This window comes from Cannabis sativa, chromosome 4 (genome assembly GCF_029168945.1).
Source record: "Cannabis sativa cultivar Pink pepper isolate KNU-18-1 chromosome 4, ASM2916894v1, whole genome shotgun sequence".
In the NCBI taxonomy this organism is placed as follows: Eukaryota; Viridiplantae; Streptophyta; class Magnoliopsida; order Rosales; family Cannabaceae; genus Cannabis; species Cannabis sativa.
The window spans coordinates 17552800-17613747 of record NC_083604.1 but is presented as its reverse complement, the minus strand read 5'-3'; the positions used below and the strand labels follow the sequence as shown (position 1 = coordinate 17613747).

The following is a 60948-nucleotide window of genomic DNA, read 5'->3' as shown; positions in this document are numbered from 1 at the left end:
TAGGCCCCGTACCAAACCCTAAGTCAAGAAAAAGGGAATGGGGGTCCCCTAACCGCTGGAAAGAGGCCCCCTCCGGACACATGTCACACGGGAAACCCTAGAAAGATTCCCTGAACAAGTGTCGGGTGCAGTAAAATCGCAGAAGGTGGTTTTACACAATAAGGGGATCAGAAAGAAAAGACCCTATTCTATGCCCTAAACAACCATTGAACGAAGAGCGTATGGTCTTCTACAATGAAAATGCACAATAAAAACAGAGGCATGATAATGGCGATCCTACAACTAAAGCAGTAAATGCAAAACAGAATACATGAAGGACTTAAACACTTGCATGCCCAGAAATCTCGAATGCGAACCCAGAAAAGAACAAACAGAACGAGTAAAAGCATGCCACTACCAAAGGATGCAAGAAACTTACAATGAAGTGTTGAACTGGGGGTCCTGATGTGAGTCGAGTAAAGATGAGAAAGACTGATAGCAGCAAGCAAGGAAGAACTGGGAAAATGGCAAAGTGTTCAAAGGTTTCGTGCTGGGTTTGAGAATTTTCTCTCTAGGAAATTCGAGCAAAGTTGGCAAGAAATGGGAAGTAACCGAAATGAAGGAAAGATGGTGGCTTTTATAGGCAAAAGTGCATGAGGAACAGGCGTCACCACCTACCAATCGAACGGTGGGGGAAACGCACGATTCAAATACCCAAAGATTAACGGGCCGGATTGATTTGCAATAAAGGCGGTGGAAACGTTTGAGTATCCGTCTGACACCATTAATGCGCCGCATCAATCAATGGGCATGAAACGAATCGACCTCTGCAAAAAGCGAATCGCTGCATTTAATGCCATCATTAAATGCACCCTCACGGGCTCTAAGCTCGTGCCGGGAAACCAAGGAGTCGACCGGAGACACCTCTGCAAAAAGCGAATCGCTGCATTAAATGCCATCATTAAAATACACCCTCACACGCTCTAAGCATGAGCCAGGAAACCGAGGAGTCAACCGGAGGCACCTGAGCAAGCCTTGGTTTATTTTTCAAGTAAACAAGGCTTGGGGGTTAAATGTTGCCCCTGATTTCGCCCAATATACGTGGACCAACCGAACAGGGACACGTGGATCAGATAATTCATAAGTATTTACTAAGTCTTTGTATGCCACCAGGAAACATCCTGGACATAGGTCCCGGAGGAGGCACTCGGAGTGCAAGGTGCTCCCGAAAGCTCGCATAGCATAAAGCCTCTCCGTGAGGTGTCAGGCTTCTCCTGAGCAATCAAATCGCATTAAATGCTGTATGGGAGGAAGCGTGTTGGGACTACAACACGCAATAAAGTCTGACTGCACAACCTCCAACCAGCAGCGCCACAGTAATGATCATTTAAGTCTAGCGACTGCTACACTGTGAAGAGTCACATCAATCACAAGGCAAAAAGGACATTCCTCATAAAAACCCTACATCGCCTAGGGATTTGACCATGCATTACTCATGGTATATTCATTGGGAATACCCAACTTTATGGATACTTACAGATACACTTGTAAGAGCAATTCTAGGGATTACCCCACCAAAACACTATAAATACCCCCTCAAAGCTCATTAAATAGGATCGAGAATCTTGGACTGCATATGAGCAAGAAGAGTAAATACTCACCAAGAACATTCTCTGTATTTATAAGGGTGACATTCTCCCAAGTATAAAATCTGTATTAAATACATCCATTAATAATAAAGACTCGTGGACTAAGGCTCATTAACGCCCCAACCACGTAAAAATCCTTCTCTCACTTTCTTACAGCTCAATAGTATAATCATATTTTATTAGTTGCCGAAAACCTCGGTCAACAGACTTAAACTTGAAATACTTGTCTTTCAAAAGAGAAAAAGTCGTTTAAATAGAAATCATGAGTAGGATCACTTCTCTTGCCAATTGACCAAACTACAAAGTAGATATCAAAAGAGTCTAGTGCAATAAATAAAGACCTGAACCAATAGATTATAGAATAGAGCATTGGAGCTACAACTAGTATCTAGTTGATTTTTTTTTTTTTGAATAACTAGTAGTTGATGTATTGTTATTTCTGTTCGATTGTTTTATTGGAAGAATGTCTACGTCATACAATTCGATTGATTATGTTCGGGATCACTTTTCGATCATTCCGTTGGATGAGGAGGAGGAGGCGGCAGTCCAGTATGGACGACTGTTGGTGGAGGATACTGAGGTTGATACGAGATGGAGCCTTGTCGGCCGGTTCTTAACAGAAACTCCTATCGATTTCATGGCGATGCAGAACTTAATGGCGGTTCTTTGGAAACCGAGAATGGGTATGTATGTGAAGGATTTGGGGGAAAATAAATTTATATTTCAGTTCTATCACGAGATAGATGTTCAGAGGGTTGTTGATCGGAGTCCATGGACATTCAAAAATGCCCCTCTAATTTTTGAGAGATTGAAGCCAGGTGACGTTCCTAGGGTCGTGCGGTTACACCATCTTAAAATCTGGGTGCAGCTACATGATGTTCAGTCGGGCTTTAAAACGGAAAAAATGGTGACGGATGCGGGAAATTACATAGGCAGCTTTGTAAAGTCAGATGAAAATAATTTTAACGGAGTGTGGAGAGACTATTTGCGGGTGCGGGTTCGGATAGACATTGAGAAGCCATTGAAGCGGAGAATGAAGCTCCAACAAATCGGAGGGAACTGGTTTTGGATCAATTTTAGGTATGAATTTGTTCCTACCTTTTGCTTTATATGTGGTATAATTGGTCATACAGAACAATATTGTTCTAGGCTTTTTATTCAACCTATATCCACCATTGTTAAGCCGTATGGCACTTTCATGAAAGTTGTTCCTAGACGTACTCAGTATGCTATGAGGGCGAAGTGGTTGCGATCGGGCTCATCGAGTTCTGGAGTTCATGGAGGTCAGGCGCCGGTGGGAACAAGGAGTTATGGGGGGGATTCTAGTCAGGATATTCAGGGATTACATGGAAAAAATTTGCCTGGCTTCTCGGGTACAGGGGTGCGATTGAATGTAATTGATATTAATGGGAGAAGTATGGGGGATAACATAGGCGTGATGGCTGGGAGTAATGAGGGAGCTTTATTGGGTAATTTGGAGAGTAGACAGGTGGCTTTATTGGGTAATTTGGAGAGCAGACAGGTGGCGGTCAATGATGATGAGGAGGGATTACTTTTCTTAGATAATAAAAGAAAGAGGTTGGGTAAGGAAGTGGCTAATGGGCCGATTGGGCCTATGGAGGGTTTGGTCAAAGATATTAGGCCAAGTGGGCCTATGGAGGGGTTGATCATGGATATGGGAATTGATACTAATGCTCAATCAAAAAACGATTTATTGGCGGGTCCGACGGATCGGGCTCGCCAATCATTATGAGTACTTTAAGTTGGAATTGCCATGGGCTTAGGAACCCAGGAACAGTTCAATTCCTTAAAGATATTGTTTATCAAAAGAAACCCACTTTTATTTTTCTGTGTGAAACTTTGTGTGCTAAACCAAGATTGGAGCTTCTCTCATCTCAACTTGGGTATGAAGGTATGTTTTCTGTTGATGCGCAAGGACGGGGAGGAGGTCTAGCTATGTTGTGGAAGGATAAAAATGATGCATAAGTTAGAGGATTTTCCCAAAACTATATTGATTTAGTGGTTCATCAGAATGAGGTTTAAGATTGGCGTCTAACGGGCATGTATGGTGAGCCAAATCGGGCTCTTCGGAGAAACACTTGGGCTCTTTTGAGAGTTTTGAAGGAAGAAACGCCTCTACCGTGGTGTATTATTGGAGATTTGAACAATGTTATGAGTCAGGTTGATAAAAGAGGAGGTAATCCTTATCCTACCTGGTTGATAGAAGGCTTTCAACAGGTGGTGTCTGAGTGTGACTTAATTGATCTGGATCTCATTGGGCATCAATTTACTTGGGAAAAAGGAAGAGATTCTAGTAATTTGATTGAAGTACAGTTGGATAGGGCCTAATTCTGGGTGGGTGGATTTATTTCCTAATTCCAGATTGAGCAATCTTATGTTTACCACCTCGGACCATTGTCCTTTGCTTTTAGATCCTAGTTTTCGGGTTCAGTCTAATTCTGTGAAAACTTTTCGTTTTGAGAACGCTTGGCTCCGTGAAGAGGCTTGTTTTTCTATTATCCAAGATCAGTGGGAAGGGTACGGCTCTAGCGATATTTTTGCAAAATTGAGAGCTTTACAGGAGCCTCTTCAGTTGTGGGGAAATGAGCTAACGGGGAATTTCAAGGAGAGAATTCAACGGTGTAAAAGACGTATTGGGATGCTCAAAGGTAACACTGATGCTGGCTCGGTTACCCAATATCATGAAGCAAAAAAATTACTGGCTGAGATCTACCACCAAAAAGAAATATTTTAGAGGCAACGGTCTAAGCAACTTTGGCTAAGAGAGGGGGATCGAAACACAAAATATTTCCAAGCTGCTGCTAGTTCTCATCGGAAAAACAATTTCATTCATCAATTGAAGAATGAAGAGGATGATTGGGTCAATTGGGATTTTGGCTTACCTCAGGTAATGGTTAATTACTTTACTGATATTTTCCACTCCTTGGGGTCTCATGGTGATGATATTCTTGATAAAATTCAGCCATCTATTTCTTATGAGGACAATATTGGGTTACTTAAACCGGTGGGTGAAGAAGAAATTCGAGCGGCTGTTTTCCAGATGCATCCAGATAAGTCTCCTGGCCCTGATGGTATGACTCCTGCGTTCTTCCAGAAGTGCTGGCATATAGTTGGTTGTGATGTGATCAATCTTATCCAAGGTTTTTTTCGAAATATGAAGATGCCAAATGATCTTAATGCTACCAATCTGGTGCTTATTCCGAAAAAGAAATCTCCTTCTGTTATGGGGGATTTGAGACCCATAGCTCTGTGCAATGTGCTCTATAAGGTCATTTCAAAAGTTCTGGCTAACCTTCTGAAAGGTTTATTGTCTAAGGTTATTTCTGAGTTTCAAAGTGCATTCATTTCGGGGCGGCTTATCACTGATAATGTGCTTGTTTCTTTTGAAATTCTTCATTACCTAAAGCGTAAACAACAAGGAAGAAATGGTTGCATGGCTCTCAAATTGGATATGAGTAAGGTGTATGATATAATGGAGTGGCCTTTTCTACAATCAATTATGCTTCGCATGGGCTTTTCTCTTGATTGGGTTATGATGATAATGGAATGTCTGTGGACTATTTCTTACAATATTATTCATGGAGGGAAGGTTCTTGGGCCGATTATTCCTACGAGAGGAATCCGACCGGGGGATCCAATTTCCCCTTATCTCTTCATCATTTGTGCTGAAGGATTTTCGGCTCTTATCCGGCTTTATGAAGAAAGAAAGTGGATCCATGGGTGTCGGGTGGCTCGGCAGGCTCCTTATGTGACTCATATGTTATTTGCGGATGATAGTTTTCTCTATTGTTCTGCTACTTTGGAGGAGGCTCAACGTGTCCTGGAGCTTCTTAACAAGTTTGAACAGGCTTCGGGTCAGAAGGTTAATCTAAGTAAGTCTTCTGTTTTCTTTAGCTCCAACACGGGTGATGGGATCCGTCTTAGACTTTTTTTCAATCTTCACATGCGCTCTGCTGATGAGAAGAGCTTTTATCTTGGTTTGCCAAGTGTGATTGGTAGGAACAAGAATGTGGCTTTCGGTTTCTTGAAGGAGAAAGTTAGAAAGCGGATTCAGAGTTGGGATAGCAAGTTACTTTTAAGAGCGGGTAAGGAGGTGCTTCTAAAGTCGGTTATTCAATCTTTACCATCCTACACTATGAGTGTTTTTTTGATCCCTGTTGATATTTGTAAGGATATTGATCGTCTTATGGGGCGATTCTGGTGGCATTTTAAATCTTCCCAAGGTGGTGGTATTCATTGGAAAAGTTAGGATAAGTTATGCCTCCATAAGCACAAAGGTGGCATGGGCTTCCGGAACTTGCGGGATTTCATTTTGGCAATGCTTGGGAAGCAAGGTTTGAGGTTATTAACAAATCCATTGTCTCTTGCCGCTCGTGTGTTTCAAGCAAGATATTATCCTCAAGGGTCGTTTTTTGATGCTGAGTTGGGTTCAAATCCGAACTACGCCTGGAGAAGTGTTTTTGAGGGTCAGGAAGTTGTAAAAATGGGAGCTAGATGGAGGATAGGTTCGGGTACTTCCATTTCAGTTCTTAATCAACCGTGGCTTCCTTCAAAGGACAATTCGTATGTGACTTCTTCTCATGAGGCTCTTCGTCATTGTTCTATTTTCAACCTTCTACAAGACAGAAATATGTGTTGGGATGAAGAAGTATTGGAGGATCTGTTTGAATTGAGAGATATTGATCTCATTCGCAACATTCCTTTGCCTTTAACTCCGACTATGGACTCATGGTATTGGGCGTTTGAAGATTATGGAAGCTATTCAGTTAAAAGTGCTTACTGTGCGTTGCAAGTGCTTAACGGGAGATGGAATTCACAAGATAATTTTGGTTTTTGGAAAAAGTTTTGGTATATAAAACTTCCTCCAAATGTTAAGAATTTTCTTTGAAGGGCCCTCTCTAATTATGAGAAAACAAGAACCAGATGCAGAGTAATTTGCTCTGTTTTGAGAGGAAAAATTGTATTGAACAAAATAAAATGTTTGTTACATTTGAGGCCTTATATAGGCAATACAATACAGTAGTCTCAGCTCAAGAGTACAACCAATACAACAAACTTCTAACAGTATTCCTAACTGAATAACCGACTAAACAACTAACTCTCTAAGGTCTAGTAGCCCCCCTCAAGATGGAGTGTAAATGTTAAGTACACCCATCTTGGAGACCAATGTAGAAAACTGATTTGGGAGTAGAGGTTTTGTGAGAATGTCGACTAGATTCTGTTGAGAAGGAACATGGAGAAGCTTGAGAGAACCTTGCTGAACCTTTTCTCTAATGAAATGACAATCTATTTCCACATGTTTCGTCCGTTCATGATAGACCGGATTTTCACTAATGTGGATTGCAGCGGTGTTGTCGCAGTACATGTTGGCTGGTGTGGTGTGGGAGACACCAAATTCTTTAAGTAAAGCAAGGAGCCATGTGAGTTCTGAGGTTGCATTTGCCATAGCGCGATATTCGGCTTCAGTGGAGGAGCGGGAGACTACCTGTTGTTTTTTTAATTTCCATGAAACAAGAGAATTGCCAAGGAAAATGCAATATCCGGAGATGGATCGTCGGGTATCTTGGCAGCTTCCCCAGTCGGCATCAGCAAAGAAGGAAACTTGAACATTTGATGGGGATAAGCTTGTTTCAGCATAAGCAGTGAGTTGGGGAGCTGCATTGGAAGGGAAAAATAAGCCCTGCCCAAGGGTCTTTTTGAGATATTGCAAGATGCGATTAGTGGCATGTAAATGTGGAAGCCGAGGACAAGCCAAAAATTGGCTGAGGTGATTTACGGCATAAGAAATGTCGGGTCGAGTAATGGTAAGGTAAATGAGCTTACCAATTAGACTTCGATAGACAGTGGGATCGGGTAAAGGAGTCCCTTTGTCTTTGCTAAGTTTTAAATTGACCTCCATGGGGGTAGAGGCGGGTTTGGTGCCAGTGTACCCTGTGTCATGTAATAATTGCAAGGTGAAATGTCTTTGAGAAACAAAGATTCCCTCTTTGGTGCGACCAACTTTAAGACCAAGGAAAAAACGAAGTTTTCCAAGATCTTTTAACTTGAATTGGATGTCAAGGTTATGTTTGAAGTTGGTGATTGCCGTGGCATTGTTGCTGGCAATAATCATGTCATTGACATAGACAAGAACAACCATAAAAAAAGGAAGAGGTGCGTTTGATAAAGAGGGAATTGTCAGATTGAGATTGGTGAAAGCCATCCTTGATTAGAGTAGTACTAAGTTTGGCGTACCATTGTCGGGAGGCTTATTTGAGGCCATAAATGCTCTTATTGAGCTTGCAAACAGTGTTGGGAGGAGCATTGTAACCAGGAGGTATCTTCATGTATACTTCTTCATGAAGATCTCCATGGAGAAAAGCATTGTTGATATCTAATTGGTGAATGGTCCAATTGTTGATGGCAGCCAAGGCTAAAAAAAGCTTTTAGAGTGTTGAACTTGGCAACAGGTGCATATGTTTGTGAGAAATCAATTCCTTCTCTTTGGTTGAAGCCTTTGGCAACTAACCGGGTTTTGAATCTCACCACTTCACCCGCTTCATTGTATTTCACTTTGTAAACCCATTTGCATCCAATGGCTTTGTGGCCAGGAGGTAGCTTAGTTATGATCCAAGTTTTATTTCTTTCAAGGGCTTGTGTCTCACAATCCATGGCTTGAAGCCAATGTTTGAATTGAGAGGCCTCTGCATAATTTTTGGGTTCACTGTGTGTGTAGGCAGCTAGAACAGCAGGACGAAATTGAGGGTTTAATTTTATGTAAGATAAAAAAGGTTCAAGTGGATGTTGTTGGGTTTTATGCCCTAAATAAAACTCATTTCAATATAATCAGATTTACTTATTAATATAGATCAGAAATAACATTTAATGTTGCATGGTTCACATGATTTATTTCATGATTATATGTACATAATGTATAAATTCATCTGAAACCCTTTTCACATACTTGATCCTGTTTATTGTGCCGTCAACACATTGGAAAATAAACATGACTATGTGAATAAAGTTTCCTAGATTTATCAGACACAGGGTTTTACTGATATGATAATCTACAACAGAGTTTATTGCATTTGGAGAAGTGCTATGTTCTTTCCAGAGCATTGGTTAAAGTAAAGCTCAGGTTGGATGCATGGAGTATGCATCGGAAGGGACCGATATTGAACTTTGACTTAGATTTAATTAAACTTACCATAAAATCTATTTAAGTCAATATCGCCTAGTTGATCCTAGATCAAATGATCTTAATCCTGTTATGATTAGGCTCAATCTTCAAAGGCTATTCGTGTTCCTTGAATTGTTAGTTAAGCCTACTTTTAGGTCAGGGTCATACGTACTTTTTGGGAACACGGTAGTGCAATTGAGTGGGAGCGCTATCATAAACATGGAATCTATAGCTTTTATCTGGCGAATAGTAAGCAAAGGATGATCTCCTTCGAGCTTGACCAAACGAACATAAATGGTGGAGTACTCATTTCACATAAGCTGAAATATCATTTATACGGGGTCAAGTGTTTTAAGGAATAAATACATTGTAGGGTGTAACAGTAATTTAATCCCTTTACAGTGTAGATCATTCATATAGAGGATCATTGATCACATTAGGATTATAACAATGGATAACTAATGATGTGTCTATATGGTGGAACATATAGAGCATTCTATATGCGAGAAAGTGCAATTCTAAGTTCTATGCGTGGATTCAACGAAGAATTAATAAGTTAGTGAATTTTAGTGCTAAATTCTTGATCTACTTATTGGAAGCTCGGTTATATAGACCCATGGTCCCCCCACTAGTTGAGATAATATTGCTTGTAAGACTCATGTAATTGGTTTTGATTAATCAATTATAATTCACAAATTAGACTATGTCTATTTGTGAAATTTTCACTAAGTAAGGGCGAAATTGTAAAGAAAGAGTTTATAGCGGCATATTTGTTAATTATGATACTTTGTATGGTTCAATTAATAAATATGATAAATGACAATATTATTTAATAATTATTTATAGTTATTAAATAGTTAGAATTGGCATTTAAATGGTTGAATTAGGAAATTGGCATTTTTGAGAAAATCAGATACAAAAGGTGTTAAAATTGCAAAATTGCAAAAAGCAAGGCCCAATCCACTAAGTGTATGGCCGGCCACCTTTGTAGCTATTTTAAGTTGATTTTTTCATTATTTTAATGCCATATAATTCAAATCTAACCCTAGTGGAATGCTATAAATAGATAGTGAAGGCTTCAGGAAAATTACACTTTTCTTCAGACTTTCTGAATAAAAAAAAACTGAGTCTTCTCTCTCCCTATCTTTAGATGACCACTCTCTCTCTTCTTCCTTAGAATTTCGATATCCTTAGTGTATGAGTAGTGCCCACACACATCAAGTGATACCTCAATCATAGTGAGGAAGATCGTGAAGAAAGATCATCAGCAAAGGAGTTTCAGCATCAAAGATTCAGAGAAAGAGATCCAGGTTCAGATATTGATAATGCTCTGCTACAGAAAGGAATCAAGGGCTAGATATCTGAACGGAAGGAGTCATTATATTCCGCTGCACCCAATGTAAGGTTTCCTAAACTTTATATGTGTTTATTTCATCGTTTTAGAAAGTTCATATTTAGGATGTTAATAAACATACTTGTGAGTAGATCTAAGATCCTGGTAAAATAATATCCAACAACTGGCCTCAGAGCCATGGTAATTGATTTACTTGGAAGAAATTTGGACTTTAAAACGATTGTTTGTATGTTCTTTGGATGGTATCATGTTGTATTGAGTGTTATTTGATGATTGATTGATGTTTGTAAAATTTTCGTGAAAAATAATTGCGATTTTATCTCTGGAATTATTTTTATTGGATAGTATGGAAAAAATTAAGCAAGTTAGCCTTTTACAGAACTTAATTTGGATTTTATTTGAATTAGTTATGATTTTTTGAAAATTTGAAAAAATGGGGGCTGTGCTGATATTTTCCTGCGATCGCAAATCTGTCCGTACAATTTCGAATTTTTACGTTTTTCTTCGATTTTTCATGCTTTTTCATGGAATTAACTTCCAATTTTTTGTATAGTTTTGTATTTATACTATTACTATTCCTAATTCAATTCTAATTATCATTTAGAATTAATTTAATATTTTTTAAATTTAATTCAAGATATTAGTGTAATTTGAATTTGAATAGAATTAGTATCTATCTTCTTGCTTAAAAATCTATCTTATTTTTAAATTTGATTACATCTTTTTTTTTTAAATTTAAGGTGAGATTTTATAAGATATTTATAAAATCTTTTAAGATATTTTTAATTATATCTTATCTTTTAAGATATTTTTTTTAAATTAAATCTTTTTAGATATTTTGACCTTATTTAAATTTAAAGTAAGATATTTATAATCATGTAATTTTAAATAGATATAAGATATTTTGCTAACTTTTAAATTTTGTTATTTTATTTATTTAAATTAAATTTAAAATCTGAAAAGATATTTCATTTATCTTTTCTAATTTTTATTTAATTTTTATTTTTAAAATAACATTTAATTTTTAAAAGTAGTTAGCAAACTTTGAAATGATATTTAGGTTGGTTGAAACCTAATTTTTTCAAAGTAGAAGGTTTAATTTTAAATATTTTTTTTAAAATTTCGAAATTTAAATTTTTTTTTATTTCCGAAATTAAATATTTTTTTTTAAAACTTTATTTTCGAAATTAATTAAATATTTTTTTTAAATTATTTATTTTTCGAAATTATTTATTTAAAATTAAATAAATCCTACTTCCAACTATCTAGCTAACCTTGTTGCAGGAGTATGTGGTTTTAGCTTGTTTGTAAGTTTTCAAAACCTATTATTACTTGATTGCAAATAGCCATGGTTACTTTTTGCCAGATCTAATGATCTGATGGCTCCCTTGGTCAAGTTAATAATTTGTAACAGGTATATTTACAATCTTCTTTCATCTGTGTATGACCTAGCAACATGATAGGACCCATCCAAAGTGTGCCTGTGTGAGCCTATGTGTTTAATTTGATTATAGATACATATAGGTTGTTGTTGCTAAAATAAATTATCATAGTTCTTGATAGAATTTATTTAGGTCCATTTAGTTATTGAGCTTATTCAATTAATAACAGTTGTTCTTATTAAGGTTAAATTCCTCTCTTTTGGGCCTTGTGTGAGAGTTGGGAGCCATAGAAGTGGGTACGACATACTGAACCCAGCACCCCCTCACATGAACCACCCCAATTGTGAAGGCCCATTTGCCTGATTTGAACAACTGTACTAGGTTAATTACACTAGTTTAACCTAATAAAATTGATTAGCAACATAATTAATTTCATTTATTTTGAAATTAATTTAAGAAAATTATAGTTTAAAGAATTCTTTATTCTAAGCTAAACTATATGTATTTTCTTGTATTTAATTAAATATAGAATTATAACCATCTAGATTCTTTTTGGAGCTTAATTTAAATTTTTCATTAAATATTCCTATTTAAGTTGATATTTAGTTATCTACAACTAACCAACTTAAATCTGAATATCTTTTGGATTTCAAATTTCAAAATTAAGTTGAGGAATTTTAGGCATTGGTTATTAAGATTCTTTAGATATTTTTTAAGTTAATATCTTTTCGAATATTAACTTAAAATGGAATATTTTCAAATTAAGTGGTTACAACTTAATTTTTGATATTTAATTAAATTTAAATTTGAAAAATATTTAAGTTCTAGATTTTTTCTAATACAACTTAAATTAGATATTTTTTTAAATTTTGTGGAAAAGATACTTAGTTAAATAAGATATTTTCTAGATAGTTATTTCTAGACTACTTATTATTTCTAATATTAAATAGGAAAATATTATACATTGTGAAATTAATTATTTATATAATTAATTTTGGTACAATTTATTTTAAATATATTTTTCCTAGTATTAAACTAGAGATTAATAATTAAGCCTTCTCTACACTTAATTATTTATTTCTTGAATTTAATACATTTAATTAATTTGAAAATTAAATATCTAAGTTAATTTCTTATCATCATACTTAAATATTTCTTTTTCATGACATTTAATTAAATAGAAAATTACTTTTTGTTGAAATTTATTTTTTCAACTAAATTTAAATAATTTTCAAAATATATTTTTTCTTTATTTTATTAATCAATTTTCGAAATTGCATTTCTTAAATGCTAGAATTTCGAATTTTATCTTGAAAAATAGATTAAGTTGTAAATTAATTATTTATTTTAATTAATTCTTGGATCAACTTAAATCAATGATTTTTTCATTTATTGATTAATTTAAAATAAATTGAATTAAAGTATATTATTAGAAATTGAATTAATTAGTCAAAGGAAAATCTAGATATGTGATATTTTTGCTTGAAGTATTTTTCTAGTGTATTTAATTAAATAGAAAATTAATATTTAAGTTGATTTTCATCATCATACTTAAATATTTGAAATTTTTCTTATAAATTTAATTAAATAGGAAAATTATATTTTTTGTTGTAAATTAATTTTATTAATTAATTTTGGGCCAACATTAATTAGAATAATTTTTTCAGGATTTATTTTTTATTTTAACATGCATTTTCGAAAATTGTATCCTTGAATACTTTAATTTTTCGAAATGCAATATATATTTATAGAAAATTAAATTTGAGTTGTAAATTAATTTAAATTAATTTTGTAACAACTTAAATATTTTTTCTAAATATTTATTGGAAATTATTACTAAGATGGAAATAATTCATGTTATTTTCATATCCATCTAAGTAAAAATTTATAAATATTAAATTAAAATTTATATTTAGAATTTTTCATTCTAAATTGGAAATTTTAATTAAATAAATATATATTTAAAATAAATAGAATAAATATAGAGAATCAAAGAAAATACAACTCTTTTTAAATAATGAGCTTTATTATTAAGATATTCGATCTCCATTGTGGGTTTTACACCGCGTTTGTTTTAGTGAGTAATCCTCCCTAATGGAGGAACGTTCATTAGCAATTTCGCACCGTTTATCCTCGCATGATAAGTAGTTTGTAAGTGTTTTGTATGGTATAGATCACCCTAATGGTGGCGACCATACTTGACTTGCAAATTATGAAACAATGGTGGAAGCTCATAAGATAGAATTGCCTTGACTCTCGCCTAAACGGGACAACGCTGAATTCCAATCTTGATCGAATAAAAGGTTGCTAGAATGGTTATCATTTTAGATGAGCTGACAACTCTATTCAATGGATGATGCTTTGACTCTCGCCTAAACGGGACACTGTATCAGTTTGTTGAAAAACCTTGGAAATTATTTAGGATTGTAAGTTTTAGTATTTTCACTTGTCATTCCTACTTGCTATATGCTTATAATTTCTGAATTGTGTATGAATTTATATTGAACCATGTTATTTTCTGTTATTAAGTTGTAGTTTAATTTCGAATCTTCATTGTTGGTCTAACATGTTTGTTTTTCTAATGAGATAAATCCCTAATGGATTTTCACCATTAGACATACATAATAGTGTAAGATCTCGAAAGATAAATATTGTATATGCGACATCTAGCTGTTCATCAATTGATGACACCTTAGACTAGTATTTTTACGATATGAAACAAGAAGATTATATAAATAAGATTACTTTGACTTTCGCTAATCAAAGCATGTTGGATTCTTATTTTAAACGAAATTATCCTAATTCCTCTTAGCTTATTCATTTCGAATTAGCTCAATAACATATCATTGGATGAATGGTCTATAAATCATTTCATGTCATTCTATATTTTCTCTTAAGAAATTAAATGACGCATATGATTATAATCTCGAAATTCTATTCCCAATTGATATAAATCCTCAATCTTAGAAATCTCCTACTTGTATGGGCAAATCTGACTTAGAGTTTGTATTAGTAGTGGTGGTCCAAGAAAGAATTACTCATTATATTTGGTTGAATTTAAGTCTTTGACTTTAATTTTAGAATCCAAACAGAAATTTTCTTATATTTCTAATTCCAGAATACAATACAGTTACACTTTCTCAAGTGTTCAATATCTATCTTCTATTAATGGATTAAAACTGTATGGAATATGAGTTAGGTATTCTGTGACCAGGATCCACTTGCAGTATTCTAAGAACCCTTTGATGTAACTAAACCTATGTCATCATAGACACTACCACATTTTTTTTAATCTATGGCATTTGTATCTTGTTCATAGTGGATTTGACAAGATCAATCTCTGCAAAGAGTTAATATGCCTATATCCACTGAAAGTAGTTCATCTCATTCGCAGATGGATGTACATTCAGGGGTGGATATGAGTTTGTATTCTTAAAACGATCACTCTAGATTATACCTTTTACCAAGAAATTTGAAATGTTTGAAAAATTTCATTAATTTCTAGCAATGGTTAAAACCATTAAGGTAAGTGGTTAAAGATCTTGCGAACTGATAGGGGTGGAGAAATAGTTAGTAGATATGCAGTTCAAAGATCATTAAATTGATTTTTGAATTATATCCAAACTTACCTCCCCAGAAATTTCGAGTTGCATGTTGATGATTAGTTACTAGTCGTTGCCTAAATCCTTCTATGATAATACAATTTCAGAATGATGTAATGGTTGTATACTTAATGTAAATCATTACTAGATTCATGGATGACCTAATCAAAATCTTAAGAAAAGCTAGAACTGTTAACCATGGTTTCTTAGCTATTCTAAGTGATTAGGGGTGGACCATCCCATTGTCAATAGATAAGAAAGTGTTTATTCAAACAAATACTACTTTTCTAAGAAAATGACTAAGTCTGAAAAACAAGTAGCAAATAAAGGAGATATTTAATTCTTGATTCCAAAAGTGTTCTATCATCTCATATAATATATGATGATCCCACTGCCTCTGTTGTCTTGTCACAACCAAAGAGGTTAATACCATTTAGTTTTCTTCGACATAATTCACGGTACCTCGTCGTAGTGGGAGAGTTTCTAGGAACTCACCTTCTTATGACTTCGGAGACACTAGTGATTAAAATCCATTGTGAGTTTAAACAAGTAATGGATTGTCAAGATAAGAAACTAAGAAGAAAGCCAATAGAACTATGGTTTAATCCATTCACATGGAGTAACCTAAAGTTTTCTATTACAAGGACATAAAAGGGAATTTTTGTTTATAAGTCCATTCAATGGACTTAACAAAACTTCCTGTTCCTAGTATTATAGGTTTGAGTTTATCTAAACCTATGGCTTGTGGTATACCTGGTAATTACTTACTCTAATGCAAGCAACTTACTTTAGTAAGATCTTTGAAGCATTTTCTTTCTAATGGCAATCTATAGAAGCTTCACAACTTCTTAGGCATAGATTTTATCTAAGGAAAAGTCTCAACTATTCCAGAAAAGATAAAGCCATGAAAGAATTTCTTATATCAACAGTGAGAGGTCTTAGATATGCTTTTGTATGCCTTAGACCAGACACCTGCTGTTGAGTGGGAGTAATGAGTAGGTATCAGATTAATCCAGGAGAAGAACATTGGAAGACAATCAAGTAAATTTTAAGATTAAGAAGAGGAACTATATGTTAGTCTATAAGGGTGTGTTTAAAACTCTTAGACTACACCATATCAGATTTCGAAATTTGCCTATGTGCTAGTAAATATTTCTGATAAGATGGTGGTTACTCTGGGGGTGGAATAGTGATTTTGGAGAAGTGTAAAAACCTATACGAAGTCTCTAGGTCTACCGGAGAGGGACCGAATGTTAAGGTTGCGGGAAAGGTACTTATTCGAGTCTAAGGAAAGTTCTATACATTTTTGGCACCATTCCAAATTGCCTTAAACTACTAGTGTTAATTTCACGATTAACCAAAAGTAGTTGCCAAAGATATAGAATCCAGTATCCCAAGAGAGTAGACATATAGAGAGGAATTTCACATTATCAATGATTTTGTGATTAAAGGAAGAGTAATGGTGGAGAAAAGGTTGTGGTTAATTCAACCTTTCAGTTTCTATTACGAGGAGTTTACTACTACTACACTTGATTTGTATATCAAGGTGTTGAGATTATTTGAAACACACTTTTTGTTTTATATTAGTGCAAGTGGGAGTTTGTTGGGTTTTATGCCCTAAATAAAACTCATTTCAATATAATCGAGATTTACTTATTAATATAGATCGAAATAACATTTAATGTTGCATGGTTCACATGATTTATTTCATGATTATATGTACATAATGTATAAATTCATACGAAACCCTTTTCACATACTTGATCTTGTTTATTGTCTTTGTCAACACATTGGAAAATAAACATGACTATCTGAATAAAGTTTCCTAGATTTATCGGACACGGGGTTTTTCGATATGATAATCTACAACAGAGTTTACTTGCATTTGGAGAAGTGCTATGTTCTTTCCAGAGCATTGGTTAAAGTAAAGCTCAGGTTGGATGCATGGAGTATGCATCGGAAGGGACCGATATTGAACTTTGACTTAGATTTAATTAAACTTACCGTAAAATCTATTCAAGTCAATATCGCCTAGTTGATCCTAGATCAAATGATCTTAATCCTGTTATGATTAGGCTCAATCTTGAAAGGCTATTCGTGTTCCTTGAATTGTTAGTTAAGCCTACTTTTAGGTCAGGGTCATACGTACTTTTTGGGAACACGGTAGTGCAATTGAGTGGGAGCGCTATCATAAACATGGAATCTATAGCTTCTATCTGGCGAATAGTAAGCAAAGGATGATCTCCTTCGAGCTTGACCAAACGAACATAAATGGTGGAGTACTCATTTCACATAAGCTGAAATATCATTTATACGGGGTCAAGTGTTTTAAGGAATAAATACATTGTAGGGTGTAACGGTAATTTAATCCCTTTACAGTGTAGATCATTCATATAGAGGATCATTGATCACATTAGGATTATAACAATGGATAACTAATGATGTGTCTATATGGTGGAACATATAGAGCATTCTATATACTGAGAGTGCAATTCTAAGTTCTATGCGTGGATTCAACGAAGAATTAATAAGTTAGTGAATTTTAGTGCTAAATTCTTGATCTACTTATTGGAAGCTCGGTTATATAGACCCATGGTCCCCCCACTAGTTGAGATAATATTGCTTGTAAGACTCATGTAATTGGTTTTGATTAATCAATTATAATTCACAAATTAGATTATGTCTATTTGTGAAATTTTCACTAAGTAAGGGCGAAATTGTAAAGAAAGAGTTTATAGCGGCATATTTGTTAATTATGATACTTTGTATGGTTCAATTAATAAATATGATAAATGACAATATTATTTAATAATTATTTATAGTTATTAAATAGTTAGAATTGGCATTTAAATGGTTGAATTAGGAAATTGGCATTTTTGAGAAAATCAGATACAAAAGGTGTTAAAATTGCAAAATTGCAAAAAGCAAGGCCCAATCCACTAAGTGTATGGCCGGCCACCTTTGTAGCTATTTTAAGTTGATTTTTTCATTATTTTAATGCCATATAATTCAAATCTAACCCTAGTGGAATGCTATAAATAGATAGTGAAGGCTTCAGGAAAATTACACTTTTCTTCAGACTTTCTGAATCAAAAAAAACTGAGCCTTCTCTCTCCCTATCTTTAGCTGACCACTCTCTCTCTTCTTCCTTAGAATTTCGAAATCCTTAGTGTATGAGTAGTGCCCACACACATCAAGTGATACCTCAATCATAGTGAGGAAGATCGTGAAGAAAGATCATCAGCAAAGGAGTTTCAGCATCAAAGATTCAGAGAAAGAGATCCAGGTTCAGATATTGATAATGCTCTGCTACAGAAAGGAATCAAGGGCTAGATATCTGAACGGAATGAGTCATTATATTCTGCTGCACCCAATGTAAGGTTTCCTAAACTTTATATGTGTTTATTTCATCGTTTTAGAAAGTTCATATTTAGGATGTTAATAAACATACTTGTGAGTAGATCTAAGATCCTAGTAAAATAATATCCAACAGATGTGCCGTAGAAGACACATGACACACATAGTCCTTTAAATGAGGTGGCTGAGTGATGATTCAGCCTTTGGAAGAGGTTTTATTATTGGTAATTGTAGTGGTGCTAACTGTTGGGTTTTATGCCCTAAATAAAACTCATTTCATATAATCAGATTTACTTATTAATAAAGATCAGAAATAACATTTTATGTTGCATGGTTCACATGATTTATTTCATGATTATAGGTATATAATGTATGAATTCTTTTAAGTCCAGAACATATGAGTTGGTTAAAGATTATAGTGTTGTCAGCACAGTGGAATATAATCTTTATTATATGTTCAAAAGTTTATTCCCTGATTTGTCAGAACACTGGATTTAGACTGACATGGTATAATCAGTGATAGGTATTCTTACACCTTGGAAAAGTGTTATGTCCTTTTCAGGACATTGGCAAAATTTACCAGTATCGGATGTATGGAGTATACATCGGAAGGGACCGATATTGAACTTTGATTAGATATATTAAAATTTACCATAAATATCTATTCAATTCAATATCACTAAGTTGATCCTAGATCAAATGATCTCAATCCTGATATGGTTAGGCTCAATCACAAGAGTGTTATTCGTGTTCTTTAATTTGTTAAGTTAAGCCTACTTTTGGGTCAGGGTGATACTTACATTTTGGGAACACGGTAGTGCAATTGAGTGGGAGCGCTAACATAAATATGGAATCAATAGCTTCTATCTGGCAAATAGAAGTAAAGGATGATTTCCTTCGAGCTTAACCAAACGAAGATAAATGGTGGAGATCTCATTTCACTTAGGTGAAATATCATTTATACAGGGTTAAGTGTTTTAAGGATAAAATACATTGTAGGGTGTTACGGTAATTTAATCCCTGTACAGTGTAAATCATCTATATAGAGGATCATTGATCACATTAGGGTTATAACAATGGATAACTAATGACGTGTCTATATCGTGGAACATATAGAGCGTTTCTATATGACTGAGAGTGCAATTCCAAGTTCTAAGTGTGGATTCAATGAGGAATTAATAAGTTAGGGAATTTACTTGGTAAATTCGGTTCGACTTATTGGAAGCTCAGTTATATAGACCCATGGTCCCCATACTAGTTGAGACCATACTGCTTGTAAGACTCAGTTAATTGATTTTAATTAATCAATTATAATTCTAAAAGTTAGACTATGTCTACTTTATGAATTCTCACAGTTTAAGGATGAAATCATAAAGAAAAGGGTTTCTAGGTTTAATTATTAATTAAGAGACTTTGTATGTCTAATTAATAATTATTTTAAATGACAATATTATTTAATAATCTATTTTAGTTATTAAATAATTAGTTTTGGCATTTAAATGATTAGAATTTGAAAAATGGCATTTTTGGAGAAATAGAAATAAAATTGAGGAAACTGCAAAATCCAAGTGAGGCCCATTTCACCCTATGGCCGGCACCTCTTTGCTTGTTTCCCAATTATTATTTTCAATTTTAATTGCCATGTAATTGCTAATCAAAGCCTAGCAAAAATAGAAAAGTGGTGGATCACACTAAATAAGGCAGTTAATTGATTACACAGTAATTAAGGAAACTGTTTTATTTGGAAAGTTGTGCTCTCCCTTTTCCTATATAAAGCAACCTTGTTCTCTTCTCTTGCATGGATGATAAAGCCACGAAATTAAGAGAGAAAAATAGAGAGAAATTTCGAAATCCTTGTGAGATGACTAGTGCCCACACACATCAAGTGGTACCTCAATCATAGTATGGAAGACTATGGAATTTCTGCATCAAAGAAGGAGAAAAGAAGATCCAAGTTCAGATCTTGGTGATGCTCTGCTACAGAAAGGAATCAAGGGCTAGAGATCTGAACGGAAGGAGTCATATTATTCCGCTGCACCCACTGTAAGGTTTTCTAACTTTATATGTGTTTATTTTCATTGTTTTAGAATTCATATTAGGTTGTTAATCCAACATACTTGTTAGTAAATCTAGATCCTGGTAAAATAATTTCCAACACTAACAGGGTTGTTATTATCAACCTGATATGGGGTATTAATGTTGGTTATAGCCATATCAGTGGCCTTTGGTGGGGCTGTAGCAGGAACCGTGGGGTTGTCTGCATCTGGTTTATGAGCCAAACCAGTAGCCGTGGTGTTGGTGATTGTATCATCCTTTGGAGTGTCATTTTCAGTAGCCATGTTGTTGATTACAACATGTTGTGAATGCTGGATGGTGGGGATATCAACAGGTTTGATAGGTGCAGCAGTATGCTGATTTTTAGTGATGGAAATCTTGTTTGGTAACACAGATTGTGAGAAAAAAAATATCAATTTCCTGAGATGATGTAGAGTTTAAGAAATGAAATTTTTTTTCATAAAATACAACATCACGGGAAATGTATATTTGCTTAGATTCAATGTCCAAGAGAGTGTATGCTTTCATTCCCATAGGGTAGCCAATAAAAATAGATGCCCGACTCCTAGGTGAAAATTTATGGCGTTTTGAATCTAAAGTGGATCCATATGCCAAGCAACCAAATGATCGAAGATGATCATATTGAGGGTACTTGTTATAAAGCATTTCAAAGGATGTAAGGCCTTTGAAAAGCTTAGATGGAGTACGGTTAAGAAGGTAAGTGGCCGTGGAGACTAAATAAGGCCAATAGGCCAAAGGTAAATGGGATTGGAAACTCAATGCCCGAGCAATGTTTAAGATGTGTTGATGTTTTCTTTCAACCACAGAGTTTTGTTGTGGTTTTTCCACACAAGAATGATATTGAATAATGCCTTTGGAGGCATAAAAAGAGGTGAGATTTAACTCCTTGGCATTGTCGGATCTGACAGCCTTTATAGATTTGGAAAATTGAGTGCAAACCATGTTAAAAAAATCTGGTATAACAGTTTTAACATCTAATTTTTCCTTTAACATATAAGTCCAAGTGAAACGAGAATGATCATCGACAATGGTTAAAAATATCGATAACCTTCTATGCTTATTATTTGAAATGGTCCCCATATATCCATATGGATTAAATCAAAGGTTGCCATTGCAAAATTATTGTTGGAAATAAAGGGAAGTCTCTTTTGTTTAGCTAAATGACATACATGACAATGATTATTAGAATTGGGAATGAAAGAATTGTCAATCTTTTTATTGAACAAATTCGAAATATACATTGAAGGATGACCAAGGCGATTGTGCCATTGGTTTACATTTGATGTGTACAAATCGAAATGGGATTGACTAGTAGCTGCAGCAATGGGCTGATCTTGAGATAGGAGATATAGTTTGTCCTGTTTCTTAGCTATCCCAATCACCACCTTCTGAGAAGGATCCTGTATAATACAAGAATTAGTCTTAAAAAGAACGTTGTAAGGTGTGTTGGAGACTAAGTCATTGATGGATAAAAGGTTGATTCTAAAATGAGGCACGTATAAAACATTATGCAGAAATAAAGAACCATTTATACAAACTGTGCCAATGTTTTTAACTTGAACTAAACCACCAATAGGCAAGATGACATGTTTAGGGAATGATGTATTAGTGAAAGATTTAAAACATGAAATGTTTGAGCACATATGGTGGGTGGCACCACTATCAAGAATCCAATCAAAAGAGGGTTGAGAAATGATGTTACCAGCCATGTTCGAGGCGGCAGGGGTGTTTTCAGCAGTAGGAGTGGCTTGAGTTAGCTGCTGGCTGAGGAGAAAAATCAAGTGTTGACACTGTGATGAAAGATCTGCAGAAATAGGGGCTGTAGTGTGTTCGGCAGAGGTGTTAGAAACAGTGTGATTTGCTTGAGCCTTGCCTTTATCCACCTTCTTTTTGTCTCCATAACCAGGAGGGAAACCGTGTAGAAAAGAACACTTATCCACGAGATGGCCTGGTTTGCCGTAGTGAGAACAAGAAGGACGTGGTTTCTTTGTTCTTGGAGGATTGGTGGGAGGGGGATGAACCGAGGAGGCAAGAGGTGGATTGCCCGATGATCCAAGGGTGCGTTGACGTTCTTCTTGAACGATCATAGCAACAACCCGAGCTAGATTCGGTATAGGTTCGTTTAACAAAATTTGAGCTCGAACCGAGGCATATGACTCGTTCAAACCAGTGAGGAATTGCAAAACTTGATTCTGATTGTAGTAATCAAGAAAGATCTTCATGGCACCACAAGAACATGTGGTGTTAGGTTGAAATTCTTTCAACTCATCCCAAAGGGATTTGAGTTTTGTGAAATAAGAGGTGATGGAATTGTCACCTTGTTGGAGGCGATTTAGCTGAGTTTGAAGCTGGAAAATACGAGGTCCATTGCCCTCATTAAACCTCTCAGCTAAATCTTGCCACATATCAGTGGCTTGATCAAAGTACATGATACTATGAGCTATGTCAGGGGAAACCGAATTGACCAACCAGGACATCACCATACTATTGCAACGTAACCAAGATGGGAGAAGAGAATTACCATAATCGGGCCGGGGAATTGAACCATCAATGAAGGAGACTTTGTTCTTTGCAGCAAGAGCCATAGTAATCCCACGCTTCCAAGATTGATAGTTAGGTCTGGTGAGAACGGTGGACACAAGAACTAATCAAGGGTGGTCGCCGGAGCTGAGGTAGAATGGGCTTGAAACATCATCGTTGATGGTGCGATCATGAGGCCTGCGATTGGAGACTGGTATCGACTCATTTCTTGGAGATTGATCATCAAGATTGTTGTCGGTGGTGTGGTGAGATCTGGATTTAGGGTTGGTCCTTCGAGTATCTGCAACAGGATCAGGTGCAGGTGCGGAAGTAATATCAGGATTTTCTGATATAGGAGGGTCTGTTGTGGGTGGTGGAACACCATTCTGTGATCTGGTTGAAGGTCTAGCCATGGAGAATGGCAAATTCACGTCTGATACCATATGAGAAAACTGTTGGGTTTTATGCCCTATATAAAACTCTGTTTCAATGTAATCCAGATTATTCTATATCAATAAAGTAACAGAAGTAATTTTTCATTCACTTGTGTATGTTTTGGTTCACTTAATCAATTGCTTGTCTATTTGATTTATAAATTCATCCAAACCCCTTTCACATACTTGAACATGTTTATTGTGTTGTCAACACAGTGGAAAATAAACATGACTATGTGAATAAAGTATTCCTAGATTTATCAGAACACTGGGTTTCACTGATATGACAATCTACAATAGAGTTTACTTACATTTGGAGAAATGTTATGTTCTTTCCAGAACATAGGTTAAAGTAAAGCTCAGGTTGGATGCATGGAGTATGCATTGGAATGGACCGATATTGAACTTTGAATTAGATTTTGAAACTTACCGTAAACATCTATTCAATTCAATATCAGAAGTTGATCCTAGATCACATGATCCAAATCCTGATATGGTTAGGCTTAATTTCAAGAGTGTTATTCGTGTTCTTTGATTTGTTAGTTAAGCCTAAAACTTTAGTCTAGGGAATACATACATTTTGGGAACACGGTAGTACGATTGAGTGGGAGCGCTAACATAAATATGGAGTCTATAGCTTCTATCTAGCGAATAGTAAGAAAAGGGTGATTTCCTTCGAGCTTAACCAAACGAGATAAATGATTGAGTACTCATTTCACTTAGTTGAAATATCATTTATACAGGGTTAAGTGTTTTAAGGATAAAATACATTGTAGGGTGTTACGGTAATCTAAGTCCCTTTACAGTGTAGATCATCCATATAGAGGATCATTGATCACATTAGGGTTATAACAATGGATAACTAATAATGTGTCTATATGGTGGAACATATAGAGCATTCTATATACTGAGAGTGCAATTCTGAGTTCTATGTGTGGATTCAACGAAGAATTAATAAGTCAGTGAATTTAAGTGGTAAATTCAAGATCTGCTTATTGGAAGCTCGGATATATAGACCCATGGTCCCCTCACTAGTTGAGATGATATTACTTGTAGGACTCATTTAATTGATTTTAATTAATCAATTAAAAATTCTCAAGATAGACTTGTCAGTTTGAGAATTTAGCACTCATTAAGGGCAAAACAGTAAATAGAGATTTTGAAGGGCATATTTATTAATTAGGAAACTTTAATTAGTTTCATTATTAATAAAATAAATGATAATATATTATTTGATAATTATTTTAATTATTAAGTAATTAGATTTATCATTAATATGGTTGAACAATGGAATTGGCAACATTTCACAAAAAGGGAAACTATCAAGTGTAGGAAAAGGAAAGTTGGAAAAGAGACAAGCCTTGTTTCCACATTTCCTAGGTTGGCCCCTTTACCTTCCTTTTCCCCTTGATTTTCTCAGTTCAAAATGTCAATCATAGCCCTTGGTGGTCTTCTATAAATAGAAGGCAAAGGCTTCAGAATTTAACACAACTGTACAAGCTTTTCACAGCATTATTCTGAAAGAATTTTCTCTCAAAAAATTCTCTCTGAGCCGCCACCCTCTCTCTCTCTATACCTTCACTGTTTCGAAATGTATGAGTGCTAGAGTAGTGCCCACACACATCAAGTAATACCTCAATCATAGTGAGGAAGGCTGTGTAGATTTCAGAGACAACAAAGAAGGACTTTCGGGCTCAGATCTTGATTATACTCTGCTACAGAAAGGAATCAAGGGTTAGAGATCTGAGTGGGAGGAGACATATATATTCCGCTGCAATCACTGTAAGATTTCTGATACTCTTATGTGTTTAATTTCATATCGTTTTAGAAGTTCATATTTAGGTTGTTAAATCAACATACTTGTGAGTAGATCTAAGTTCCTGGTAAAATAACTTCCAACAACTGGCACCAGAGCCATGGTAATTGATTTGCTTGCAAGAAATTTGGACTTAAAACGATTTGCTTGTTTTTTGGATGGTATCATGTTGCTTTGAGTGTCATATTGATGTTTGAATGTTGTTTGTGAATTCTGGAAAAAATGGTTACTGTTTTTATTCTGTAATTATTTTTTTTGGATAGTTTGGAAAATTCTAAGCAATTTACCTTTTTACAGAACTTGATTTCGATTTAATTTGAATTAGTTATGAATTTTTGAAAATTAAAAAAATCGGGGTGACGAGCAACATGATCACGCGCGCGGAAGGGCTGCTTGCAGCCTCCCTGCGCCGTGATCTCTCGGTCATGCACCCAGATCCGCGCGCGGATGGCCATGCACAGCATGCCATCCGTACAGTTCATCCAATTTTCCAATTTTTTCTATTTTTCATGCTATTTCATGGAATTAAATTCCGATTTTTTGTGTAGTTTTGTATATTGATTTTTGTTTTTCAAATTTCAAATCTAATTATCAAAAATAAATTAATTTTAATTTTTAAAATTAATTTTAGATATTAGTGTAATTTGATTTTGAAAATAGGAAAAAATCAAGTTTTGCTTACCTTTTTTCTTATTTCCTTTAAAATTTGATTATTTTATTTTTTTAAGGTCAGATATTAATTTTTTTTGGTAACTTGACCTTAATTAAAATAAGATCACAATAATCATGATAATTTTAAAAGAGGAAATAAGGTATTTTTGTTAACTTTTAAATTTTGTTATTTTTTTAATTAAATTAAATTGTAAAACAAGAAAATGGTATGTATTTACCATTTTCTATTTTATTTTTTAATTTATTAAATAACATGAAATTTAAAAGGAAAGTTAGCAATTTATTTTGAAATGACATTTAGGTTACCCAAAACCTAATTTTTCAAAATGGTAGGTTTAATTTTAATTTTATTTTTCGAAATAAATGATTAAAATTAAATAAATCCTACATCCAACTATCCAAATCTAATCTTGTTGCAGGAGTATGTATTTTAGATTGTTTGTAAGTTTTCTAAAACCTATTATTGCTCGATCTAAATTGCCTTGGTTAAGTTGATAATAGATCAGATGATCTAGTTTTAACCAAAGGTTCAATTGACGATAGATCAAGTAAATAATTTGTAACAGTTATTCATTGTAAGGTTAAATTCCTCTCTTTTGGGCCTTGTGTGAGAGTTGGGAGCCTTAGAAGTGGGTGCGACATACTGGACCCAGCTCCCCCTCACATGAACAACCCCAATTGTGAAGGCCCATTTGCCTGATTTGGATAACTGTGCAACATAATTATATTAGTTTGACCTAATAAAAGATTGATTAGCAACATAATTAATTTCATTGTTCCTTGAAATTAATTTAAGAAAAACATAATTTGAATAGTCATATTCTAGAAAGCTATATGTATTTTTCTTGTTTTAATTAAATATGGAATTATAACCATATAAATTCTTTCTGAATCTTAATTTTATAATTTCATTAAATATTCCTATTTAAGTTGAGATTTAGTTAAATCTATCAAATCAACTTAGATTTGAATATTTTTGAATTTCCTATTATAAATTAAGTTGAGGAATTTTGGAAATTGGTTATTAAGATTCTTTAGATATTTTTTAAGTTGATATTTTCTAAATATGGGAACTTAAAATGGAATATCTTCTAAATTAAGTGGTTACTACTTAATTGGTAATATTTAATTAAGTCATTGTTTGAGGAATATTTTTAAGTTGGGTATTTAGATTTTCTAAACAACTTAAATAAGATATTTTTCAAAATTATTCCATTTTTGAAATTTAATTAAAGTTTTTACTTTAATTTGTAATATTTCATTATTGAGATATGGAATATAAATGATTAGATAAAATACATGTTTAAATAATGAGCTTTAATCAAAGAGAAATTCGATCTCCATTGTTGGTTTTACATAGCTATTGTTTTAGTGAGTAATCCTCCCTAATGGAGGAACGTTCATTAGCAAGTTAGCGCCGTTTAATCTCGAAAGATAAGTATTCTTATAGGTTTATTTATATGGTTAATGACCACCCTAATGGTGGCGACTATGTAAGACTTATAAGAATGCGAAACAATGGTAGAAGCTCATAAGATAGAATTGCCTTGACTCTCGCCTAAACGGGACAACGCTGAATTCCAATCTTGATCGAATAAAAGGTTGCTAGAATGTTTGACATTTTAGATGAATTGACAACTCTATTCAATGGATGATGCTTTGACTCTCGCCTAAACGGGACACTGTATCAGTTCGTTGGGAACCTTGGAAAATAAACTATGTTAGATTTAGTATTTTTATAACATAAGTGATTGTTTGTTTTCTGAACCTGTGTATGAATTTATAGAACCGAAACCTTACTTCTGTTTATTGTTATGTTGTAGTGCCAAAATGAATAACCCTCATCCCGATCCACTCCTAGTTAGTATCTTTGCAAAAGAACTCAATAGTGTGAAAATGCATCCTGGTAGTTGCATTAACTCGCACCTATTGTTGATGAATCTGAAATTCCAAAAGGCAAATCTACTAGGAATTGATTTATCAAAGGAACAATGGGTGAAACTCATACTTTATAGTCTTCCTCAGGAGTATAATAGTTTTGTTCTATATTACTTATTGAACAATCCTAACTCCTCCGACATGGACAAACTCGAGTCTGAGTTGAGGGCGCATGAGCGTGATCTAATTGCAATGAGACCTGCTAGCATTGCAAGTTTTAATCAGAGGAAGAAGATTAAGCATGAGGGCTCCAACAAAGCTGCTTCTTCAAGTACAAATGTCAGACATCATGTTCTATGTTCGAATTGTAATGGAAAGGGACATAAAGAAGAACAATGTCCCAGGCTTCTAGACAATTCAAACGAAGGTGATGCTTTTGTATTTGAATCATGTGTTTTAGAGAACGACAAATCCTCGTGGATTGTTGATTCTGGATCTACTAACCATGTATGTTCTTCATTACAGCTGCTTGAAACTTGGGAGAATCTTCACCCAGTTGAGTTAAAGCTTAAAGTTGGAAATGGCGAGTTGGTATCAGTTAAAGCAAGAGGAACAGCCCGAATCAAGTTTAATTCTAAGAAGTTTTTACTTTTAGAGAATGTTTTATATATTCCTAATTTTAGTAGAAACTTGATTAGTGTTTCATGTTTACAGACACAATTTTATATATTGAATTTTTCGAGTTCAAATTGTTCAATTTCTCGTAATGGATTTCATATATGTGTTGCAAACATGGAACGAGGGCTTTATGTTTTAAGACCTGATACTCAAATCTCACTAAATACTGAACTTTTCAATGTAGCTAGACCTAGAAGCCTTAAGAGAAAAGAGATTGATAATGATGATCAAACTTATCTATGGCATTTACGTTTAGGTCATATAGGCTTTGATAGACTCAATAGGCTAACCAAAGACGGTCCACTAAAAAATGTCATCTTAGGAGAGCTGCCAGTCTGCGAGTCTTGCCTAGAAGGTAAAATGACCAAACGTTCTTTCTCTGCAAAGGGAGAGCGTGCCAAAGAACCCCTAGGGTTAGTACATTCAGATGTTTGCGGACCGCTGAATGTAAAAGCCAGAGGAGGTTATGAGTATTTCGTCACTTTCATTGACGATTTCTCTAGATATAGTTTTCTTTACCTAATGCAAAAGAAATCTGAAACGTTTGAAAAGTTTCAGGAATTTCATGCTTTGGCTCAAAACCAATTAGGTAAAACATTAAAGATCTTGCGAACTGATAGGGGTGGAGAATATATGGATATGCAATTCAAAGATCATTTAATTGAACTTGGAATTGAATCCCAATATATTGCCCCTAGCACTCCACAGCAGAATGGAGTTGCAGAAAGAAGAAATCGCACTCTCTTAGAAATGGTTAGGTCTATGCTGAGTTACTCAACTCTGTCTACGTCCTTCTGGGGATATGCTATTCAAATGGCAAACGACATTTTAAATGTTATTCCATCTAAAGCAGTCCCTAAGACACCCGTCGAACTATGGAATGGTCGCACACCTAGTTTGCGCCATTATAGGATTTGGGGGTGCCCTGCTCACGTCTTAAGAAAGAAAGAAAGCAAACTGGAATCGCGAACTGAAGTTTGCATGTTTGTCGGAAATTCTAAAGAGACTAGGGGTGGACTATTCTATAGTCACAAGGATAACAAAGTGTTTGTCTCTACAAATGCTACTTTCCTTGAAGAGAACTATATGAAAGACAACAAACCGAAAAGTGAAATTGTATTAGAGGAAATGCTCACGAATCTTGTTCCTTCAAATGTACCATCTTCTTCTACTCAAGAAGAGGAACATCCCACTCCCTCAGTTGTAGCAACTGAGAAAATTACTACTAAAGCTCCTGTTCAGAAAGTCACCGCTCCTCGTCGTAGTGGGAGGGTTTCAACGAAACCATCTCGTTATGGCTTGGATGGTGAAATCAATATGGTCGTTGGTGACAGTATTGATGACAACCCATTGACCTATAAACAGGCAATGGCAAGTCCGCAACGGAAGCGATGGTCAGCCGGTATGGATTCAGAAATGGATTCCATGAAAAAGAACAAAGTCTGGGAATATGTAGAACCACCTGAAGATTTTCGTCCAATTGGATGTAAATGGGTCTACAAGAAGAAAAGAGGTGCTGGAGGCGAAGTCGAAACTTTCAAAGCTAGACTGGTCGCCAAGGGTTATACCCAAAGAGAAGGTGTGGACTATGAGGAAACTTTTAGTCCTGTTGCCATGCTCAAATCCATCCGAATTCTTCTCTCCATAGCTGCCGCTTTAGATTATGAAATCTGGCAAATGGATGTCAAGACAACCTTTCTTAATGGGCTTCTTAAAGAAACCATCTATATGGAGCAACCAGAAGGTTATGTTCTTCCTGGGCAGGAGAATAAAGTTTGCAAATTAAATAGGTCCATATATGGGCTTAAGCAAGCTTCTCGCTCATGGAACAAAAGGTTTGATGAGATCATCAAGACCTACGGCTTTCATCAGAATCAAGATGAACCTTGTGTTTACCAACTCAAGGAAAACCAAGTAGTAGTATTCCTGGTCCTTTATGTTGATGACATTTTGATCATTGGAAACAATGTCAAGAAAATGACTCACATCAAGGAATGGCTTGACACTCAATTCGACATGAAAGACTTGGGTGAGGCAGCCTATGTTCTTGGTATTCAGATTGTCAGAAACCGGAAGAACAGATCCCTTGCTCTCTCTCAAACAGCCTACATTGACAAAGTTCTTGAGAGATTTTCCATGACCAATACCAAAGGGGCAAACATGCCCTCTAGACATGGTATCCGTCTATCTAAGGAACAGTGTCCTACTGATCCTCAAGAGATAGAAGACATGGCAAAAATTCCTTATGCTTCTGCAGTTGGGAGTCTGATGTATGCTATGCTATGCACTAGACCTGACATCTGCTATGCAATTGGAATCGTGAGCAGGTATCAGTCAAATCCAGGAAGGGTACATTGGAACGCGGTTAAGCATATTTTGAAATACTTAAAGAGTACAAGAGATTATGTATTAGTCTACAAGGGTGGTGCTTTGAATCCCTTAGGCTATACAGACTTAGATTTCCAGGGATGTCTTGAAGACAGGAAATCTACATTTGGGATGGTGTTTACTCTTGGGGGTGGAGCAGTGGTTTGGAGAAGTGCTAAACAAACTGCGATTTCGGATTCTACCATGGAGGCAGAATACATAGGTGCGGCTGAAGCAGCTAAAGAGGTTGTCTGGCTTAGGAAGTTCTTCACCAGTCTTGGTGTAGTTCCTGGAATGGAAAGGCCTCTAGTCCTGCTTTGTGATAACACTGGAGCTATAGCCAACAGTAAGGAACCTCGGAGCCACAAGAGAAGTAAGCACATAGAAAGAAAGTATCATATTATCAGAGAATATGTGGCAAGAGGGGATGTACTGGTGGAGAGGATACGCAGGATAACTTGGCTGATCCATTCACCAAAGTCTTGGCAGTAACTTCATTCGAAAAGCACCGTCAGAATTTAGGATTAATTGAAATGTACTGATTTTTTTTATATTACTGCAAGTGGGAGTTTGTTGGGTTTTATGCCCTATATAAAACTCTGTTTCAATGTAATCCAGATTATTCTATATCAATAAAGTAACAGAAGTAATTTTTCATTCACTTGTGTATGTTTTGGTTCACTTAATCAATTGCTTGTCTATTTGATTTATAAATTCATCCAAACCCCTTTCACATACTTGAACATGTTTATTGTGTTGTCAACACAATGGAAAATAAACATGACTATGTGAATAAAGTATTCCTAGATTTATCAGAACACTGGGTTTCACTGATATGACAATCTACAACAGAGTTTACTTACATTTGGAGAAATGTTATGTTCTTTCCAGAACATAGGTTAAAGTAAAGCTCAGGTTGGATGCATGGAGTATGCATTGGAATGGACCGATATTGAACTTTGAATTAGATTTTGAAACTTACCATAAACATCTATTCAATTCAATATCAGAAGTTGATCCTAGATCACATGATCCAAATCCTGATATGGTTAGGCTTAATTTCAAGAGTGTTATTCGTGTTCTTTGATTTGTTAGTTAAGCCTAAAGCTTTAGTCTGGGGAATACATACATTTTGGGAACACGGTAGTACGATTGAGTGGGAGCGCTAACATAAATATGGAGTCTATAGCTTCTATCTGGCGAATAGTAAGCAAAGGGTGATTTCCTTCGAGCTTAACCAAACGAGATAAATAATTGAGTACTCATTTCACTTAGTTGAAATATCATTTATACAGGGTTAAGTGTTTTAAGGATAAAATACATTGTAGGGTGTTACGGTAATCTAAGTCCCTTTACAGTGTAGATCATCCATATAGAGGATCATTGATCACATTAGGATTATAACAATGGATAACTAATAATGTGTCTATATGGTGGAACATATAGAGCATTCTATATACTGAGAGTGCAATTCTGAGTTCTATGTGTGGATTCAACGAAGAATTAATAAGTCAGTGAATTTAAGTGGTAAATTCAAGATCTGCTTATTGGAAGCTCGGATATATAGACCCATGGTCCCCTCACTAGTTGAGATGATATTACTTGTAGGACTCATTTAATTGATTTTAATTAATCAATTAAAAATTCTCAAGATAGACTTGTCAGTTTGAGAATTTAGCACTCATTAAGGGCAAAACAGTAAATAGAGATTTTGAAGGGCATATTTATTAATTAGGAAACTTTAATTAGTTTCATTATTAATAAAATAAATGATAATATATTATTTGATAATTATTTTAATTATTAAGTAATTAGATTTATCATTAATATGGTTGAACAATGGAATTGGCAACATTTCACAAAAAGGGAAACTATCAAGTGTAGGAAAAGGAAAGTTGGAAAAGAGGCAAGCCTTGTTTCCACATTGCCTAGGCCGGCCCCTTTACCTTCCTTTTCTCCTTGATTTTCTCAGTTCAAAATGTCAATCATAGCCCTTGGTTGTCTTCTATAAATAGAAGGCAAAGGCTTCAGAGTTTAACACAACTGTACAAGCTTTTCACAGCATTATTCTGAAAGAATTTTCTCTCAGAAAATTCTCTCTGAGCCGCCACCCTCTCTCTCTCTATACCTTCACTGTTTCGAAATGTATGAGTGCTAGAGTAGTGCCCACACACATCAAGTAATACCTCAATCATAGTGAGGAAGGCTGTGTAGATTTCAGAGACAACAAAGAAGGACTTTCGGGCTCAGATCTTGATTATACTCTGCTACAGAAAGGAATCAAGGGTTAGAGATTTGAGTGGGAGGAGACATATATATTCCGCTGCAATCACTGTAAGATTTCTGATACTCTTATGTGTTTAATTTCATATCGTTTTAGAAGTTCATATTTAGGTTGTTAAATCAACATACTTGTGAGTAGATCTAAGTTCCTGGTAAAATAACTTCCAACAAAAACAAGAACCAGATGCAGAGTAATTTGCTCTATTTTGAGAGGAAAAATTGTATTGAACAGAATAAATTGTTTGTTACATTTGAGGCCTTATATAGGCAATACAATACAGTAGTCTCAGCTCAAGAGTACAACCAATACAACAAACTTCTAACAGTATTCCTAACTGAATAACCGACTAAACAACTAACTCTCTAAGGTCTAATACTAATTGCCATCCCACTCTTGTTTCACTTCAAATCAAGCGAGTTAATGTGACTAGTATTTGTCCTCTTTGCAGTGGTGATGCCGAGACTACTTTTCATCTTATGGTTACTTGTCCTTTTACTATGGATTGTTTGGAGAGGGGGTTGGGTTTTACTGTCATGATTGGAGATGCTGAATTTGGTTACTTGTTTGAGAGCTTCTGTAATGCTCACCCAGGAGATGGTATTGAGAAACTATCTATGATCTTATGGGGTGTTTGGGGAGCTAGAAATGACTTGCTTTGGACAAAAAGCTTGCTTCTGTTGAAAGAGTAGTATCTGCTGCAGTTACGTACCTTGAACTTTGGAAAATCGCTCAGTTGAAAAATGGAGATGCTTCGACATCTACTAGCCATGCCTCGGCTGGTTCTGAGCTCTGGAGTAAACCATCTTTGGGTAAGTTGAAGGTTAATTGCGATGCAGCTATTTTTTCAAGAGAAAGAAGTCATGGTTTGGGGTGGATTGCTCGTGACTCGGCTGGTGTGCTTCTTACTGCTGCTGCCGAGAAGAGGATTGGTGATGTTGACCCTGTGGTGGCTGAAGCAATGTTAATGAATGAAGCTTTAAGTTGGCTTAAGCAAACTTGGAGAGATGGTGTTCGTTTGAAGGATGGATTCCTGCTGGAGTCTGTTTGGAGACTGATTGTCTAGTGTTGGTGAATGCTATTAATAATAATAGGCAAATTCTTTCTCCTCTTGGTTTAATTGTTTCAGATTGTATTAGTCTTATACGGTCTCTTTCGATGTTTGATATTTCAGTTCAGTTTGTTAAACGGTCTGGGAACCAAGCGGCTAATTGGTTAGCTCGTTCATCTGGTTCATGTCCTGACCGTCTTTTCTGTAGGGGGTCTGTCCCTATGGGCTTGGAAGCTATTTTATTAGCTGATTTGCATTAATAAAGTTGGAATCTTTGTTTCAAAAAAAAAAGTGTAATAAAAATTATTCCTTTCTAATTCATTATCTCCAATTAAATACCACCTAAATTTAAGATCCTACCACCGAAAGAGAAAAAAAATAGTATAGTAATTTAGTAGGCAATGAAAAAAAAGTAAAAACTTTATATGATATACAAAATGAAGTGCAAATTGTTTCAAATATAGTATAGCAATTCAAAAGAATGACATTCTTATTACATAAACCGAAAGGATCCAAATTTAGTCTCAACTCAACTCAACTCACAACATTGCTTGTCATATTCCTCACATAGTCTTAGTACAAATTTACACTCATGTTATAGATTCACAGTGAAAAAGAATCTGAAATTGTTAGCTAACAATATAATATAAGGAAGACTTAAATATACTAATGTGTAGAGCTTGGAGAAAGAAAACAAACAACTTTTCCTCAAATAATGCACTAAATAAAAATATCATCATGTATAGACATTTTCCAAGATGGTTAACTTATAAGGTTATTTTTTAGTAATTGTCTTGGTGTAAATTATTCATAAACCCGAAAAAAAACAAAGGCATTGGCAATGTTCAAACAAAACTTTGCAAATTTAACTTTCATAAGAAAAAAGTTTCTCATTCGTATAATCAATAAAAAATACTTTTATGATGAGATGATCTTGGTATAGAAAAAAATATGTTATTGTGTATTTTTTCACTTAAAAACTCAAGGTCAGGCTCCCATAAGAATGACACGTGGACTCACTTTCTTTAGGGATTACTGAGCTGTCAGAAGGAGACCACTCGAATAAAAACCTCGCCTGAACCAGACTCAGCGAGATGATGTGACCCTGACAGAGTCTAATCACATTATTACGCCTCACATGATGCAGGACCAAAAAGGTCGTGTTTAAGGCTCGCATATACCAAGATATATGCGATGTCCATAAAAGTTTGCAAATTGGTAAAGATCGATTCCTTACTTAGCGAGCTGGTCCGGATGACCTAACGCGCTCGATGACCCAAAAAGGACTCGCACATCCTAAGTTATCGACTTTTACAAGATATCCGTATGCGCAACCCGGATGAAACGCAGATATTTTAACACAAAGACTATGCAAGTAAATGAACAGACAACTCGCATCATTAAAGTCGCGTACGTTGTTGTATTTAGTATATTGAGTCAAAACTGTTCTTCATTTATTCCATTTACGTTTTTCTTGATTTAATGTTGATATTCAATGTAATATGGTTTAATAATTAATTAAGTTTTTGTGTAATGAAAGGACACTTGCTTATATATTTTAATTTTTTTTTATTAATTTTAAAATTATTCTCTCTACTACTTCAACTTTATAATTTTATGTATCTCTTATTCTTTCTTTTCTTACTAACTTAAATAATGATAATAATTGGAAAATAAAGATAAATTTTTTGTGAGATATGATTTTTGTTTCCTCCATTTAATTTTGTGTCAATTGTTCTACATTTAGTGTGCGTTCTGAAAAATAAAAATGTGTTTGATAACTCTTTTATTTTTTTTATTTAAACATAAAAATGTATTTTGTAAATTTTATTTTTATTTTTAAAATTTGTTTTTTTTTTTGTATTTACATAAGAACTAAGAAAGTGAGGTGAGAGAAAGTTGGTCGGGGTTCGACATCGAATCCCTAGTCCAGGCCAGGGACCAGGGTCTGGGATATATGTCTGAGCCAGAGGTTGGGGTCCTGAGCCCTAAGGGTTGGGGTCCGAGGTTGGGGTCAGGTTCAGGGTAGCTAGTACCAAGTTCAGGTTGGGGTCTTGGGGCCTGGGTCGAAGTCTAAATCCTGGTTAAAGTTCATGTCGGGGTTAAGGTTCGGGCTGGGGCTAGCATCTGAGATCCGGAGATGTAGTCGAGGTCAAAAATATTTATGAAAGAGAATATATTAAATGGATAAATACTATTTTGGACTCTGTTATTTACAAAATAAGTTGTTGACTAGACCTCTTCTTTTTTTTATTAAATGACAATTTAGATCCTGTATTTTTCTAAGTGGTACAAAATACTAAAATAGTAACTTGAACTCCATTTTTATCAGAATGAAACTTAATAATAACCTGGCCTGAAGGTGTTACGATCAAACTTGTTGCAGTTTTTGCATTTGTTTGTGCTAGAAATAATTTTAAGTTGGTAATGTTAATAAAAATAATTAATGAAAATTGAGCTCAGACTGTTTTGTATCATTTTGAAAATATAAGGCCTAATTTATTATTTAACATAGTAGAGAGTTTGATCAATAGCTTTTGCAAAATACAAGACTTAAAAATGGTATTTACCTTATCTTAAAAAAATTTGAAAGTGACTTTTTTTTTTCTTTCAAAATTTCATTATCATTTTAAAAATTAAAGTATCAAACATTTTTATTTTTAAAATATTTTCACTTTCTTAATTAACAAACAAAATATATATATATTTTTTTTTTGAGAAAAAATACTGTTATATTAATCATTCAAACATAATGTAATACAAGAAAAACATTTAAAGTATGAATTTATCTCCTGAAAAATATAAATAAAAATTATATAATCATAACTTAAACTGCTTTATTTTTTTTAATAAGTTATAATAACAACTATGCAAGACATGGTTACATTATCTAATTAAGAAAAAAAAAAAAAAAAAACTCAATACACATTAATTTTTAATTTTGTGTAAATTTCGAAAGTTATAACCCATTTTACAATCACACCCCTAAATAAAGTGGGTTAAGTTGAAAATTGTAATTTTTATTTTTTAGGAGACTGTTTGAAATTATGGTTGAGAATTGAGATGATTGAATTGAACCACAATCATTAATAAAGGAAGGTCGTTGGAAGTTACATAATTATTTGTGATTTTATTTATTTATTATTATTTGCAAACAAAGATATATAATGATGTGATTGATAACAATTAATTAATTCTTTATATTTAATATAAAAATAACAAAAATGTAATAAAAGAAATTCACATTAAATGAATAAACTTTATAAAGGCATTAATTTTAATTATTTTTATTTTATATAAATATATCTTTAATTTATACTTTTTTATTATTATTCTTTGTTCTTATATTCTTAAAAAAATATCTATATTAAATTAAAATAAAATATTTTTTAAATACGAGATAAAATAATATTCAGAATAATTTTTAAAATTAATTTAAATTTATTTATTTTTAATATTAGAGTGTACTCATAAGAATTATTTGTTCTGCAAATCTCTAAATTATATTTTTAGTAAGTTAGTTTTTAAACTTTATTTTTTAGAAAATTAATCCCCAAACTATAAACGTTTTGGCAAGTTTATTCCCAAATTTTATTTTTCAGTAAATTGATTGCTAAACTTTTATTTTATTAGCAACACTAGTCACCATTCTAAGATATTGATATTTTTATTATTTTTCATTTATTTTACTTACTTTAATTTATTTTTTGTATTAAATTCAAATAATTTTATTTTTTTTAGTTTCAATACTTTGATAAAATTATTATATTAATATGTTTTATTTATTTATTTTTATTTTAATTATTCATGTAATATTTAATTTTTTTTATCAAATTATTTCAAACATGATGTATTGATATTTATTATTAATAAGAAAAAAGAGCATAAACACTAGTGTGTTAGACAATTTATATGTATAAACTGAAACATATATGATTAAGTATAAAGTGCGGAATTAATTAAACATATATGTACTATAACTAAGGATCGAAATACCTCCAGCCATTGAATCTTTAAGCTTCAAACCCAAAAACTTTGATCTGCAACAGAAACTGATTGATGTGGGTAATCGGGCTTCCTCGCTCTCTCAACTCTCTTTAGATGGATTTTGCTGTTATGAACAGAATGAGTGAGGAGTTCGGGGACCGAGACCCTATATTTATAGGTGAGATACTCCATCAGTATCTGCGCCACATTAATTGTCAGAATATTTTGACAATTAATTCAGGAAATCAAATCAGGTAATGAATATAGAAATCTGACCATATATAGAATATTACATAATTGATTTTGTCCAGATTCAATGAATATAAAATATTCATTTATCAGAAAATCAATTATTTATTTATTTCCTTAAATAAAAATTTATTTCTTTAAATAGAAATATATTTCCTTAAATAAAAATATTCTTATATGGCGAACCCAAATAATGCTTAGAAAAAATTCTAGCTCCCTCATGTTTTTATATTTTAACATTTATAATATATTTAATTAATGATTTATGAATATGTAGTATTATAATTTTAATATTTTTAATTGTATGTATATTTATTAATTATTTCAATTTTGCGTCAACGCTAATAAAATTTTATGAGTTCGACTGAGTAAGTTAAAAAAAAATTTATAATATAATTTACTTAGATCGTTTATAAAAAAAAATATATATATTATTTAGGCTACAAAATAATATTTTACTACATATATAAATAGATTTCATATTAAGTTCATGCACATATTTAAGAAATGATCCTCCTCTAATAGTAATAGTAGAGAAATCAATTAGAGCATCTATAAATTTTATTTACTTCACTTATATATAGTTTCTTTTTTTTTTGGCATGCACATCAACTATTTGAAGAGAAGGAATATTTGTTTGAAGTGTAGAGGACTTGTTTGATAGCTGAAATATTTCGTGTAAGTGTTGTTCATAAAAAGATAAATTGTTGACGTGTATGTACAAGAGCGGAGTTATATTGTAGCCAAGGGTAGCCTTGCCCCCCCCCCCCACCAAATGTATATGCACTATTTTCATTTGTAGTCTTGTTTGGCCGTTAGTCAAACCAAAATTAAATATAAAACAATTTGAAAGAAAATATTAAAACAAATAGTGTAAAATAGTTCATATATAATATACATATATATGGTATTAGTATCTATATATAAATATGTAATGATATGGTAAATATTAAAAATCTTAATATTAAATAAAAAGTTAAGAACAATTTTAATACTCTGATCACGTGCAAATTAAAACTTTCTAATTTTATAATTTTGGCAGCTATTTTTAACTTAAGTTAGTGGTTGGTAAAAATAGAAAAAAAAATAAGTTTTTTTTTCTCTTGTATATAAATTGATAATTTTTATACTTATAATTTCTACAATTACCACAAATCAATTTTTTTCAGCCATGAATATAGTAAAGACTACACTTTACAACAAGATGAAATATAAATTTTTAAGTGAATTTTTGCTATAGTCTATATTAAAAAATAAATTCTTGAAAGAAATTGTAAAAGATTCATTTATAGATGATGTTCTTGATATGAAAAAGAGACGCTTATATTTTAATTTTAAGTATTAATTAACAATACTTTTTAAAAAAGTTGTTACTTAAATTTTAATATAGTTTTGGCTGACCCTAATAATTGATCCTGGCTCCGCCCTTGTGTATGTATAGTTTTGTAATGTTCAAAATATATCTTGATTTGATTTAAAAAAAAACACATATAAATAAAGATTTACATTTCTTTTTATTTTGATATATTTAGAAAAATATATCTTGATTTTTTTTTTATTTTGGCATATTTGAAAAAAATACATATAAATAAAAAAATATATATTTTTCTAATTTGATAACGAATATTAATATAAAAATATTTAAAATTAATATAGAACTAAATAAATAAAATACCATCATTTAAGAGTGAGAACTTTATGTTTTCAAAAAAATAAAAATTGGGGACCAATTTATTAAAAAATATAATTTGAGGATTAGCTTGCCAAAATTTATATAATTTAAGGATTAATTTATCAAAAAAATAAAATTTAAAGACTAATTTATTCAAACTTATATAATTTAAAGGCTTATAATACAAATAAATGGTACTCATAATTATGTGGGATGTAATTAAAACTTTTCTAATATTTTATAAACTATTAAGATATAATATAGTCTCATGTTTCGTTTTCTGTTTGATTTTTTTTTCTTTTTTTTGGGTTTTCTTTAAACAAATAATTTGAATTTTGATATCTCCCTCTAATAAATGAACTTTAATATAGCTGTGATAATAATGAGACATGGCCCAAATTTTGATAATAATTTCGCAACACCGACAGTATGCAACTACGCATTAATTAATTGGATAGCAATATAATCAATATCAATATCAATCAATCAATATATATCTTTATATATTAAAAGTGTTTATCTAACGACAATTCTTGTTTTAACGATTCTTGGTTTAACGATTCTTTTTTTATTTAGCCTTACACGATTAACTTAACAGACTGTTAACGTTAAACATTAACAAATAAATTAAACAATCTTTTTTTTTTTAAATTAAAAAAATATCTTACCCACATATCTCTCTAACAAATCCTACCATTTTTAAAATTTTTTTACGCTAAATTCAAATTTCAAAAAATAAACCTAATAATTAAACCAAAAAATTAAATAATATATACGATTAACTTACATATCTCTCTAACAAACTTCTCTCCATCGCAGATAAAATATTGTTTCCAATATATTTTTACTGGACATAAAAATTTAATTTAAATTTATTATTCAAATCTTTCTAAATTAAATATTATTTATTTTTAATTCATTTATTTCTTTCCGAACTCATAATATAATACTTAATATAAAACATAGCATACGTGCATCGCACGTAATAATATACTAGTATATATATATATAAAAGAGAAGTATAAGACGGTGACATGACGTTTTAAAATTACTTTAAATAATTCTATCTATTCTCTTCTTATTTTTCTCACTTATTTTTATTTTTTTTATTGAATTTATAAATATAAATAATAAATTTTCTATTTTCTCTATATAAATTAAAAAAAAATTTAAATATCTAACTTTAGACTTTTTCTAATATATACAATACATGTAAATTTAAACCTATATATATTTTTTTGAAAGTTACGATTTGACACCAGGTACCTTCTTTTTATATTTGAATGATATTTTATATAAATTTAAACCTATATATATTTTTTGTATACTAAATGTCTGTTACATTAGTATTGGATCTGATTTATTATTTATGATGACAGTGATGATGGTGTTTTCTTATGCTTTAATTGATTTTTATTTATAATTTGATCAAAGGATTAGCATTATAAAGTGGAGAGAACATCCTATGGTAATGTTCCATTTATCGTATTTACCGATCGAATTTCATTGTCTTTATATAGAACGATAGTATTTTTAATGTTCACTAGATAGCATTAAGACCTTAATTTCTAAGTGGTATTGCCAATATTCACTCTATTTCTTCTTTTTTTATTTATATATATAAATATAAATAGATAGATTCTTAATCTTTCCCTCACTCATTAAAATTTCTCCATAATTATTTGGAGACATAATTTTTTTTTATGTCGACAACTAATTTGCTGATATCGATGACTTCGAATTATTCATGATTTGTTCATTAGCATAAATTATTTGATGTAGATTTTTTTTTTTTTTTTAATTATAGGCTCTTGAGAATCATGAAAAGTGATTAAAAGGCTATTGTAATTTTTTCTTTCTCATTCTCATGTCTCCATTCTTTATTATATTTCCTTTCTATATAATAATTTTAGTACTTTTTTTTCTCAGAAAGATACACATAACACAGATATATTTTTAGTTTTTATTATAGGTGATTTTAATATACAATCCTGACAAGCTCTATATATAATCTCTTTGTTAAAGTAGGTGATGTGGCAGCACTAATAATCTTCATTATGTATTTATTTTAAATAGACAAAGTTGATGTGATTAAGACGAGAGAATATATAAATATATTTTTTTCTTGAACAATAAGCATATGTTAAGTGTAATTTAAATATATTATTTTGAAAACTATACGAGTTCAATGTCATTTTAATTTACTGTTTTGAAATATATTTTAATAATATTGTTTTATTTTACAATATCAATCACTTTCTTTTTTAATTCATCGTTTAATTTTTTATTTATTTTTTATCAAAAATTATAAACAAAATATCAATTTTATAAATCTATATATAAATATAGATTATTATTTATTTTAATTTTCTTTAAAGATTTTAACATTGTTATATATCTCATAAGGGTTGAAAAGGGAAATTTGATAATTTATGCTAAAAAATTAGATAGGGTGTTTAATTATACCCAATTATTACACATAAAAAAACTATACCTATCTTTTAATTATCTTCCAAAAATACCCCTGTCTTTTCAAACTTCTCACATTCCCTCTAACTCTATTCTCTCTCTTCTACCTTCTCTCTCTTCATTCCCTCTCCCCACCGACGCTGCAAACAACAACCACACCAGACGTAGTCGACCACCAAACAACCAAAATCGCAGTCGACCACCAAACAACCACCAGACGACCAGGAACCCACAAACCCACAAACCCACGAACCCACGACGACGACGACGAACCCACGGGCACGAACCGAACCCTTGAACCCAGACGAACCCTCGAACCCACTCCAATCGACCCCATCGACTGACGCCTGAGCGAACAAGGAGACCCAGTCGAATCCCACGAACATAGCAATCCAGGTTAGTTTTCGTGGAATTTTTCTTTGAATTTTCTTCTTTAAAATGCATACATTTGTGGTTGAATCTGGTATTGAATTGAAAGTTGTTATTTTGTATGTTTTTTGGGGATAATTTGTGCAATAAAACTGTGGGATGAATGTGGGTTTCGAACAGTAGATTTTTCTGGGTTTTTAGGTTATTGTGCGATTTTATGCGATTCTATGTGCGCTTTTGTGCGACGTGTCTGGAGTCTGTACATGTGTTTTTGTGTTTTTGCGACTTTTGTGCGATTTATGTGCGATCTTGTGCGATTAAGTTGTAGACTTTCTGTGTTGGGTATGTTAAGCGATATTATGCGATGTTGTGCGATTTTGAGCGATTTATAGAATGTGGTCAACGTCTTGAATTTTGGCGACATTATGCGATTTATTTGCGACTTATTGTGCGATTTTACTGACATCAGAAATTTCCAAGTGTTACCCACACGACCCACACGAGACCCACTCCAAGCACAATCCACGAACCAGGTATGGGCTAAACTTAACTTTTTTTGCAATTTATCATATACATTGTGCATCTGTGATATAACTGAAATGTATTTGTTTAAATTTATCAATTTTAGAGTTTGGGGAAGAAACTGAGTTTAGGGAGATAAATTTTGGGGTTTTTTATGTTGTGCGATTTTTGTGCGATTATGTGCGATTTCAAAGCGACATGTAGGAAGAACTTTTATCAATTCTGGAAAAAATTGAAAAATAGCGACGTTTCACGATTAAGTTAGCGACATATAGCGACATTAATGAAACTTTTATTTATTCAGTGAAAAGTCGATATTTAGCGACGTTTAACGATTACATTTGCGACTCAAAGCGAAGTGTAGCCTTGCAATATTTGCATAGAGATCCAGGCTTCACCTGTTTACCATTTAGATAACCTAACTTGCAGCGACGGCAGCCTTCGGGGAACCCTGGTGGTGGAGCCGGCCATACACCTGTTTTGTTAAATTTTTTTTCAAGTTTTAGAAACCTCCACTCGTTCATAAGCCGTTCATGTTCAAAACGTTTCATGTCGTCAATCACTTTTTGCATTTGAGGCGTAATTTCCCCACAATCAGGCTCCTGCTTGATCTCTTCAGGAGTAAGAATCGGATATTTGCCCTTGTTCCTTCTAGTAGACATTGCTAAGAGAATTATCTTAAGAGGAAAAAAATTAAGAAAATATGTGTAACTTATGAGATAGACAATTGGCTTTTATAGAGAAAACTAGTGGTTGGGAAGGTGGGATAATAAATGTAAAAATTGAATTACACAATTGTACACATGTTTGTCATGCAAAAAGCAATCTGGGCAATTTTCGCGACATGTAGCGATTTATGTGCGATATGTTAGCGACATAATCAAGTAGTTGGTTAGGCGGGATAATAAATGTCACATTAATTACCATTTAATGTGGAAACGTCTTTTTGTGCGATTATTGTCGATTTCTTGTGCGACTTTGTGCGATTTTATTTATAGCGATTGTGTTTGCAATTTTTATATTTGTGCGATTTTTGTCGATTTCTTCTGCGACTTTGTGCGATTTTATGGCTATTGTGTTTGCAATTTTATATTTGTGCGATTTTTAACGATTCCTTGTGCGATGGTGTGCGATTTATATTCAAATATGTTGCCACCAGATGGAGTGGAGTTCTGTAGGCTTAGGCGAAAGCGCAAGCCGGTTTTCTTGAATGACTACACTGCTGGGAAGAAGAAACAACGACAAGGGCCCGTGGTAGTAGACACCCTGAAACCGGCGGACGCCCGCCGTTAAAATTTTTCCGGGAAGTGGATCACTTATGCTAGGGACAATGGCCGTCCTAGGGATGTTCACACTGGCGAAGCCACTAGATCGTGGTTCGTGAAGTTGATGGTGCTCAACGAATGGCTCGAAGATGCTGTAAGTTATTTCTTAACAGAATTAATTTATTGTGTTTTTTATTGTTTGTGCGACTTATATGCGACTTACATGCGATTTATATGCGATTTATACTCACTCTATATGTAATCTGGTTTATGCGACTTTATGCGATTTATGTGCGATGTACTTGCGATTATAAACTGATTATGTTGGTTCGCGATTACTGTGCGATTTTTGTGCGATTGTTGTGCGATTATTTGAAACAATTTTGGTAATTTGCTGTGCGATTTCCTGCGATTCGTTGTGCGACTTTTATGCGACTTCTTTCTAACTGTTTTCATTTGGAACACAGCAAATTGATGCCATGGCGCACTTATTGAGAAGAAGACGGACCCTGTACCCGGAAGTCTACACCCGAAAAGGTGTAGTTTTGGACACATCTGCTCCACAGTTCTTTTCCATGTTTTGGAATATGTGTGAGGGTGACAGGAGCAAGATCAAATGGGATGAGAGCGTCATGAGCTACGTGCAGGGGATACCGCACAGATACTTGCCATGTTGGGAGAAGCAGGAGTACATATACTTTGTGTTGCACCTTCCCAAAGAGCGCCACTGGGTGGCAGTTGAGGTGGATATCGAGAACTGGGAGATCATTGTATATGATTCTGATATCGGTGCCACCGTTGAGGCAGCCATGGAGTCATATTTGAAGCCTTACAGCGAGCTCTTTGCAAATCTAATTCGAGATAGCGGTTATTTCCAATACAACAATTATGTACATCCGGTGGAGTTGGGCGATCTCAGTCAGCTCCTACCCCTCCATTATAGACGAGCTACCTCGGAGGTTGTACCACAAACGAACGGCGAGGTGAATCTCTTTTTCTTTAGTATATTTTGAGTAATTTATTTAATTTTGCACTCCATTATGAATTACTTAACTTAATTGTTGCTAATATTTAGTTTTTTTTTTAGTGGCAATTGTGGAGTGTATGCCATGGAGCACATTGAGCACTTGATGCTGGATCGTTCGTTGGAGCATGTGCATGATGATAACATGCTCACCTTTAGACATAGGTGGTGTGTGGACCTATTTTACCAGAACTTAACGTGGTAGTTTTTTGTAGGTTTTTGCAATGTTAATCTTGTACACATAAACTCCCCTTTTGTAATTGTATTATAATCTCACCAAATTTATATATAACAAGTAAATTTAAAGCTATTTAAATTGTTGCTTGTATCAATTTATTTCTTTTTTAAATTTTTCATAAATCCTGTGAGAAGATGACTTCTTGATAAATTATTTCACTAGGAATCGCATTAAAATCGCACATTCATCGCGCATAATATCGCCAAAATACACAAACTAACAAATCTAGATTACTTCACATCGCAGAAAAATCGCGGCATAATCGCACAATGTCGCCAAAAATACGGTAACCAAAGCAAACTCAAAAACGGGATCCCGTCGATTAACATCGCACAAAAATCGCACAATAATCGCAGGATATCGCCAAAAAATACAAAACAAACCGCAAACTAGCTCCCTGTCGATTTACAAATCGCACGGTAATCGCATAATGTCGCCTAAAATCGGTAAACAAACCAAAAAATTATTAATCTAGGAGAAAAAAGCACAATATCCAAATTATTAATCAGTTACAACACATATTCATTTAAAAATTGGAGAAATGGTTCAAACTCGAGCTTTGCATGTAGCTCTGTTGTGCCCTGAACCGTGACATAGCGAACAATGACGAGGTTCCACTACCACCTGACCACTAGACGGTCGACAGCTTCGTCGGTCTTCTACCCGCATTGCTCTTCCTAGGCCGACCTACCGGTTTTTTCTCCACTGGTACCCCGATTCTTATGTTCTTGATATGTTCCGGTAGTACCCACTCATCCTCCTCGCCAACAATATTAATTGTGGCATCGTAGGTTTTCTTCCACGTTTCTTTAGTGTAATATGGAGAGCAAAGTGTGTACACGCTCACATTCTGACTAACTGTTGCGGCACATGCATGTGGACAAGGGATTTTCAGCATTTGGAAAAGTCCGCAAGTGCATGTTCTCTCCACTAAGTTCACATCACCACCTCTCTCACCTTGAGGACTCGTACCAACGTTGAACAATTGGGCACCATTACGAAGGACACTCCTGAACATACCATCTTTGTGTTGATCCTTTAAATCATTTTCAAAAGTAGTAGCCAAAGGAGTAGCGCACTTACTAGCCTTTTCGAGACGAGAAGCAAACCAATTTTGAAGTGTGAACCTGATGAAGTCAACCAAAATAGTTACTGGATATTTTCTGAATTCTTCTGTCACCTTGTTGAAGCTTTCGGCAGCGTTGCTTGTCATTATGTTGTACCGATCGCCTGGACAATAAGGACGAGCCCACTTTTCAAACCCTATTTGCTCGACGTATGTAGCAATGGCAGGGTCCATCTGTTTCAGCACCTCAAAATGCCTATCACATTCCGTCTTGTTCCATGCGTAAGCTGCAAGCCATATTTGCTTGTTGCATACATCAGTCTTAAACTTGTGATTGACATTCATAGTAATATGCTTGAAGCATGCACAGTGGCATGCTTCTGGGAAAACAACATCAACAGCATGTTCAATGCTTTGATGCCTATCCGATATGAACATAAGATTTTCAACCGACCAATGGCTTCCTTCAACTTTCGCAAGAAATACTTCCAAGAGTCATGATTCTCACTGTCAACAATTGCAAAGGCTACCGGAAACAATTGGTTGTTTGCATCGTACGCAACAGCAACTAACAGTGTTCCTCCATACTTCGTCTTCAAGAATGTTCCGTCGATACTAATCACAGGACGACAATACTTAAATCCCTTCCTACAAGCATCGAGTGACCAGAAACAGTACTTGAACCGGTTATCCTCGCTGACAATGTCAGTAATAGTGCCTGGATTATTCTGTTCCAGCATGTAGAAGTAACCATATAATTTCGTATAAGATTCTGCTGGAGTACCCCTCTTGTACATAACTGCCTTCTCTCTACATCTCCAAGCTTTCTCATAACTCATCTTGATGCCATATTCATCAAACATATCCCTCTGTATGTCTTTTGCCTTGTAGTTAGATCCATCTGATGTGTACTTGTTCTTAATAATGTGACCAATGACCCACGGTGCTGCTTGCCGGTGATCAGAATGTCTAGAATCCAAGTTACATGTGTGTTCGTTGTGAAACACAGTAACCTCAAACATGTCACAAAGTGCCTTCTTCTTCCCCCTTAATCTCCATTTACAATTTTCATCCTTACAAGTAACGTAAAACACATCAGTGCCAGACTTACTTACCATCCACTCAAAATTATTTTTCAGTGCATACCTACCAACTACATTCTTCAATTCTTCCTTGTTTTTGTACAACTTGCCAAGATATATCTCCCCTGAAGGCGTACCACTAAGAGATGTTGTATACACATTATTTTCCTCTATGTCTTCCCTTGTCCACACAAGAGGTTTGAATTTAGTAGAAACTTCAAATTCAGATACAGGAGCACTATTAGAAGGACCTGGCCGACTGCTACTAGTTCCTGGTGTTTGGCGATTCTCACTACGGGGGGGTCTTCTTTGTCGCTCTACTTGGTTGCTTGGAGTTAGTTCCATCCTCAGGGGAGGTACATCAGCAGCCACATCATCATCCACACCCAAATCGACCACAGGATCATTGTTGTAAAAGGGAGCATCGAACTCATCTGAATGATGAAATTCGATACCCACTCTCTCATCATCTACATTAGTGCCAACTAGTTCGTCCAAACCAACCCCCAGATCAGTTTCTGGGACAAAGGTCCCAACAACACTTCTAGGGGTTACATTTCGGGGAGTCTGCTCCAAATTCACATTCTTCTTCACCTTAGTCACAAATAGTGGCAACAAGTTGTCCACACTCATTTTTGCCTTCATGCTCAAGAACACTCGTAGTTGACTATCTTTCACTAAAACCTCAGGTGGAAACTTAGTGCCTTTCATGTACATGTAAAGAACTTCTAACTTCAATTCAAACACCAAGGGGTCCACCTCCAACTCCTCATGCAAAACTTCATGCAACTTTTTCAGTGTACAGTCAATGTCCAATATCAATGTCCTACTTTTTGAGGAATCAAATACCCAGTTCAAACCCTCCAAAGTCCAAACGCCATCATACAGTACAGGCACAAATACAGATGAATCTATCCCAAAGAAAAACAAACAAACTTACATTTAAAAATACCATACTATATCGCACACAGTATCGCACAATATCGTACAATAATCGCTTTACACAAATATGATATAAACCAGTTATGATGTCGCACAAACATCGCACAACAAAGGAAAGAAATCGCATAAAGTCGCACAATATCACATAGTCAACAAAATCGCATAACAATGCACAACATATCGCACACAAATCGCCAAACATCATTATCGCACATAACATCGTATAATAATCGTACAAAGTCGCCAAAATTAATCATGTCATCCCTAACCTCAGATTTCTCATGAAATCGCACAAAACATCGCATGATGTCGCATAAAATCGCAAAAAACAAAAAAACCCAGAAAACCACAGACTGTTAGCCACAAACTCTACCTCCATTTCAAGGACACAAAAGTCACATATTACAACTAACAATGTTCAGATCCATGCAATTCAACAAAAAACTAGACTATTTACTAAGAAAAACACTTACCCATTGCTTTGTTGAGTGAGGTGGAGGTTGAGGGTGAAAATGGTGGAGGTGGCAGTCGGCCGGGAGAGGGTCGATCGGCGGCAGTGACAAAAAGGGAGTGTGTGTGAAGAGAGAGAGAGAGTGCGTGAAGAGTGAGAGAGAGTGAAAGAGAGAGAGAGATCGTGAAGAGGAGAGAGAGAGTGCGTGAATGAAGATGAGAGGGAGAAGAGGCAAATTTTTTGGGTTAGAGGAGAGGGGTATTTTGGGGTCACTATTAAAAGATGAGAATAGTTATAAAATTTTTAAAAGGGTAGTATAATTAAACACCACCTCTAATCTTTAAGCATAATTTATCAAATTTCCCTCTCATAATACATATTGTTGCAACAAATGATTATAGAGATTTTTGTATTTCATTTACGTGATTTCTTAGAATTTTAAATTTAGAAAAATTTAATTAAATATAACTTCAGTACCTTCATCTATTCTCTTAATTCTCTCATTTTTTTACCTTTTTATTACTTTTAAAAGAAAAAACCTCTAAGCTAATAATAATAAATAATATAAGAACAAAAATAAAAATATCTAACTAAAAGAAATTATATCAACATAGAACACAATATTTTTTCTCTTTCAAATTTATATAGATATATATATATATATCTTCTAAGTTTTACATTTTTAAAATATATGTATTGTTATAAATATTAATAATTATGTGGATGTCCAAATCTTTTATTTATTACCATGAATTGTAATCAACATTCCTCTTTTCCTTAGTTTCCCTTTTTCTTAGTTTCTTAATATCTCACTCTTGTATTTGTATAAATAGGGGTTCACCCCATTGGAATAAACAACTCAAAAATTCTCATTCACTTTCTCTTTCTCTCTTCATCTTCTTCTTCTTTCTTCTCATCTACTTTATATTATTTTATATTATTTTATAACACGTTATCAGCACGAGTCTCTGCCCAAGCTTCAAGCATGAGTCTCTGCCTAAGACCCAATGTAAGTATTTTGTTAAAGTTCTTGAATTGTTTCAAAGTCACGATACACTAAATATATATTTATATATATACTCATCTGACTGAAACAATTTCAAGAATCATTTGGTTTCCTTTTTCTTTTTATCTATATATCTATATATTATATATGTATGTATATGTTTTTATATATTTATTATTAATTTCATATATATATATATATTATGTTCTTATCATTCATAATATTTACAATATATGTGTGCCTATGATATGATAGAGAAAATCTATATAAATTATACTTATATCCAAAAGATTATGTATTATCGATAAAATATTGCATATATCCTAAAGATTATGCATCATCGATAAAATATTGCATATATCCTGAAGATTATGCATCATCGATAAAAAATTGTATATATCCTGAAGATTATGCATCCTCGATAAAATATTGCATATATCCTGATGATTATGCGTCCTCAATAAAATTTTGCATATATCCTGAAGATTATGCAAACGTAATATTTATTATATAGTTGATGGATATATAATGAAAGAGATGAATACATATTTATATATATGTTCTTGTATTCTTTGAGGACAATGAAAAGTAATCTAATATCGATATAGATTTTGACAAACATTTCCTGAAGTAAATGTTTTATATTTGTCAAAAAGAAATGATTGTATTTATGTGAATACAACTAAAGAATCATTAAAAATGATTATTATTGATGCAATTTTATAGTGGGTTTTGAATACCTAAAAAGAATGTTAAGAAAATTGCATTGAAGCATCAAGGTATAAGAATAACAGTGAGCATGACTAATATTATTTAAATACACGAGACATGTATTTATTGTTCATCATTCCCTGGAGAGAATGATACGAAATGAAGTCAATTACTTTTAAAGATTCCTCGTATTAGTCATGTTATTATACATTGTTATTACTTGCAATATTGGAAATTATTGAATCTGACATATATTAAAGATTAAATTTTGCATACATCTTGGAGACTATGCAAAAATTGCATTCATATATTCTTTGAAATATCGTAAAAGAAATTGTTGAATAATTTCTTATATTTTTATGGATGAACAAGTAATAAATTTTTAAGAAATTTATAATAATGTTCTACTTGTTCAACGTCATTCTCCGAAGTGAATGTAATGATTTTAAATAATCAATGACATTATTTACTCAAATATTTCCAGAAAAAAGTGGAAACAACCAAAAGATGAGATACCACACACAATCAAAGTGCATGAAATCTATATATCATGTGTGGAATTGAATAATAGTAGTCGCGTACCTGTAGTACGGACACACTTATAATCAAGATAAAAGTATACTTGATTATTTAATAGAATGTGAATTGTACAAACTTATTGTACATTTAGAATATTTAAATATCATTACCTAAAGAGAATGAATAGGCATGAAATTCTATTTCAAAGAATATAGATTTCACTTATATTGGTAATGCCAGAAGCAAATTAATATATACATATTTTATTATTTCTTGAAATCAATAGTTTCAAACTATTGTTGGTACATGATATGTAAATATATAGTTACTATATAATTCAGTTTGCATATTCCCAAAAGTGGATACATAATTTGCTAATATTTGTTAGTGATCCAATATAATCAAAGTGATAAAGAATCACAAAATGATTAGTTGAAAAGCTTCCTGAAGAAGTCTTACATACAATTGCTACTTTGAGTAGTAAAATGTCTTTGTATGTACCTAGATGTGTAACTTTTATCTAGTTATGAAAGTGATAATAAATAACTTATTATATGTACTTGTTGTACATTTAAATATATAATATATCAAGTCATGATAATTAGACTGATGAATAGTCTATTAATAAATTAGACGACTTGTTAAAAAGATATCAGGAAAAATGAATGATATGTTATGGTTATATCTATTTGACCATTACAATAACATGATGAAGTTGTCATGTATCTTTTAAATTATATACATCATTGAATTGATGATAGTGATTCCTGAAGAGTGTATATGTTTTGGAGAACAATATAATTATTATTATTCGTGTATATAAAAATGAAACTTGTAATGATTATGTTGTAATGAATTTACATTACATTTTGAAAGTTTCATTGAAATACAAATTATAGTGAACCTGAAGTTCATGAATTGAATTATTTTGACATGATCAATCATATGCAATAAATTGTCAAAGAATTTGACTAAATTTTGTTGAAGAACCAGAAGATTCTTCTCATTGTTAATTTATAAGGCTCAAAAGAAGAATGTGCATATATTTGCACATAGAAAATATTTAAATTATATTTCCTTAACAATCTTGAGCTATTGTTAGATTTTTATTGCATAGTTTCTTATCGATGTGATAAGATTATATAATCATGCATTTACAAAATGTGTAAATTTATGTATTTCTAATTATACACGTATGACTCATTCTTAGAAATTAATTAAGTTCATAAGGATTGAACTTGAAACTGAAGTTTATTGAACCTGAAGTTCAATGTCATATAGTATATATGAGTTTAAACAAATATTAATTCATTGTGATATACTGAAATCCCTACAGGTATATTAATATTATTAGATATCACAATTTTTAAAAATTCTCTCGATCAGGGGGAGAGAAGCAGTTGGGATCGATGATAATTTTTGAAAAATGATCCTTGCACAAAGTATATAAGAACAATATAGTTCAAAATGATATATACCAACTGCAAATCAATATTATTCAAAGTTGAGATAGAATGAGTTGAAAACGCCTGAAGCGTAAATGAACAATGTAGAAATTATTAATAAATGTTCATTTGATTTGCCCTGAAGTTGTTAAATCTAGAGGTACCCATGGAGATACCTTGTTGTTATAAAATATTACAATGATAACCGTGATGAAAACGGTACTCGAAAAGACTCCCAAGAGAAGTTAGACATAACACATTTGATCATAATTGAATCCCTGAAGTGATTCTATATAGGTACCTATAAATGATAAACATATTTGAAAAATATGTAATTTAAAGAGATCTCTATAAGTTATGTCAATATGGGAGGAAATTATCATTTATTGAAATTTTTGTCGACAATAAATATTGAATGTTTGCATATGCAATAAACTAACATGAGATAGCAAGGATCATGGTATTAGATTTGTCGAGAATCATCGACATACATTTTGATTTTTGGCCAAAATATTATGACGCAATCCAGGCAAATTTACTCACATAAAGTGAAGTAAGACCTGTAGGGTGTGCAAATAAATATTTCTAATGAGAAATTTGCATATATGTATTTGTACATAATGAATTGTTGTACAAAGTTTGCATAGACATGAGATTGATTGAAGTAAGGCTTAAATATTGAGAAAATATAATCATGATTTGATTATAGCCTGGAATATATTTTATGAGGATTTATAAGCGTCACATAAATGTTGCAACAAAAGGTTATTTATTTGGAGCCCCTAATATAGTGAGAATTTGAAATAAGCCTTATCTAAAAATTCTAGAAGAATTTAATACATGTTTTAAGTGATATAAATTCAAAGTCGCGCGCACTATATGACAAAAATCTTTGTATGAAATAAAAACATGTAAGTAAATTATTATTTGAAAAATACCTATGGTTGTCTATGCAATATAAATACGTAAATTATACGTTGTGATAGACTCTTGAAGAGTTTTTAATTAATTGAAGAACAAACTTTTATTCCTTTTGTATTTCGAGAAATATTAATGTATAATGTTTGTTCATTAGTATTGAAGTCCTGAAGTACTTCATATGTATCAAGAATTATAGATATATGATCATTTGATATGGAAATTAAGATCATAAAACAAGATGGAATAAATATATGGTCTTGGAGTACCATCATTGTCACAAATGAAAATTTATAGTACCATTAATGTGTTATGTTCATATCTACTTGAAATTTTAAATTTTCGTATGAACAAAGTTGTGTACACACATGAATGATACAATTAGTTGGATAAAGACTAATGTTCCACGAACCCCTCATCTATAATTTAGAAGTCCATACATACTCTAGAAGAGTTATAGAAAATATATGATCAAAGATTATATATGGTGATATTTTAAAAGTGATAACAATAATCTTATGAGATATATTATCACCAAAAGAATTATGGATCATATGTGCATGAGGGGGAGACATATTCATGTTGCACTCTTTTTCCCTTAGTTCAGGTTTTGTCCCAATGGGTTTTCCTGGCAAGGTTTTTAACGAGGCAACTTGCAAATAATTATGAATATGAAATATATATTGTACTCTTTTCCCTAGCTCAGATTTTGTCCCACTGGGTTTTTCTGGCAAGATTTTTAACGAGGCAACTATAAATCATGTTAACATACTTGCATTTTATGAAGCAAGTAGAGAATGTGTGTGAGTGAGATCATTGACATAGCATATTCGGGAAACATATGGATTGCACTCAATAAAGAAGTATCAACCCAAGCAATTCTCTATGGATAATATTGTTTGCATCGTTCAACTAAAAGGAGGTACATTGAAGGAGATAGAGTCAGAACACATTTCATGAAATTCTTCTTTATACGCTTCAAGAAAATACATATTGGTGTTCAACATATTCTGTAAAGCCCGCTTAGTTAATTTGGAAATTAGCTGTTATTTATGTTAATCAGGAAATTATTTATAGCTATTTAAATAATTTATTATGGAATTCAGATATGCATGAGTATGTTATCAGCTGTTGTTATATTTCGCATTTCCGGTGTCCGGTATTTTGGAACGCGGCGTTTGGCTCAGTAGAAATCACAACTTAGTATGTTAGTATTTTGGGGACGGGTTTAGACATTGGGAATGTCGGGAATGGCCGGGAATTTAGAATGTCCCAAAAATACCCCTTTAGTATGTTTTGCATGATTTTATGGTGGAGGGGCAAATGGTCTTTTTGCCCCATTAGTGTTTTGTTTTGTATGATTTATTAATTGGAAAATAAATGATTATTTATGTGATTATTTGGCTGAAGTAAATGTGTTATATTCCCTTTTTCTAAAATCTCAACACTTAGGCAATTTTAAAAGAAATTTCAAAAACTCACACAACTCTCTCTCTCTCTCTCTCTCTTTCGGCCAAACCTTGAGCAGCAAGGAGGGGATTTTCTCCTTGGATTTTGGCTAGTTGTTCATCATCTCTTAGGGTTCATCTCAAGCTAGGTTGGTTCATGTCTCTCCTCCTTTAATTTCTTGAAAAACTATGTGTAAAATGATGATGCATGCATGAGTTTTGAGTAATTGTTGCTGCTGTGGTTTTGTTATTTTTCTAGGGTTCAAAGCATGATTATTTTGATGATGATTGAGTTGTTTGATGCTTGTTAGTTAGGATTGTTCAAGCTCTTAATTTGTATGTGAAAAAGTATGATTTTTGAAGGAAAATGTGTGATTATGTTGCTGTGATATTGCTGGGTGTTTCTGTATGTTTTCTGAGGTGATTATATGCTTAGTTAAGTAGAATTAACTAGGCTAGGGTGTATGTTAGTGGGTTTAACCAAGTTTGAGTTCTTGAACTCAAAGCTTGGTCTTTAATGGTGAATTTTGCTTGTGAGGTTTCTGGGTAGGTTTGAGGCCTTGGAATGGTCATTTGGGACCTATGTAGGAGGTCTGGAAAGTTTGGGACCATTTGGGTTCGAATTGGTCAAGATATGGGAATTTTTGGTTGCTGCCTGCGAGGAACCGGAATTCCGGTTGAGCATCCGGAATTCCGGATGGGGGTTCAGATTTTCCCAGAACCGGAATTCCGGTTGGGCAACCGGACTTCCGGATGGGGGATTTTTCAGAACCCTAGTTTTCCTCGTTTTTGGGTTTTTAGGGGTATTGCCATGCTTTTTATCGATAGGGAAACTTTTAGTTTCGAGTTTTAGTCCCCGGGAAGTGATTTAGCGTGTCACTTATAGCGTTGTGATTTTTATGGTTTAGGAGCCAGTAATCCGCCGTTCAGCTTCAGTTCCAGTCAGGTTGACCGGCACACCTGAAATCGGAATCCAGGTAAGATTAGTATAACAGTATGCATATGTAGTTTACATGTTTAGCGTGCATGTAGGAAGCCTGTTAGATTACATTAGATATGTATTTAGGCTTCGAACCATCCAACCCTGTCACGTCGGTACAGGCTGGAGTATGACCAGCAGCCGGAGTATGACCGGTTTGACCGATCAGGCTGACACTTGGTTGGTGGTTCCGTGCTATTGACGTATCCCGTCGGTACAGGCTGGAGTATGACCAGCAGCCGGAGTATGACCGGTTCGACCGATCAGGAGGATATAGTAACACGTCGGTACAGGCTGGAGTATGACCAGCAGCCGGAGTATGACCGGTTCGACCGATCAGGTTGTTACGTGTCAATAGTACCGTCCCCTGAACGTTCAAAACTCAGTACCATGTTGGACATGGCAGTAGTGCTCAGTACCATGTTGGACATGGCAGTAGCGGGACTCAGTATCGTGTTGGACACGGCAGTCAGTTTTATGTATGATATTATTATGCTTTTCTTACTGAGTCTGTCGACTCACAGTTTACGTTCATGTGTAGGTAAAGGCAAGGCAGTTGCTGATGGACCGTGAGCGAGCTTATGAGATTGTACATGTCGGGGCGGTTAGGCCTGGAGCGTACGATCCTCGGGACAGCACGGCTGAGATTTTTGTAACGGTCGTTAGATGACCTCATTTTGATGTAAAAGTTGAATAGTAAAAACGTTTGTAAATATTTTTATAAATCGGGATCCCGAGACTTTTTATAATATGGTTTATAAGTTTAATTAAAAAGCAAAATTTTAATTAATCACGTTTTTCCATAAACCTCGTTGATTAGCAACGAGCTGCACAGTACGTTTAAAAATCACGTAATACGCCTAAGTTAGTTAGGGTGTTACAATTTGGTATCAGAGCCGCCAGGTTGTCTTCCGAAGATCGTCACGACATGTACAATCATCATCAGCAGTTAGCTCGGTTCACGGTTCAGTAAGCCTTTATTGCTTTAGTAGTTTATTTTATTCAGTTATGAAAAAGAAAAGCCTGTTAGGAAGCATGTTAGTAGCCTGATAGTAGAATAGGCGCATGTTTCATTTCTAATTTCCAAATTAAGCGGCATTAGTAAGCTCGCCCTGAATACGACCTGATATGCCAACTCTTGGTTTCGCAGGCGGTTCTAGCTAGATGGACGCCAGGCGGACTACCAGGAGTCGAGGCAACTCAGTGGGGTCGAATCAGGGAGAGGGAGCTCGGTTTCCCCCACCCGCTAGGGGCCGAGGTAGAGGTCCCCGAGGCAGGGCTCGTGGTCGGGGTGATGAGAACCCGCCACAGGCTGCCCAGGCTCCCCCAGCCGATCAGGGAGCCCCGAACTGGGAGTTGCGGTTTGCGGAGATGCAAGCCAGAATCGAAGAGCAAGACCTCGAGATACAGAGGTTGAGACGGCAGGTGCTCCTGCCGGTTCCGGGCCAGCGTAGTTCCAAAGTGGCACCTCGCCCCTGCCGCCCAGGCCGAGATGGTAGTGGCGGCCCACAGATTGGAACCTTTATATGAGCGGTTCCGGAAGCAAGCACCTCCGTATTCACCGGGAGGTCCGGATGTGTCGAAAGCCGAGCGGTGGCTTACGGTGATCACCGAATCTTGAACTTTATGGGTGTCACCGCAACGACAGAGTGGTGTGCGCCACATTTCGGGCCTGTGAGGATGCCCTGGTATGGTGGGACATGGTGTCTCAGATTCACGATGTCACCACCATGACTTGGGAGAGGTTCCAGGAACTTTTCAACGCGAAGTACTACAACGAGGCGGTTAGAAGCGCCAAGAGAAAGGAATTCGTTCACCTGACCCAGCGGGAGAACATGAGTGTCACTGAGTATACTACTCAGTTTGACCGGTTGGCGAGGTTGGCCTCGGGAATTGTGCCGACCGACTTCAGCAGAAAGGAGAAGTATCTGGACGGGTTGAATCCCAAGATCAGGCATGACCTGATGATTACCACAGACGACAGCACCACCTACGCTCAGATGGTGGAGAAGGCACTGCGAGCTGAGGGCGCAGTGGGGTGCATGTCAGAGTCAGCTAGTACTCCGATTAGTGGCGGAGCTCCTACCCCTCCTGCATCAGGATTTAGCAGGGGGAGTAGTGGTTCGGCCATTGATCAGAGGAAGAGGGCACCCACTGCTTCCGGCGGCTCGAGTCAGAACAAGAGGTTCCGGGGGAACCAGAACAGAGGGAGTCGTCCTGGTGGTAATGAGACTCGCTTCTCCTATCCCGAGTGCCCTATCTGCAAGAGGCATCATCGGGGAGAGTGCAAGGGGCAGGGATGCTTCCATTGTGGCATGCCCGGGCACTTCAAGAGGGAATGTCCCCAGCTCCGGCCGGAGGCACCGAGAGCTCCAGCGATACCCACTCCAGCCAGGGTATTCGCGATCACGCAGCCGATGCGGATGCCGGCCCATCAGTTGTTACAGGTCAGATTCTTATTAACGACTCGTTTTATTCAGTGCTGTTTGATTCTGGGGCTACACGTTCTTATGTGGCGGCCAGAGTCTTTAGTAAGTTGGGTAGACCCTTTGATAGATATGAGTCAGGGTTTGGAACCCTGTTACCTGGCGGAGAATTGGTTATCTCCAATAGGTGGATTAGGTCTATGCCGATCAGGATAGATGGTAGAGAGTTGAGCGCTGATCTGATAGAGATGAGCTTAGTCGAATTTGATATTATTTTAGGAATGGATTTCCTATCTAAATATTCGGCGAGCATTGATTGCAAGAGGAAGATGGTGGTCTTCCAACCAGAAAGTGAAGAACCGTTCGTATTTGTGGGTTCGGTTCAGGGATCTCGGATCCCGGTGATCTCGGCTGTGTCAGCGAGAGAATTATTGCACGGTGGGTGCTTAGGGTTTCTGGCCGTGGTGGTGGACACCACTCGGCCAGACACCATTCGGCCAGAGGACATCAGCGTGGTTCGGGAATTTTTGGACGTTTTTCCCGAAGAACTTCCAGGGTTACCACCTCAGCGGGAGATTGACTTTGTGATTGACTTGGCACCAGGGGTGGATCCGGTTTCTAAAGCCCCGTATAGGATGGCTCCAGCTGAACTTAAGGAGTTAAAGATTCAGCTCCAGGGGTTGCTTGACATAGGGTTCATTCGGCCCAGTGTGTCACCTTGGGGAGCCCCGGTTTTGTTCGTGAAGAAGAAGGATGGCTCTATGAGGATGTGCATCGACTACAGAGAGTTGAACAAGCTGACGGTGAAGAATAAATATCCATTACCTAGGATCGATGACTTGTTCGATCAGCTTCAAGGGAAGACGGTCTTCTCTAAGATTGATCTCCGTTCGGGTTATCATCAGTTGAGGATCCGAGAGGAGGACATTCCAAAGACGGCTTTCCGCACTAGGTATGGACACTACGAGTTCCTGGTTATGTCATTCGGACTAACCAATGCTCCTGCAGCATTCATGGACCTGATGAATAGAGTATTCAAGGATTTCCTCGATATCTGTGTGATTGTGTTTATCGACGACATCCTCGTGTACTCTCAGTCAGAAGAGGAGCATGAGTTACATCTTCAAATGGTACTGCAACGACTTCGAGAACATAGACTCTACGCCAAGTTCAAGAAATGTGAGTTCTGGTTGTCTCAGGTGTCCTTCCTAGGGCACATAGTGAGTAAAGATGGGATCAAGGTGGATCCCGGGAAGATCGAATCCGTCAGGGATTGGCCGAGACCGAAGACAGTGACAGAGATCAGAAGCTTTTTGGGATTAGCTGGGTATTACCGTAGGTTCGTGGAGGGGTTCTCCAAAATTTCAATGCCCCTAACCGAGCTTACAAAGAAGAATCAGCGATTTATCTGGTCAGATAAATGCGAAGCTAGTTTTCAGGAGCTGAAACAGAGGTTGATTACCGCTCCGGTACTAGCTTTGCCTTCGGACGAGGAGAAGTTCGTGGTCTATTGTGACGCATCCAAACAGGGTTTGGGGTGCGTATTGATGCAAGCCGATCGGGTTATCGCTTATGCCTCCCGTCAGTTAAAGGACTATGAACAGCGATACCCGACTCATGATTTAGAATTGGCCGCAGTGGTTTTTGCACTGAAGATTTGGCGGCATTACTTGTATGGTGAGAAGTGCGAGATCTATACCGACCATAAGAGTCTCAAGTATTTCTTTACTCAGAAAGATTTGAACATGAGACAGAGGCGTTGGTTGGAACTAGTGAAGGATTATGATTGTGAGATTCTTTACCATCCCGGGAAAGCCAATGTAGTGGCCGACGCCCTGAGTAGAAAGGGTCCCGGGCAAGTGGCTGTTAGGCTATTTTTAGCCT

The 60948-nt window shown here is 34.6% G+C and overlaps 5 protein-coding genes across 5 annotated transcripts; 2 read left to right on the top strand and 3 right to left on the bottom strand.

Annotated features, from left to right (window-relative positions):
* The first annotated feature begins 5931 nt into the window (after positions 1-5931).
* On the top strand, positions 5932-6537 carry LOC133036829 (uncharacterized). The gene has a single exon (XM_061113589.1). The coding sequence runs from the start codon at positions 5932-5934 to the stop codon at positions 6535-6537; it is 606 nt and encodes a 201-aa protein (XP_060969572.1).
* Positions 6538-7897: 1360 nt separating this feature from the next.
* On the bottom strand, positions 7898-23164 carry LOC133036828 (uncharacterized). The gene is made up of 5 exons (XM_061113588.1): positions 22118-23164; positions 21749-21979; positions 21027-21563; positions 20666-20914; positions 7898-8071 (listed from the first exon to the last, which is right to left on the bottom strand). The coding sequence occupies exons 1-5, from the start codon at positions 23162-23164 to the stop codon at positions 7898-7900; spliced, it is 2238 nt and encodes a 745-aa protein (XP_060969571.1).
* Positions 23165-44856: 21692 nt separating this feature from the next.
* LOC133036827 (uncharacterized) lies at positions 44857-45822 on the top strand. The gene is made up of 2 exons (XM_061113586.1): positions 44857-44963; positions 45277-45822. The coding sequence occupies exons 1-2, from the start codon at positions 44934-44936 to the stop codon at positions 45820-45822; spliced, it is 576 nt and encodes a 191-aa protein (XP_060969569.1). The 5' UTR covers positions 44857-44933.
* An 880-nt stretch (positions 45823-46702) lies between these two features.
* LOC133036826 (uncharacterized) lies at positions 46703-47482 on the bottom strand. The gene has a single exon (XM_061113585.1). The coding sequence runs from the start codon at positions 47480-47482 to the stop codon at positions 46703-46705; it is 780 nt and encodes a 259-aa protein (XP_060969568.1).
* Positions 47479-49979, bottom strand: LOC133036825 (uncharacterized). The gene is made up of 2 exons (XM_061113584.1): positions 49635-49979; positions 47479-49130 (listed from the first exon to the last, which is right to left on the bottom strand). Exons 1-2 carry the CDS (start codon positions 49636-49638, stop codon positions 47479-47481), a joined length of 1656 nt encoding a protein of 551 aa, XP_060969567.1. The 5' UTR covers positions 49639-49979.
* Between the last annotated feature and the right edge of the window lie 10969 nt (positions 49980-60948).

What these genes read in the sequence shown, in the direction of transcription:
- LOC133036827 (XM_061113586.1), top strand. Translation starts at nt 44,934, where the DNA reads ATGGTGCTCAACGAATGGCTCGAAGATGCT. An exon ending in ACGAATGGCTCGAAGATGCT is followed by an intron (nt 44,964 to 45,276) that starts GTAAGTTATTTC and finishes TTTGGAACACAG; the next exon opens with CAAATTGATGCCATGGCGCA.
- LOC133036829 (XM_061113589.1), top strand. Translation starts at nt 5,932, where the DNA reads ATGGGCTTCCGGAACTTGCGGGATTTCATTTTGGCAATGCTTGGGAAG.
- LOC133036828 (XM_061113588.1), bottom strand. Translation starts at nt 23,164, where the DNA reads ATGGCTCTTGCTGCAAAGAACAAAGTCTCCTTCATTGATGGTTCAATT. An exon ending in AAGTTAAAAACATTGGCACA is followed by an intron (nt 21,980 to 22,117) that starts GTTTGTATAAAT and finishes TGTATTATACAG; the next exon opens with GATCCTTCTCAGAAGGTGGT. An exon ending in AGGTTGATAATAACAACCCT is followed by an intron (nt 8,072 to 20,665) that starts GTTAGTGTTGGA and finishes ACACTCTAAAAG; the next exon opens with CTTTTTTTAGCCTTGGCTGC.
- LOC133036826 (XM_061113585.1), bottom strand. Translation starts at nt 47,482, where the DNA reads ATGAATGTCAATCACAAGTTTAAGACTGATGTATGCAACAAGCAAATA.